The sequence below is a fragment of the Zingiber officinale genome, chromosome 8A, assembly GCF_018446385.1.
Source record: "Zingiber officinale cultivar Zhangliang chromosome 8A, Zo_v1.1, whole genome shotgun sequence".
Lineage (NCBI taxonomy): Eukaryota > Viridiplantae > Streptophyta > Magnoliopsida > Zingiberales > Zingiberaceae > Zingiber > Zingiber officinale.
In genome coordinates this window covers 11,504,311-11,576,399 of record NC_056000.1, presented here as the reverse complement: position 1 = coordinate 11,576,399, position 72,089 = coordinate 11,504,311, and the positions used below count along the sequence as shown (strand labels likewise).

The window sequence follows — 72,089 nt, the reverse complement described above, 5'->3', positions numbered from 1 at the left end:
AAGGTATTAGCATTGTTTCAAGTTTTCTGTTGCAACAAATAATCAATGAAGCAATTGTAGTTATCCCCCCCCCCCCCCCCCCTCTTCTAGCTCTCAAGTGTCCTAACAAATTGGTTTTAATTGGTACGTTAAACGGAATATGTGCTTGAAGGTTTAGAGATGGAAGAATCCTATTTTAGGGTTTACCGATTAAATTTTTTTATTTTAAACATTGGAAAGACATGGAAAAGATCATATGTTTAAAAAGATAAAGATATCTTTATTAAAATGAGACCTTTTGGATAAAATCTGAAAATAAAATAATAAGGGTTGAGGCTTAAAGTGGATAATATTATACCATTATGGAGATATGTAAATTCTTTTGGACAAAACAAATGATATTAGAGTCATGATAAAGACTGGATGTCATGTAAGATGGCCTTTGACGAAGTTGAGGAGAGGTTCGGAGCAGGCAAGAGTGATCAAATGCTTGCGGAGAGACCTGAAACAGGTCAAGAGTGACCAGATGCTTGCGGGAGGCCCGTAGCATGTCAAGAGTGACCCGATGTGGATGCTTGCGAGGAGGCTTAGAGCAAATTAAAAGTGACCGAATGCTTACAGGAAGGCCCGAAACAGGTCAAGAGTGATCGGATGCTTGTCAAAAGACCCATATCAAGTCAAGAGCGACCAGATACAGATACTTACGGGGAGACCCGGAGGAAGTCAAGAGTGGCTGAATGCTTGCGGGAGAGGTCCAGAGTATGTCAAGAGTAACCGAATACTTACGGAAAGACCTGAACCTTAAGAGTAATAATGGTCATTCATTTGAGAGGGGAATTATTATAAATACAATCATAGTCCCATATTGGAAAGACATGAAAAAGATAATGGATTTAAAAAGATAAAAATATCTCTATTGAAAAAAGACTTTTTAGATAAAGTTAAAAAATAAAATCATAAAACTAAACTAAAAATTGAGGTAAAGGACTTATGATAAATAATTTTCATAAAAAAATTATTTTAAGAAACTAGACTATATTTAATAGAAGTTGAGTTTGTTAATCTCAAGTAAAACTCTGCCCTTACACCTCTTAAACAAGACAAAGGACTTGCTATAAATGAACTCACCTCTTTTGATACTAATTAACTTGATTTTCATTAAAAAAAATCCAGTATTTACAATACGAAAGGAACGGCTTATATCAGTATTTGCAATAATGAACGAACTATAGATTGTTACCAACCATATCTAATTATTAAAAGGTTAATTCTACGAGTAAAGAACCTTCTTAGTTCTCTGCCAGGAATATTCTCTTAATTGCGTGTTATTTATTATAATAACGATCGGAATCAGGTGGGATTATAATATTAAAAAAAATACTGCCTGCATTAAAACTTGATTATATCGTGGAATTGTTTAGAAAAATAAAATAAAGTAAAGTAAAAGTGAAGGCAATTGAATGGGCAGGACTCAATTGCACGCTCCTTTCACCCAGCTTCTTCCTCTAAAAGGTACACGTTTGATTTGCACAATCAAGGCATTTAATTCAGTGTGAAGAAATTAAGGATGAAAATTAATACGCGTGTTGCCCAATAAACTATTATTTATAAACACTTATTTGTACACATGTTTGTTCAGGTGACAAGTAATATTTAAAAAATCAATAAAGTTAATTGTGGATAATGGTTCAATGGATCGAATCCAGTAGATATGTTAGGTGTTAACCCTGTTTGACCTATTGTCCTGCTAAACTAAATCAAGTGAAGTGATCGATTTGACTCATGTTCATACTGATTTGATGGTTGCAACAATAAATCGAACACGATCCATCTATTTAATTATTTAATTAATTATTTATTTTAAAAAAAAATGGTCTATAAAATGCACCCAAAAATGAGAATAATATTCACTGTGACTGTGAACCCCACCCGAACCTTAGTGCAGGAACAACTAGCAAATCAACTATTCATTGATTTAATTTTTTTTTAGCATAAAAAAAATATTTTGTTGCGAAATTGATGGAATAAAAATCCTTTTCCCCCATTAAGATCGACACTTGTCATCTTTTCCAGCCTCAGAAACATCTAGTTTATCCAAGAGAATATTTAAACAGTACATTTTATTCCACAAAACAAAACAAAAAAAAAACTAATTATGAGAATATATCGAAGTGCCTACATGCATGATGATCCCCCACTTATTGTCGAGATTAAAATAAAATAATTACAGATGTCTTCAATTTTTTTGGATGTCATTTCACATTCATGCACGAATCTTGGAGAAAGAATATTTAATTAAAGGTATAATTAATAAATAATTAACCACACAAACATAAATGCAAAGGGGGATAATTAAAGCATTAGCGTATCGTGGCCTTATCATTCGCCTAATGCGGTCATTCCTTTCACGTTTTTAGGCTACATACAAAGTCCTTTATAGTTAATCTAGTTAATTAGCTTGTGGTTTACCCAATGAGTCATGGGTGGGTCAACCGACAGACAACCCATTGACTTTTAGCAAAGTGGAGTGATTGTTACTCAAGTCAAACTTGATAGCTAAGTTTAGAGTTATTAATAAACTTGATATCTTATAAATTAATTTTGGAATTTTATATTATTTAATAACATTTGTTAAAACTAAATAAATAAAATGTTAACTTATTTAATTGAACTAATTAATTAAACAAAGTAAAATACAAATTTTAGCATCATTATACTTAGTTTGGCTTGACTTGGCTTGGATTATCTCCGTTCTTTTATGATGCTAACGAAATTCTAGAAGTTACGAATCGATTAATATATGATTAAATAGATTTGACATAGATTCCCAATAATTGATCACACATGTAAGTACATTAAGTAAAGCAATGGGCATATCATTCCCTCTGTCTCTTGTTCCTGTCACTTTCTTTTTGGTTTCCTGTTTTTGGCCTACTTATGATTCTTGTAATATAATTTACACATAATTAGGATGCTATCTACCCTATGTGAAGAATTAACTTGGGTTAATTATTACTAGTATGGTTTGGAAATCAAATTGCGGCTCAGTCGATTCGACACGATTTAAATATTGATCACTTCAATTATATAAATATATGCTTAACCAAATGCATACCAATGATCAAAATCTTAGATCCACAAATTAACGAACTAAAAAAGAAATTCAATGGATGCCCAAAAGAAAGAAAGGAAGCAAGAAAGAAAGAATGAAAGAAAGAAAGGTAGGTGGGCTAGGTATAGAGTTGCCACCCTCCCACTAAGGTCTCATCCAATTGATTGTTTCGACAACTTGATAATTTTCCTTCATTGATGTGCGAGAGGGAATTTTTCAAGGCAATTATTCGCAAGGAGAATATCGGCAAAATTTTCCCCACTCAAGGCCATGCATTTGGAATTTTTTTTTCGCATGCAAAAAATAACGTACGGGTTTGAAAGAGCATCCCTTTCTTTTTAGGTATATGGCAATTCATGCATCGCTTTTATCTTCATCATTTCATTTGTTTTGTGTATCTCGAGTTGTCACAAATCTCTTGAGCTCAAGTATTTTTCTTTCTCACAAGTTCATTTGCCACAATTTTTTTATCTCTTTAAATTAGAAGAATAAAAAAAACTCAACTCAATATGTATAATTAACATATATTTTCATATATTAAGAAAATATGGATAGGATTGTAAAGGAGTGAAATCAAGTTTAAACTTTGTTTGATAAGATAATTGAACCAAGTTAAATTAAGCTGAGTCTAAAATAAATTAAATCATTAAAATAATTGTTTAAACTTAGTTTGATTTTTTTTTTTACAAGTTTGAATTTTGTTAGTTTAGATGATATCTCGAGCGTGTTTAATTGTTTAAAATTTTTATAGTTTTAAACTTATTTAATTGATTATTAAGTTTGATATTATAAATTTATTTATTCATTAAAAAAATATTTATTTATCATTTGGATGAAAGTTTTATTGATGAATATGATTCACAAACTTTGTTTGTAAATATTGTTCATAAACCGCTCACAATCCTTATTTATAAATATTAACGAGTTGAACAAATATGTTTTCAAATTTATTCATTTAGTTTAATGAATTATTTAAATTTATTCATCTAATTGATTTTATATATACTGAACAAATATAAATAATTTTTTATCAGGTCGAACATCAAATTTACTTATGAACATTTGAGATGCTAGTTAAGCATGGTAAAGGAGTAGTCTTTGAGGCCCAAAGAGCTAGGCATAATGTAGTTTGAGAGAAAACTAACATAAAGAAATGGAAAATAGTATTTTTCAAAGATCGATCGAGAATAAAAAATTGAAGGGACTAAAATGAAATTTAATTTTTAAAGAAAAAGTAGGGGACCCTTTGGGATCTCCATTCTCAAAAGGTTGGAGAGGTGGATGTAAAGTTAGACAAGGTGTGCGTTCTTGTTTTGGACTTTGCTTCATCGCCTTTTTGAGAAGTGAATGAACTCCATCTTGCTTCTTCCTCTCCATAAAGATTATTAAATTCATGTGGCAAATAATAGAATAAAAAACATATTAATTATACTATCCAATCCATTAGTGTGTATATATATATTAGCTGTTTGTTAGATCAAATAAAGGAAATACAGAAACTTTCTTTAATTAAACAAAATGTCTATCAATTGGACTTCATTATAACAAAGGAGAAAAAAGGATTTTTTTTTTTTTTGAATAAATACATAAATTCTAATAGAAGAGTTTGCAACCATAATAACTCACAACCAACTTGAGTCGTGGTCTCCATTCTACTTTTACACTTGCTCTAGCAATATATTTTTGGTTTTTACTATGCAAAACAATTGGATTTCCACCAAAAAATTGCATATACTTTAATTTATTATGTTCATAACATAATATCTTTCAAATGTAATCTTCAACATAAGAAATAAGAGTGCAAATTGAATTCATCTTGGCATTTATAGCGAAAGTCCCACCATAATTAATACCACATGCTTGGGAACATTATTTAGCAACTTGAAATCATTCTACCCTACTTTAGGTGTATGGTTTGTTGGAATTGTGAATGAAAATAAGAGGGGAATGGAAATAAGTCTGTTGTGTATGAGAGTTTAAGTTTCACATTGACAGTTTCAAGACTAGTTGACTGATTTTTATTATTTCACATGCATGTATAATGTGAACAAATACATAGGGAGAGTCTTTCTCTCTTATGCATTTGGCAGCCTTAGATTATTAGTTCAGATCAATTCGACGAAATAAGTTTGATATGATTTGTAATTTCAATTAAGACTACGTCGTCTTTATCTCCGACAAAATTGTCCAACATGCTTGGCAATGCACACTAGTGTCTCACCATCACAACCTTCATAAATTCGTCGATTGTAGCAAAAGGTGCACACTAGTGTCTCACCACCACAAGCTTCATAAGTTCATCGATTGTAGCAAAAGGTGTTGGGTAAGGATAATCCTAAACTTGGATCAAGTAAGTTAGGATTAGTCATTCGATTAGGAAATCGATTGGAATGTAACTAATCGATTAGTGTCATTTCTTGCAAAGGTGTCAAAATCGATTAGGGCAATCGATTCCAACCATGTTAATCGATTGGGTTGATTGATTAAGAGATGTTTGTCGCGCGAAGCACAGTGAGTTAGGGAATAGATTCAACCCAATCCAATCGATGGGCATAATCGATCCTGCCTTCGACATCCCCCTGCCTTCGGCACAATCGATACAAAGCTCAGGGAAACCTTTGCATGCCTCCGTTACCTTTTAGGAGGCTTATGCCCCATAAAAATTATCTATCTGAGACTACCCCTTGGCCCGTAGATCCTGACACAAGGTTAAAATTCTAGTTCTTCCAGAGTGGTATCTCATTGATTACTCGACCCCCACCCCCCTCGGAAGGAGAGCTTCTTCTCCTTCCACCTAAGCTGTGCAGGGAAGGCCCAAAGCCTCAGAAAACAATAAAGCTTCATAGGGTCTTTCTATCCAGGTGTGTGTAGTCTGCATCTTCACAGATATGTTTATTTCACTAAGCCTCTCTCCAAGACAATGCCCAAATCGTTACGCCTTTCATGCGAGTCAGAATTTACTCAACAAGAAATTTTGCTACCTTAGAATCGTTATAGTTACGACCGTCATTGATCAGAGCTTTAGTTGCAACAGTGTCAATCGATGGGAAGAAGTTGGTGAAGCATAATAGGGTTTAGAATCGATTGGGCAATCGATTAAGGCTTTTTGTGAAAGAACAGAAAGTTGGGTAATTGATTTAAGCCTTTTGAATCGATTAGGATGACTCACCAATTGATTATAGTTCAAAAAAATAGTCGGTGTTCAAATGTTCGAATGACGTGACAATCGATTAAGAAAAATTTGAATCGATTGGGAGGTAATGAAGAACTCTAGAAAAGGGTTTTGTCGACATTTCAAAGGCACCGGTTCTTGCAATGTTGAGAAAAAGTGTTGTTGCATTTCCAACTGATTAAGAGACATTTACAAGCAACAAGAGATCAAACTAGCAAGGTGTTCACTGTATTATATATTTACTTCCTTGTTTTCATTGTATTCTTGTTGCGAGCTTGTACGAGATTTTTCCACCTTTGAATTGTTTCCGAAAAGAAGTGTATTCATAGTGGAGTTCTGTGCATAGTGTGGATCATTGAAGTAGTCACTTCAAGGAGGTGGATGTCAAGTAAACAAAGGTGTTAGCATTGTTTCGAATTTTCCGCTGCAACAAATCAACATGATGAAGCAGAAGAAGCTATTCACCCTCACCCCTAGCTCTCCGAGTGTCCTAACAAATCCGACCCCAAGTTATATAAAGGGGCGTAAATCATGGGGGTTAACTTATATCGTCAAATTGGTTAAGGGGTAGGAGGGGTTTGAATTCCCCCCTTCCATAGTGAACTTAGGAGAGAAAAGAAAACCATCTAATGTCATAGATTGCATATATAGACCCATTGCTAATAAAGTCTTCATTTAAGAAGTTAAAAAACAAAGATACATAATTTAAGTAAGAAAAATACAATAGACATATTCCATCGATCGACGATCAAGCTAGTTTACCAATAAAATATTGATGAGATGAGCAAAGCACAATACACACACTAAAACAATTTGGGAGGGACCAGAAAATAGTTATTTCTCATGTTGCAGTGGTGCTTTGAAGTCTAAGTCTAAAAATGACGTACGAACAACTTCAATACAACATGTTTGAAGTCTAAGTTTATATAAATTTCATGTTTAAGCTTTTTTTTTATTTCAAAGATATATGTTTCAATAATCCTAGAAATTAAATTATTTTCGTTACTAAACAAAATATTGCTAATTAATTTGACAATTAAATAATTATAAATTTTATGCACAAGATTGAATGGTTCACATATGACAAAATAGTTCGTGCAATATATCTACTGGAAGAGATGATCCAGCTTGATTGAGCACTAGTCCTTACTTTATCTCTCCATGGATTAGAGTTGACCCTTGGAAGCTGAAACACGAAGCAATAATTTGGCATGGCAGATAAAAAAAATGCCCATCAATGGAGATTTGGACCATACATGTGCAATCAAGGAACAAAATGCAGCATATATTCTCTCACTTTGAGAATTTCATAAAGTATTAGTAAGCCACATATAAGTGTGATTGTATATTATATTATATTATATCACTCATCCATATATATATATATATATATATATATATATATATATATATAGTATTTTGATCTGTTGCATAATACGTGAGGTCAACGTGTGTATGCGCTTCTCATGCGGAGAGGTGCCTCTATGCGCGTGATTTTTAAAGATCAATATTAACATAGTGTTAGCTGATATTGATTTTAAATCAACATTGGTTCTAGTTTCAAATCAGTATGGGTGCTGATATTTAAATATTAATATCATGTTGGTGTTGACTGGTATTGATTTCAACCAATATTAATGTTGATTTTTAAAAACCAACACTACACCAGCTTGTATTGGTCTGTAAAAGATTAGCACCAACATAGTGCACTAGTATTGGTTTGAAATCAGCATTAGCCAACACCAGTGCTAGTTTTAAACCAGTACCAACCAGCACCAACGTGATATTGGTGGTGTTGATCTTTAAATACCAACATCAATACTTAAAAACTAGTACCAATGTTGATGGACACCTTGTATGTAAGAAAGAAAAATATTATATGCAGATGACAGAGAAAAATAAAAAAAATAAATTTTGACTCCGTCAGATCATCCACGATGACCTATATAAGGATTTGATCCGGTCTGAGCGCTAAGTCGACGGACGCTGGGGACGTGGCACGCTCCGCTGTCTCCGACTGGTGGTGGTAGCTCTCCGGCCAACCTGCAAAGACGCCGAGCCGAGAGGGGTTTCCCAGCGACGGTCCTCCGATGCTCAAGTCAGGCAACGAGAGAAGCAGCGTAATGTGGCTACAGTAGAGATGTGTGCATACCTTCGTCGACGTCTGGGGTCCTTATATAGGACCCCGGGGAAACGCGGGCACTCTTCCTGATGCGTGCACGCTTCTCCAAACATACCTTAACGAGTCTGTGTCAGAAAAGTACCTCTGGTGCCATTTCGCAATCGTTCAAGCATATCCCGGATGTGACAGTGGAAGCTTCCACCGTATGATCTTGTGTACGGCTCGGCCGCCAACTCTGCTGCTTGTCGGCGGCAGGCGTCTCGAGGATGATGTTATCCCCTCTCTCCTTTGTCCTCTTGCTCTCCCTGTCTGTTCTAGGGCCGAGCGGGTCGGCCGCTCAGCAGGCATATAACTTCTGCCTTTGTCGTATGCTCGGATGAGACTGCTCCCGCCTATGTTGCCTTATGTACCGACCGAACGGACATCCTGCTCGAGACTTGAACCTTTTTACCTTGAGCATCGGAAACCCGACCCCCAGTCGGGTTGTCTTCCTTCGGTTCGGGAGATTTATGGCCGATCGGTCTGCCTTGCGAGGTCAAAGGTCAGCCCGCTTCCTCCGGTCGGCCGATCTAAGGGTTGAATCTCTTGACCTTTGACCTCCACGTGCCGTTGATCTTCCGCCAATGAGGATCCCCGTCTTTATCACCGGATCAGGATATGTAGGGTATTAAAATTATATATATATATATATATATATATATATATATATATATATATATATATATATATATATATATATATATATATATATATATATATATATATATATATATATATAACTGTTATTTTTTTTAAAAAAAAAGTAACTCAGTTCATGTGATTTACTAATTTGTGCTAAAATAAAGTGAGATTAAATGTGAAAAAACTTCTCTTCTCTCAATATCTCCTTGTGAATTCTTATATTATTCTCCCTCATCCAGCGTAGCCTTTTTATTTTCCATCTTCCTTTTATTTATTTTGCTTCAATTCCTTTTACCTATATTGTTATGACTTAAAATCGATTTTCTTAAAAGATTCTATAGTTTTCATTCAAGTATCTAATTATTTCTTAGATCTCTAATACAGTCCAAAGTGTTATGTTCTGCTTAAATTTTTTCAAAAAATAATTAACTTATTAATTTATCCAATATAATCATCAATAACCTAGAATAGTTAAGCCTAATAATAAACTAAATTCAGATGTTAAAAAGAGTGTTTTTTCACCCTTAATGATGTTGTGTTTGTAAGGCATATTCAAAATTAATGTAGAAAATTATTTTTTTTTAAAAAATATGGATAATAAAATTCCATTTTAAAGTCTCATATCTACAAATCAAAGTTCTTAAATTAAATATACTTAAAAATAACAAGATCTCTCACCAAAATGTCCTAACATTTTATGTTAGGTTGGTTTTAAAAACCCAACAATTAACTGAAAAGGCACATATATCGGCACTAATCACTCCAGATATCGAAACATCTTTTAAAACTAATTAAAGCCTCAACTAAATCAACTAATTGCGCATCCGTTTAACTCCTTTCATGCGAACATGAAAGTTACAAGAAATGTAGAGCACGTGAAGGATGGTACAGTTAATTAGGCCTAACCGAACTGGAAAATTAATGAAAACGCATTAATTAAACACTTAAGGATGGGCATATCTTCCTTGTCACAAGGAAACTAATTCGTTGTTTCGTCATATCTCATCACGGAGACGTAAAGTGATTCCATAGTTTATTGTACGCACGATTTAAAAAAAAAAAATGCAATGGGATGGAGAAGACCGTCCAAAGACCAAAGTTGGTAGGCACTAATTAACCACATGACAAGAACAAAGTTTGACACGAGTCTAACATATCTCATCGCAAGCTAAAGATAGATATCCATTGAAATTAAATCCACCACATGATAAGTACAGATCAAATGTGCCCCCAAAAGAGAGGTACGTACCTATATTTTCTCGCAATGTTTTTTTTGCTTTGCTTAGACTTAATTAGTATGGTAAAGAAAATAAAGGAGTTGGTTATTATTATTATTATTATTATTATTATTATTATTATTATTATTATTATTATTATTATTATTATTATCTCATCCAAATAGCAAGAAATAAAAAATTGGATACAAATTACTGCGAGAAAAAAAAAAATACTACACATGCACGACGATTTCACGTGAAGATTTTATAGAGAACGGTACAACGTACGATCTTTGGGGTTTTAATTATGACCGCTCGATAAATGGAACAGAAGACTGAGGAAAAACTTTTTGGCATAAGAAAGCGATTAAATCTACGCGTGTACATATGGATCATCTACGCCTTTTCACTTTATTTTCAAATCTATACACATCAATAATTAATTCGAAGCCATGCATACTTTAAGCCTAGCCACCGTGCTCAACCATATCCACCCTCTCCTCCTCCCTCCTGCCTCTCTCTATATATACGTATTCCCCTCCTTGTGATCCTCAGAATAACATCCATCACCACCACAAAGAAAGATTTCTGTATCTCCAGAGAAATCTAGAGAACAGAAGAAGTTATACCTCCGTTACAGTCTGTGTACCTCTTATCAAGATTCTTATTGTTCTTAGTCCAGAGAGATGACAATCTCAGCCGAAACCATTCGCACTGTGGTCGGAATCATCGGTCAGTAGTTCATGTCTAATGTGTAGTTTCATCCTTCTATATTTGAGCTGCTTTCTTTTGGTTGCAGGGAACGGGACGGCCCTTGTGCTCTTCTTCTCGCCCCTGTAAGCTTCTTAGCAAGTTCAAGTGATCGTTAATTAGTAATAGACAACTAACGAAGTTGGGTTCTGATGGAATTAGTTAGTTAATTAAATATGTGAATAATTTGTGTTTTTTAGGCCTACGTTCCGAAGGATATGGAAGAGCAGGAGCGTGGAGCAGTTTCCGGCGGCACCGTACCTGGCGACGCTGATGAACTGCTTGCTGTGGGTGCTTTACGGGCTGCCGCTGGTGCATCCGCACAGCATGCTCGTCATCACCATCAACGGCTGCGGCCTGCTCATCGAGCTCAGCTACGTCGTCATCTACCTCTGTTTCTCCAACAGGCGGCAGCGCCTCCAGGTCCTCGGCGTGCTATTCCTCGAAATTGCCTTCGTCGCGGTCATCGCCATCCTAGTGCTCACGCTCTTCCACACCCACGGACAGCGCTCGCTCGTCGTCGGCGTGCTCTGCGTTATTTTTGGCACCGTCATGTACGCCGCCCCTTTGTCCGTCATGGTATGTGTGATGCTTCTTTCTGAAAACGAAAAAAAAATATATTTCAAAAATTTTTTTCTCTCTCCTAGAATTGCATCCTCTCAAAGCAGACACAAATATTGGGCACAAAGTGACAATACTTTTCCGTTTCGAGTTACCAAGTGGGTAGTGCAAAAGTAGTTCAAATATTCAAAATGATTGCCCATTTCGGAGGAGCAAGCACGTCGCTTTCAAATCGGGTCCGAACCGAACTGGCAGAACTGATCCAGTTTATACAGCTCGACGGGACCCGGTTCGATATCAACGTCGTTTCCACCGCTGAACGCTAATATGCTCCATTTATTGCAGCAACATACTATGTTTTTAGAATAGGAGTCTTGAACCGGTTAACCTCATCTGCTTCTATAAAAAAATTTTATCGATCATACAAGTAAATAGAAAAAAAGTTAATCTCCACTGAGTGTCTAGTTGATTAGATAGTAAATTAGAGATTAATTTTTGACAGTCTCTGAAAAAAAAAATTATTCTCTAATTATTTGACAGAAATTTTTTTATTCTCTAATTATTTCAGTCAATTATATACTGAATTTGTGATTTACCTTCATTATATAATCTCAAGGGGGTTAAAGGTGAAGGTGAATTAGGAAGGACATCCGATACCAATATTTAAATATTATGATAATATAATTTTCCTTTGTTCATATATACTTTTAGCTGGATAAATATTATTGGATGCTTATCTATGCTAACTAAAAAGAGGTGTATTGCGCAGAAAGAGGTGATAAAGACGAAGAGCGTGGAATTCATGCCCTTTTCACTGTCCCTAGCTTCCTTCATTAATGGAGCATGTTGGACAGCCTATGCCCTCATTCGCTTTGACCTCTTCATCACTGTGAGTGTATATTTAATTCCTATATTACTTTCATTACAAATAATGGCATCTAATGCCGAGTTGTTTAATGATTTCAGATTCCGAATGGGTTAGGAGTGGCATTTGCAGTGGCTCAGCTATTACTGCACATTATCTACCACAAATCAACAGTGAGACAAATAGAAGAGAGGAAGAAGCTGGAAAACGGAATTGCCAAGCCAAATGGAAACCATGAAGCTGATCTAGAACTCGGCACCAAAACTAATGGTGTCAAAAATGGCTCCAGTTAAATTCCAAGAGGTCGCTCGCAATAAATGCCGTGGGGAAAGATGCAACATGGCCAGACAGCAATAAGAGATGATTACAAGCTGCTTATGATATCCTTAACGAGTTTGAGAACTGTAATAATACTAGTGCTTTCAGATTTTTAGCGGCCTACTTTGTATTCACAACCTTAAAGTTTGAAAGGTTTGTGAGGCAATGAAAGAGCTCACTGCGAGCATCGCATCTAAGTATGGGGATCATTTACCACTACATAAAGCAATAGAAAACACAGAAAACAACAACAGGGGAGTAAGTGCATTAGAGAATGAACATGAGAAAGACCAACGAATATTTAAATGAAAACATATAATGACCAAAAGAGTTATGCCACATTGTGGCACACGACTAACAGATATCTGAACAAAATGGGCGTACCATAATTCGTAAGTGAAGATATTGCATCCATCATCAGTACACTATTCCGTTTTGTTGATCCTTTGGATTTAGTAACCATTGTCATGTTATGCTGCTCCACTCAAATACCTACTAACATCAAATCAAAGGCTTATGTTACAATTAAAAAAAAAAACATGTTTTGAAAAATGCATCAACCACATCAGCTTAATTAACATCCTATCTAACAATAAATTTGTATCAGAAAGCAAACAGACTACTGAAAGAGACTCTCCAAGCATAATTGCATTCTGTACCATTTCTACTTACATACTGTGTTACTTGGGAATGCACGAGAAGTATCCACCCAAAGGAGCACTAACCTGCGGACAAAGAATATGATGCCAGGAAAGTGCTCCAACATTCATGGTACTACAGGTCACCTAAACACTAATAGCAGAGATGAACAGAGATGGATTATTGCATGACTTTGATTTTATTTGGGTCAAGAAATGACATCCTCCGATGGTCGTATAAAGCATTATATTGGGCACTCTAGAGCAGTAACTAATGGTTGCAAGGATTTTTACAAAACGAACTGTTCTCCATATATGAATCCGTAAAGACTCCAACAATTCTAAACCAGATCTTAGCATTGATCTACAACAATTTAAACCAAACCGAAAACGATGAATTACTGTAAATTGAACCTAAATAGGGAGTCATCGCCATTGTTTGTTGTTGCTAGAACAATCTGAAGATCAAGAAGACAAGAACCTTTACAGCAAGTTGATAAGAAGCAAGGCGACAGGAACCGTATTCCTCTTTCGAATGAGATGAAAGAAGTTCCGTTACCCCATAACCCTTCAGGGACCCAGCCCTTTATATATACCTTAGGCTCATTTAATTTATCAGCCTATCGTAAATAATAAAAACCGGATAACAGACTTCGACATACAAAATCCATATACTTTAATTCAATCCACGATTAAAACATTGATTAGATCACTTTATTAGGTTTAATTATTAATGACAATACCGTCTGCACGAGAAGCATCCACTCAAAAGAGCACTAACCTGTTGACAAAAAAATGATGCCAGGAAAGTGCTCCGACATTCATGAAGTACTACAGGTCACATAAACACTAACAGCAGGGATGAACAGAGATGGATTATTGCATGACTTTGAATTTTGCTGAGTCAAGAAATAATGTTAGGTTGAATTTAATATCGTTAAGGTGAGCTCACATAGGATTTAAGAGATTTACTATACCGAAATGATTTAACTTAAGATTATTAGATTTCAAGTTATTTGATGTAGATTCAATATGTAAAACTCTTTAGCTTAATCCGTTATTATTTATGAGTTGATAACAGATTGAATTCCTATATAAAGGGAAGATCAATCTTAACCTAAATTCTTGTTCTCATTGAGCGTGTCATTGTTGGTTCTCATAAAACCTAAGTCACATGGATTTTAAGAACCGTATAAAAATTCATATATAAGAAATACAAAAACATATGATCATGAATCTTCGTTTCATCAATTAAACATGACATAAGAAAAATAAAAACATAAACATAATAGACAAGGAACCTGATTGAAGAGACATATCCTTGTCTTTAGCGTCGTCGGCTTGATTTCTGTGGAAGAAGATGCAGCGGAAAGGAAGGTTTTCCAAGGGGCTTAAGGGATGACGCCGCCGTAAAGCTTCTTGTCAATGGGGAACAAGAAACTATGTCAAGATTTCATCCTAAACCCTTGGGGGCCAACCCTATATATAGTGGACATCAATTATCAACCCATAGATAATAATATATGCGAGACTATAAGTTCATATATATATTGAACATCTATTATCAACATATAAATGACAATACATGCAAAACTAAAGGTTCTACACATACAAGATCTATATCTAACAACCAAACCCAATAAGCCTAAGTTAGATCACTTTAAAGGGTTTAGATCGTATTCACATATGCAACTTACAAATAAGCTCACCTAATAAAGATAATTATATCTAACAATCTCTCAATTGGACTATATGTGAATTGTATATGGAATACAAGTAAAATTTTAATTGATATCAAACTTTATGGGTACACGATACCCTTACAAATAATTTGGTTCATTAATTTCATTAGTATAGGACTAAAGAGGTCATAACTACTGTATATGATCGTAACAAACTCCAACAGTAAAACTCCAACAGTAATCACATTATTAATGTCATTAATGACATAGATCAAGATGTAGATGTGTAGAGTGAAAATTACATAAAATGTTATTAGTGTTGGAATGTATACTGAAAGTCTAAGCTTTTGTAAACATTTATTTTGAAGAAAGAATCATATTTGGTCAAATTGTCTACATTTAGTTGTAGTTGTTCAATTAATTTATATTGTAGATAACATAGTATGTGGTGCTACATACAGAAGATGATGTTATCAGTACCTTATAAATTATAAACAGTAGCTCACGATCAAAATGGAAAGGAACAAACCATTGGAAGGTCGTAGTGTAATTAGGATTTAGTTTATCTTGACTATATAATTACACTAGTACACTTAGAGTGTATTGAGTAGGACCATTTGAGGTTGTTTCTTTTATACTGACTTTATAAAGGAACAAATACCTCAGTTATTATAGAAGTGTGTGCTCTTAATCCTAATATAATAACAAACACATATATTTGATATTTATTTCTTTAATTTATCAATGGGTGAGATTTAGTTCGATAAATCAATAAGCTCGAGAAGTTGGGAAATGATATTACTTATAGTGTGTGTTGTTGATTATAGAAGGAAACTGTGTCCTAGTAATCTAAGTTGATAATGTCCCCAAGATGAGCTCATAAAGATTGTCATGTTAAACCCTGCAGGTGGACTTAGTCCGACATGACGATGAGGTTGAGTGGTACTATTCTTGGATAAAGATATTAATTAAATGAGTTGTCAGTAACTCACTTAATTAGTGGGCATTTGACATCTTAAACACAGAGAGACTAACACACTCATAATAAGAAGGAGCCCAAAAATATAATTTGGGATTGGTGCGGTAGTTCAATAATAGTTCTCTAGTGGAATGAATTATTATTGATAAAATTAAGTTGTGTGTTCGGGGCGAACACGGGATGCTTAATTTTATCGGGAGACCAAAATCAATTTCTCCTCTCGGTCCCTATCGTAGCCTCTTATTTATAGAGTACTATACCTACCTATACCCACCTTCTATACCCACCTAGAGGGGGCCGGCCAAGCTAGCTTGGGAATCAAGCTAGGGCCGGCCTAAGCTTGGTTTATGGGTGGCCGGCCCTAGCTTGAACCCAAGCTAGAGGGGGCCGGCCATAATAAAATTAAAAAGAATTTTAATTTTTATTATGTGGAAGATATACTTTATTAAAGAGAATTAAAATTAAAATATCTCTCTTAAAAGGGTCTACAAAAGATTAAAGAAAGAGATTAGATCTCTTTCCTTATTTGTAGATTGGAAAGATATTTTATTTTCTCTTTGAAAATTATTCACATGTTAAAAAATTAAAATTATAGAAATTTCTTTTTATCAACCATGAAGGGGTTTTTGAAGAGAAATTTTATTTTTAAAATTTCCGGAAACAAATAAGGAAGTTTTAATTTGTTGATTGAAACTTGTCTAATTTGTCTCTCTATGATGTGGCCGACCATTATAAGTTTAATTGGGAAATTTTATTTTATTTTTCTCAATTAATTCATGTCAAGGAAAATTAAGGAAATTTTATTGTAATTAAATTTCCTAATTTACCAAAGTCAAGGAATATAAAAGAATGGGTGGGGGTGCCTTCAAGGGTGACAACCTCTATTATTCTCTCCCTCTTTTCCTTGGTCTTGTGGCCGGCCAACCTCTCTCCCTCTCTTTCTCTTTGTGGTGGCTGAATCCTTCCTCTTGCTTGGAGCTCTTGTGGTGGCCGGATACTACTTGGAGAAGAAGAAGAAGAAGGAGAGAAAGCTTGTATCCCTTGGAGCTTGGTTGGTGTTTTTTTCTTCATCCTTGGTGAAGCTCTTTTGTTTTGGCCGAACCTAGCTAGGAGGAGAAGAAGGTGCATTGGTGGTTTCTCATCTCGGAAGATCGTTGCCCACACAACGTCCGAGGTTAGAAGAGAAATACGGTAGAAGATCAAGAGGTCTTTCTAGAAGGTATAACTAGTAATTTTTCCTTTCAGCATTATACTAGTTATTTTTGGAAATAATACCAAATACAAGAGGCTTACGATTCTAGTATTTTGAATTTATTTTCGATGTAGTGTTCTTATGTTGATTTCTTTTCCTTGTGATTTGATTGTTCCTTTCGGTTAACCTAAAGTTATTTTAGGAAATTGAATATTAGCTTTTCATAAAAGGTTTTGTCTAGTCGATGGTGGTTGTTCCCATATCTAAGAAGGTCATGTGTCTCGCCACGTCAGTACTGGGAACCAATTATGGAAATTAATATTTAATGGAATTAATAACTTAGGTGATTTGGATCAAACGTGTTAAGTTCCGCAGGAGATCCAAGTCTAAACCTAAAAGAACAAATAAATTAAGTTTTGGATCAAACGTGTTAAGTTCCGCAGGCGATCCAAAATTTAATTTAAAAGAACACATGGTAGCTAGGAAAAGGTTCAGACCTTTGTACAAAATTTTTGTACAGTGGAACCTCTAGGTTTTTTGAGTAGCAACCAACAATCAGTACATGTCAATTTTCAACTGGTCCTAAGATGACCTCAAAAGAGGCCAGATCATATTTGCAAAATACTTTATGTTAAACTACAATAGCAAATCATGATCCAAATTATATGAATCCAAAAGGAATCTATATCTTATTTACAAACACCAAATACTAAATAACAACAGTAAATAATGATATCATAGTAAGAGTGTCAAACAAACATATAAATTTTCATTAATGTTTTGAACTTTAAGTACGTACAATAATCAAAACAAATGTTTATCTTTATTAATCAACATAGAGCAATAAATACAGACTCTTACTAGATGAGTTCTTCTATAAGAATGACTCCTATATCCACAACATGCGCATGAAACACCTTAGGCACTAAGCTTTTAGTGAGTGGATCGGCCAACATGGAATCTTTGCTGATTTGCTCTACCATAATCTGACAACTCTGAACTCTTTCTTTAACCGCTAAAAACTCGATGTTGATTTGTTTAGACTTCGACGAACTACGATTGCTCTTGGCATAAAGTTCTGCAGCTTTATTATCACAGTAAATCCTCAATGATATGTCAATGCCATCAACGATCTGCAATGCTGTGATGAAATTCCGCAGCCAAATCCCATGATTGGATGCTTCATTGTATGCTATCAACTCTGCCTCCATAGTAAAAGTGACTATTAGTGTTTGTTTGACACTCTTTCAAGATATAGCCCCTCCAGCAAGCATGAAGATATAGTCTGAAGTGGACCTCCTGTTATCCAAGCATCCAACAAAATCAAAGTCTGAATATTCAATCACCTCTAAGTGATCTGATTTCCGATATGTTAGTATATATCCTTTAGTTCTTTGCAAATACCACATCACTCTCTTTACCGCTTTCCAGTGTGATGGTCCTGGGTTACTAACATATCTACCTAACATTCCCACTATAAATGTTATATCTAATCAAGTACAAACTTGTGCATACATGAGACTTCCCACTGCTGACGCATATGGGAATTGCTCCATCTCCTTTATTTCAAGTTTAAGTCGTGGGCAGTGCTGCAAGCTGAACTTGTCACCTCTTGATACAAGTGTCACCATGTGTACAATTCTGAATACCATACTTTATAAGCACCTTTTCAATATAGGCCTATTGTGAAAGTCCAAGAATGCCTCTTGAACGATCACAATATATCTGTATGCCTAAAACAAAGAATGCTTCATCAAGATCTTTCATTTCAAAATTACCAGATAGAAATGACTTAGTTTGATGCAGCATATCCTTATTATTGCTCGCAAGCAATATATCGTCCACTTATAAAAAAAAGTATAACAAACTTGCTCCCACTAAACTTGACATATATGCACTGATTAACAAGTTCTCTTTAAATCCAAATGAGGTAACCACTTGATCAAATTTCCATTACCACTGACGCGATGCTTGTTTTAAACAATAAATGAACTTCTTTAATCTACAAACTAGGTGCTTTGAGTCTTTAGACTCAAAGTTCTCTGATTGCACCATATATATGAGGAATGTAGTTTTTACGTCCATATGATGTAGCTCCAAATCATAATGAGGTACAAGTGTCATGATTATCCTAAGGGAGTCTTTCGTCGACACAGTTGAGAAAGTCGCCTTGTAATCAATGTCTTTTTTCTGAGTGAATCCCTTGGCAACAAGACGAGTCTTATAGTTTTCGACATTGCCCCTTGAATCCTGCTGGATTTTAAATATCTATTTACAGCCAAACATGTTTTTTTTCCTTCAGGCAATTCGACAAGTTCTCAAACATCATTGTCTGCCATAGATTTCAACTCTTCTTGCAGAGCGTTAATCCACCTTTCAGGTTTAGAGCATTGTTTGACTTCTTGGAAAGATGTAGAATCACTCTCCAACCCTATGTCAAAATCATACTCTTGGAGATAAACATAATCATGAAAATTCGTGGTTATCCGTTCCCTTGTGGATCGTCTTAAAGGCACTTGTGTTTGAGGTGGTTAAGGTACTTGCTCATCAATATGATGTAATACTTCAATTTCTGTGGCAGGTTCCTCCAATTACATTGGAGATATCATGAAAATATCTTAGTTCACTATACTCACTAGATGTGTGATGCCCATAATGTGCGGTATGATAACCACACTGCTACTAATCGTACTAGTAGTGACCACAAGAGGATCGCCAATGCATTCCTCAAAAGATACTTCCCTGACCTTATCACTCCCACTGTCCTCAATGAACTTGGCATTTCCCGTTTCGAAGAAGTATCTATTAGAGGGATCATAAAATTTAAACCCTCTTCACTTCTCATAGTATCCTATAAAATTACAGCTAACCGTTCTTAAGTCCAGTTTCTTTTCATTAGGCTTGTAAGGTCTAGCTTCAGCTGGACAACCCCAAACGTGTAAGTGTCTAATGCTAGGTTTTTACCCGTCCACATCTCAAATGGGGTTTTAGTTACTGTTTTACTAGGTACTCTATTGAGTAGGTAAACTGCAGTCTTGAGTGTTTCACCTTACAAGGACTCTGGTAGAGAAGTGAAAGCCATTATACTTCTTACCATATTCTTTAAGGTTCGATTGTGATACTCAGCTACACCATTCTGACTAAGTGTACCAGTCATAGCATACTAAGGCACAATTCCACACTCAGCAAGGTAATTTGTAAAAGGTCCTAGACGTTGTTCACTTGATCCATCATATCGATCATAATATTCACCTCCACGGTCGGATCGGACAGCTTTAATTTTCTTACCTAGTTGAAGTTTAACTTCGGCTTTGAAAATTTTGAACATGTCCAAAGATTGTAATTTCTCATGAATAAGGTACAGATAGCCAAATCTTGAGTAGTCGTCTATGAAGCTAATAAAATATGCGTGTCTATTCCAAGATGCCTTAAGGAATGGTCCACAAATGTTTGTATGTATTAGCTACAAAACATTACTACAACGGCTAGCCCCCTTGTTCCTTTTGTTAGTGGTCTTTCCCTTAACACACTCTATGCAAATATCAAAGTCTGACATGTCAAGAGAATCGAGAATTCTATGTGACATTAACCTTTCTATATGTTTTTGGATATATGTCCTAAATGCCTATGCCACAACATGGAAGAATTCTCGTCGGTCAATTTACGTTTCGTACCTATACTGTGCATTATTACCACAGTTGCTAGAGGCACGAGGCGCACCGAGGCACAAAGGGCTCCTAAAGCCTGAGGCGCGAGGCGCGCCCAAGGCGCGCCCAAGGCGCGCCTCTCTTGAACATGAGGTTGATGACTACTAACTATTGACACACTCATATAATATGTCAAATATGACTATTAATATTCCACACACATCAATATCAAATATGACAAGCAAAACAACACCATGATAAAATTAATAAAAGTTCCAAACTTTCAAATTTCAACTTTCTAATTTAAACTAATAAAGTTCATCAAAACAAGCATAATAAGTCAAATTAATCATCAAGCTCAAGATCATCCTCATTGTATTCTTCTTCTTCTTTATCTTCATCTTCTTCAAATTCAATTTCTTCTTCTTCTTCTTCTTCTTCTTCTTCTTCATCTCTAAGTCTTAGAGATGAGTGTCTCATAGAGGAAAATGTATTTCCCTTCTCGACTTGTTTAGGCCTAGCATGTGAACTAGAGGTCATGAATGTAATATTTTTTCCTCTAGTACAATATTCAGGCTCTTCAGCTCCACTAGCCCTAGCAACGACATCCCATGTTAAGTCATCACCTTCAAAAACCAACTCATCTTCTTCATTATCACTTTCTCCATCCATTCTACCCATCAACCATTTATTACTATCATCGATATCTGTCAAAGAGATGAGGTTACGTGTATCATATCAAAGTTTTAAGGCACGATTGTATTTCACAAATATCAAATCATTTAAGCGCTGCTGAGCTAGCCTATTCCTTTTTTTGTTGTGAATCTACAGAATGTTAAAAATCACAATAAGTATAATAAAATAACAAAGAATATTTTTTAATTATAAAAATAACATACTAATAGTATTAAACATTTATATTTATTACATACCTACTCAAATACACTCCAATTGCGCTCACAACCAGGAGCACTACAAGTGAGGTTAAGCACTTTAATAGCAAACTTTTGTAATTCTGGGATATTTGCTCCATAGCATTCCCATCATTCTGCTGGAGATAATGCTCTTCTATATCTAATTGTCACATTCCTCCTAAATAGCCCTTCTGTCTTTCGATATATAGAGAGCTGGGTAGTGATTTTATCTTGCTCGGCAGCGCTTGAAACCAATCTCTTCATAGTTTCAAACAAATCATTCACCATTTCTCCACAGATATTTGAATTTGTGTATGAATAAAAATATTCTGGATTCAAGTAATGTCCTGCAGCATGCAAAGGCCGATGAAGTTGACATTCACATCTCGTATCAATGATCTCAAACACTTCTTTGTATTTCTCTTCTTTCTCCTTAAAGGCCTTCATAATTGTTTCTTTTGCACTATCCATAGCCTCATAAATATAGCCCATTGCAGGTTTTCTTTTTCCATCAACTAGTCTCAGAACACAAACTAAAGGGTCATATATCTTTAAAATATGCACAATATTGCTCCAAAATCTAAGTGTCATGATGATTTTAGCTACCTTCTTCCCCGCCGCTTCTTTTGCCCATTTACTCTCTGTCCAATCCTTTGAAATGAACATTTTTCTTAAATTTTGCTTCTGTAGGTGCATCCTTTCAAGAGTGAGAAAAGCAGTAGCAAATCTTGTTACACTCGTCCGACAAAACTCTTTTTATCTTGTGAATTGTCTCAACATATTTACCATACCGGGGCGAACATAAATGTAAGTATTCACACTCATTGTCTTCTTCAATGTTATTTTAAAATCAAGTAATTTCCCAATATCTTCTAAGATCAAGTCAACGCAATGAGCAGCACAAGGGGTCTAATACAAGTGTGGTCTTTTTGCTTCTAATAATTTTCCTACAAAAGAAGTTAGAAAAGTAGATAAGTTTAGCATATATAAAAAAAAGCATATTGATAAGAAAGAATTAAATAGATTCTTACCAGTAAGCACATTGTTACTTGCACTATCCATAACAACTTGAACAACATTTACTTCTACATGCTCCACAAATCGATCAAGCAACTGAAATATTTTCTCTCCAGTCTTTGCATAATCAAAAGCATCAACCGATTCGATGAAAACTGAACCTTAAGGAGAATTCACTAAAAAATTAATCAATGTTCTCTGCCTTTTGTCTGTCCACCCATCTGCCATCAAACTACAATCATACTTGGCTCATTCTATTTCACACGACTTAATTAATCATTTGTCACACTATCAACAACCTTTTTTAGAAAAGGAACCTATACCTCATGATAAATAGGTCCTTTTAGACCTATACCATATTGGCCAACCAAGTCCAACATTCTTTTGAAGCTTGAATAGTTAACGACATTAAAAGGAATTGTCGCATCATACATCCACTCAGTTATGGCCATACAAGCTTTTTCACTCAATTCTTTCTTGTATGCCTCATTTATCGTAGTTTATCTTTCTTTACCCTTTCTACTTTCAATACTTTTTTGTACATTAGGAGGAAAATACGTATCCATTGAACCTATTTGTCTGGGCCTTTTTTTCATATTCACTGATCTAGAACTTGTACTTGTACTTATAGGCGACACAACTTTAGCTCCAATATCATCCATATTAATATCATCACCAAGAGGGTCTACATCCTCAAAGTCCAATGTCGCAAGTTTAGAAAGATTACTTTTTTCCGTCTTTTTCTCTATGAAAATTTTAATTTCTTCACGTGCATGAGGCAGGCATTTTTTGCAAGTCGTAATATTTCGAACCCCTCCAATAAGATATTGTTTTGCACGATAGATACCCCCTTTTGTAACTTTTTGACAAAAGTTACAAATTAAATCATTTTTATTTTCCAGATTAACTCTTTGAAAATAATTTTATTCCAGATCTTTTGATATATAAGTTGGAGTATCACTACTACCTTTCATAATAATTGAACAAGAAAATAACCTAAAAAATTAAAAAAGAAAATAAAATCAATACGGTACCACTGTACCAGTAATAGAAAAGCACTATATAATCTGTACCAGTAACAGCAAAATAGTAAAAAAAACAAAAAGCAAAACAAGACAAACAAAAATGAAAAAATAGTAAAAAAAAAATGAAATATCATATAGTAGCACCAATACGAACCAGTAAAAACGGAAAAACAGTACCAAAAAATCCAAAATCGGACACCAGTAGGAAGCAAAAACACAACCTGCAAAAATGAAAAAATAGGAAAAACAAAACAAAACAAAATTGGATAGCAACACAGCAAGAACACGAACCGACAACTCAAAGAAAAAAAAGAACAAGCAAAAGAAAATAAGATACAAAACAAAGATAAGAAAAGAAGAAGAAGAAGAAGAAGAAGAAACGAAGAAAAACTGAAAAGTGAAAACGAAGAAGAGAAAAAGAAGAAGAAAAGAAATAACAGAAGAAGTGAAGAGAAGAAGAAGATGATAACAGAAGAAAAAGAAGAAGAGAAGAAGAAGAAGTGAAGAATAGAAAAATAGAAAAAAGAAGGAAAACATACTTGGGTGACGACGCAACTCAGCGATGGCGCGACTCAGCGATGGCGTGACTCAGCAATAGCAGCGGCGGATGGAAATGGGTTCAGGTTTCTTCTTCTTCATTGCGTTCTTTTCTTCTACCCTTTTATCCTTTTCTTTTTCTTCTTGCATTCTCTTCTTCCCTTCCTGTGTTCTTTTCTTCTCCTGTTTCCAGTGCCCTAATTCCAAACAAAGTTGGTTTGGAAATTTTTTTTTTGTTTAAAATCCAGATTTGTTTATGATCGCGCCTCGATCATGCCTTCGTTGAGGTGTAAAGGCGCCCGAGGCATGCAAAGGCGCCCGAGGCATGCAAAGGCGCGCGCCTGACGAACAGCGCCCGCCTCGCGTGGGAAGAGGTGTTTTTCCCAATGCCTTGTGCGCCTGACGCCTCAGGCGTGGCTTTAACAACGCAGATTATTATGTTGTCAACCGTAGGAGTAAGGGTGTTCAATTTATAAAACTTATCAATCAAGGAACCATTGCCAACTAACACTGAATTAAAGAAAATACTGAAAATTTCATTTCTAAATGAACAAGAATAACCTGATTTGTCCGAATAAAAATAACCTGATTTGTCCAAACAAGAAATTAAAATTAAATTCCTGTCGAAAAGATGGTACAAGAAATGTAGTTTCTAAATCCAGAAAGACATTGGCTCCTAAACAAAACCTAAAAACACCAATCGACTCGACTTTAGCCTTCTTTCCATTTCCCGTATAGATGTATCTTTCACCATCAAGCGAAAGACGGCTCCTAAAACAACCTTGCATTGTAACACTTATGTGAATAGTAGCACTGGTATCTATACACCAAGTGTTTGTGGGTACAAATTTATGTGTGAAAAGTACATAATTTAACTGAAAAACAAACACACAGAGGCAGAAAACTAGCTCTGATACCAATTGTTGGGTGCTACTCGGAGTTCCGTTTTGTTTCCCCTGTATAAAAATTTATACAAGCACAAAACTTTTCCTAGCAACCCATGTGTTCTTAAACTTGGATTGGAAACGAAACTTAACATTTTTATTCCAAGTTCAAACCATGTATTCTTCATAAGTTAAACTTGGATTGGAAACGAAACTTAATATTTTTACTCCAAGTTCAACTCATGTATTCTTCAGAAGGTAAATCATATTACAAAAGTTGATTAAATATCTATTTCAAAGATTGGCTTCTAGGTCGTTGGCGAGGCACTCGGCCTTTTTGATTATGGGATCATCCACCACTTCCTAGACAAAGCCTTTCAAAGAAATTGAATATTTAAACTCCTCATAGTAAACCCTAGGTTTAACTAAAGAGACCTTAATCGAAGCACAAGATCGAAACACAAAATCGCTAGGCTCTTGTGTTGGTATTTCAGGATCCATACAAAGAAAAACTAAACTAGTTCGCAGCGAAATAAAGAACTAGTTGTACCTTTCCTTGTAGCTAAAGACCTCTTGATCTTCTGTTGTATTCCTCTCCTCTTCTTGGACGTCATGTGAGCGACAATCTACCAAGACGAAGACACCCGACCTTCTCCTTCTTTTCCAAGCTTTCGGCCACCAAAGAATACAAAGTGAAGAGGCCTCCTTCTTCTTCTTCTTCTTCTTCTTCTTCTTCTTCTTCTTCTCCTCCAAGCAACCGACCACCAAGGTAGAGTCTTCTCCAAAGGGGTGCTGACCCTAATGAAGAAGAAAGGATGGATGTCGTCGGCCTTTAGGGAAAGAAGACAATAGAAGAAGATAGAATAAGGTCCAACCACACAAGATAATAAAAGAGGAGCCTTAGGTTGTGTTCGTTTTTGGGCACCTCCCTCCTCCTCTTTTATAATCTTTGCTAGCGGCTAATAAGGAAAGTTTTTAATAAAATTTCCTTTTATTTTCTATTATAGATGGTTACAAAAAATTAAAATATCTCTTTTAAACCATTGTAAATAGCTATAAAAGGAAAGATTATAACAAAATTTTGTTTTAAACAAAATCTTCCTTTTATTCCTATAATGGTTGGTTACAAAAGGAAAGATTTTAATAAAATTAAAATATCTCTTTTAATCCATTGTAGAAAGCTATAAAAGGAAATATTTTAACAACATTTTATTTTCAATAAAACTTCCTTTTCTCTTCTTGTATGACCGACCCCATGTTGGGCACCAAGCATGGCTTGGCCGACCCACATCTTGGGCACCAAGAGGGCTTGGTCGACCCCTTGCTTGGGCACCAAGCAAGGATGTGGTCGGCCTCTCATTTGGATAAGAAGGAAAATCAAAACGGGTGAATGCGAGACTTTATAGAGGCTACAGTAGGGACCGAAAGGAGGAATTGGTTTTGGCCTCCCGATAAGCTTGAGCTTCCTATGTTCGATCCGAACACCCAACTCAAATTCATCAATAATAACTCATACCACTAAAGAGTTATTATTGAACTACCGCACCAATCTCATATTACATTATGAGCTCCTTCTAATCATGAGTGCATTAATCTCCCTGTGTTTAAGATATTGAATGTCCATTAATTAAATGAGTTACTGACAACTCACTTAATTAATATCTAGTTCCAAGAGTAGTACCACTCAACTTCATTGTCATGTTGGACTAAGTCCACCTCAGGGTTTACATGACAATCCTTATGAGCTCCTCGAGGGAACATCATCAACCTAGATAACTAGGACACAGTTTCCTTCTATAATCAATAACACACCATATAAATAATATTATTTTCTAACTTATCGGGCCTATTGATTTAACGAATAAATCTCACCCATTGATAAATCAAAGAAATAAATACTAAGTATATGTGCTTGTTATTATATCGGGATTAAGAGTACGCACATCTATAATATAATAGAGGTTATATTCTTTTATGCAGTCAGTATAAAAGGAACAACCTCAAATAGTTCTGCTCAATACACACATAGTATACTAGTGTAATTTTATAGTCAACATAAACTAGTACTAAATTACACTACAACCATTCCAATGGTTTGTCTCAATCCATATTGGTTGTGAGCTACTATTTATAATTTATAAAAAACTGATATCATGATCTTCTGTGTGACATCACACACCATGTTATCTACAATATAAATTAAATAGACAACTGCATTTTACTAAATGTAGACATTTGACTAATGTGATTCTCATTTCAAAATAAATGTTCATACAAAAAGCTAGACTTTTAGTATATATCATAACAACTATACTGTAAGCCAACTTAAACTTCCAATTAAGAACGAAGAAAATAGCAGTAAAAAAAAGATTGAGAGTCAATAGAGGGCAAGCCTACCCTAATCTTACAGTCGAACCTCGTTTGATGTCATCAACCAAGAAGTTGATGTAATCACTAGGACCGTCATCTAGGAGGCGGATGTTCTCCGTGATATCAACTTAGGAATTACGAGGGATGCCTCGTGGGGCATGTGCTTGAAGATGGTACAGTCCTACTCGTCCTATGGCGCAAGCCGATGGAATCAATGTTGTCGGAGGAGAAGCAGGCATTTATGTGCGTCTTACGGTGGATGTGGCAGAGGCGTTTGGTTGCGGTGGATGCACATTGTCTCGTCATCGATGAGGAGCCTCCACTTCTCTTCGTCCTGGTCCTTCCTGCGCTCTTGGTGATCGTAAACACTAACCCTAACACGATGGATCCCCTCAAACCATTTCCTGCTCGAGTGCTTACTTTCAAACTTCAAACAAATAAGCGGGATTGCTCCTAAGGAAGCCCAACCCAAGTGATGGCCTAACGGGCTCCCCATCGGAGATTTTTTTAGAAATTAGCGAATTTTTTTCTATTTAAATTTATATAGGCAAAAGAGAAAAGGATGTTATTTTTTTTTCTAAATAAGGCTCCACCTTTACTTTTTAATCAAAAGGTATCCTTACCATCGTTCCCATGTTCCAATATGTACATTTGACCTTCCGTATTATTTTCATTATTATTTTTTATTTAAATTCTGAATTCAACATGCACATTATAGTAATTATGATTTCATATTTACTACAACATATACTTAATCAGTTTAAAAATATAAATTGATCCTGTCTGAGAGCTTGCGAGATGAAACACTGGGCGATGATGAGTGGTGACGTATAATAACTCTGGTGTCAATGAACGGGGATAGATCTTAGAAACTCACAGCAGACCCTATCGATGCTCGAATTCAAAACAATTGATCTGAGAAAGCCAAAGCGGATCTATGAATAATACCTCGCAAAAAGGAACTCCGACGAAGTGGCTCCGGGGATTAGCAAAAACTCTGCAATCCGATGGATGAGCTGATCTCGTCTTCCTGCACATGATGAGATCAACTGACAAAGCGTTAGTGACCTAAGACTGGGGTGGGAATCCCTGGCTAGGCCCTCCGACGCTCAAGTTAGTCTCTAGTGAGATGAAGAAGAAACAATATGAAAATTAGGGTTTAATCTGGATGCAATGCGTATGTTTGCGTACCTTGCCCATAGAGAGGATTTCCCTTCTTATTCCACCTCATCTAACCTCCACAGTCATGAGGTGGATCCCGATTTGTTAAAGTTTGTTAAGAGATGACGTAAGCCAGAACTACAATAATGGTTTAAGAAATCTTTTTCTTACCCCAGATGTACCTTCTTTGTCGTTTAGCATACCTGTGGAGAATTCTAGAAGGTATTTTCTGTCAAATTGATTAAGCTGTCATATGATTGTATATTGTTATGGTCCACCTGTTACATATACCTGGTTAGTCACATAAGCTTATTTTGCATATATGAGGAATATCTTCTGTTCGTACTAGTCTCAGTCGATGTTCTGTACTAGATCGGTTATTTATGTTCGACTAGAACTTCATTAAAATCATGTAAGGTTGCAGACCTTTATGTTTGATCTACTTCTCATACCCGGTTAATCTATTGAGTTCGGACGGTCGCACTTGGCCGATCGAGATTAACCGGTCGGGCGTATAAATGCACTATTGCCCTTTAACCCTTCCTTTGGTTGATCATATGCTGTTAAATGCCTCTACGCTCGACTAGTCTATAAGCTCGGCCGGCTTTATCTTATCGACCGAGACTAATCGATCGAACGTGTATAGGCTTTCAAGACAGCTTAATGTTAAGTGCTCCTACTTTCGATCGGTTTCTTACACTTGACCGGTCTTTACCTACCGAGCTCATATGCTCGATCGGTCTATTGAGTGCGACCAACCCTACATCATTGACCAAGATCAACCATCCAATCTTATAAAGATATTATTACCCGATAACCCTTCCTTCAATCAGCCATATGCTCAGGATCTCATGAGACTACATACCTCTGTGGCCAGTCTACGAAACCCGACTAACCTTTGCCCACCGAACTAATAGGCTTGATCGGTCTATCGCACTCGCCCGACCTCTGTCTATTGTGCTTGAGGCTAGGAACTTTTACACTCGGCCGACTCTTTATGTTTGGTCGATTATGTATGCCCGGTCGAATATCCGTGCTCGATCGGTTTGTACTTACCAAACTCATATACTCGAGTGACCTTGCCACGTTCCGAACCGCCTAAGGTTAAACTTTCTTTACGCCGGATCGATCCTTTATATTCGACCAACCGAACATACTCGGTCGGTTTTTTCGGCCGGTTCTACATGCTCGGTAAGTCCTACATGCTTGGTTGGTCCTACATGCTCGGTCGGTCTATTACGTCCGACTTATCTCTGTCTGCCATGCGTGTAGCGACCCCCCTTTGTCGGGTCTAACCTTTTCCGAGTGGCCCCTCCTCTCGCCCTTCTTAGCCTTCCTCATTCTCGTTATCCTTCTTCCCTTCTCCTAAAAAGGGGTCCCCTTATCATAACTCATATCATTAATATTGTTACAATTAGAGTTTTATAATTATTACAATGTGAATTTAATTTTGTTCACCTAGTAGCTAGGGTTTTATAACTATTATAAGGTTGATTCAACTTTATTCACTTAATATTTATATTCACTACAAAAAATAAGGCATTTTGGGACGAATTTTGGGACGAATTTTACAAAAATATTCGTTGCAAAATTTTTTGGGACGAAATCAGGGACGAAAATTTTTTCGTCCCAAAATGTTTGATGCCAACTTTTGGAACGAATTATGATTTGTTGCAAATTCAGCAACGAATTTGGGGACAAAATTGGCAACGAATAAAATTTTCGTCCCCAAATTTGTCGCAAAAAAGGAACGAATAATTTTTTTGTTGCAAACTTAGCAACGAATTTGGGGATGAATTCAGTTCGGAGGAAATAATTTTTTGTTGCCAAATTTGTCCCTATTTTTGCAACAAAATTGGGGACGAATTCAGTGACAAATTATTTTTTGTTGCTAAGTTTGTCCCTAATATTGCAACGAATTTGGGGACGAATTCGGTGACAAATTTTTTTTGTTGCCAAATTTGTCCCTAATTTTGCAACGAATAATAAATTTGTTGCAAAATTTTAAGCATTTGCGACAAATTTGGGGACAAAAATACTAATTTAATTAATAAATAAATTTTCGTCCCAAAATTCGTCCCAGAATCTGGGACGAATTTTGGGACGAATTTGTGGATTCGTCCCAGAATTCGTCCCAAATTCTGGGACGAATCCACATATTCGTCCCAAATTCTGGGTTCGATACAATTACGATAGAGTGGGAACAAATCGTTTTCGTCGCCAAATTCGTCCCTAATACTAATTTTTTTTCCAGATTAAATTTCTTTTTGCAATTCAATCCATAGATACATAAACATCAAATTCAAATAACATTTATATACATTCAACACATCTTAATTTCACATACAAGAGTAATAATTGAACTCGATCAACTCATAATTCAACAAATATAAAGATCTCAACAAATTTTACAAGATCTATCTTGTTCAAGCTTCTAGAAAATATTATAAAGTTCAACAATCAAATGTTATATAAGTCCATCATCCATCCAAGGAGGTAAATAAACTAAAAATACATCAAGTCATCTTCGTCTACCCAAAAGCTTTACACCCCTTCAAATCTCCTTTGCCTACATAACAACAAACAAATAAACCAGATCATGTGTAACAAGAAAGATTATAAATATAATACGAAATGCCCATGTAACAAGAAAGATTGGAAACAAGACATAACTGTGAAATTCCTTAAACATTCAAATAAATGTCCTATTTACCAACGATATGAACCATCCATGTCATAAAATTATAAGAAGTATCTTGAAGCTAAGTAAAAACATCGTAAATATGATACAACCTAATATAAATGGCACATCAAATTGTTATAATAATACCTATTTCACCATATCAATCAATAGCTACAAATATTCTATGTCCATGTGATCACATGGAGAGCATGAAAGATATTCTTAAAATTTCTTAACATATGAAAATAGCTCAAATGAAGAAAACACAAACTAATTAAACTTAATTTTTTTGTGATACAAGTGTTTTAGTAATCATGGTTACTTGGTTGTTAGGTAAACTCTAATCATAATTTGCAATTTGAACTAATAAAGCAGTAGTAATAAATTTCAATAAATTAAAAGCAATTAGAAAATAAATAAATAAATAAATAAAATTAAAAGTTTAACATGTTACTTAATACTTACTTTTTTTCTCGGACCTTTAGTTCGCCTCACCAACCCTGTTAAAAATAAATTGACAATATTAATTAAAATAAAAATTAGAAAAGTTAACAAGTCATTGATTAATGTGTAAAATAGTAAACATGAGACAAATAATCATCATACATAATTATGAGAAATTTCTTTAAATAAGCTAACAAAACTTACCCATCGTCAAAAATTAAAGTCATCATTATGATTATCATCCTCCTCCTCCTCCTCCTCCTCCTCTTCCTCATTCTGCATTATACTTGAATTCTTGTTATACATCCAACTTCGCTCATTCTGCATTTTATCTGAATTCAGCTATTTAGTTAAACATTATTAACAGAAATAAATCTTATCATTGAAGACAAAACAACAAAGAAAAGCTTATCAAAAAGAAGAAATACAATTAATCAACTATAAAATAATTATTTAAAGCTAACTTTATATACAGATCATAAAATGCATATTAATGAACTTAGAAATACCGAAAAGACGTGAACAAATACAGTTGTCTTCAACTACACTGAGATCATGCCAAATTGAAACCTGCACCAGCAACATTATCAATTATTATAGTATTATTCTAACAATTTTAATAGAGTTGAAGCAATTGTAATTAAATTGAAATAATAATATTTTAATGGAACAAAATTTGGAAAAAAACAAAATTACTCTCTATATTAGAGCAATTGTGGATCAGAATTGACATTTTTTAGATGAAAAATAAAATATTTTGATAAGGATATTTTTGAGATAAAAAATAGAATAGGGTCGCTTCTGTTTTTTTCTTTAAAAGAAAATCTTTTTAACAATAATAATAATAATGAGCACCCTTTGAATTTTGTATCAAAGAAAAAAAAACATGTCAACTCTATTGTAATTTGTCCCTCCATTAATTAATTCCAATCTAAAAACTATCCTACAAGTATTTGTAATGATAAAGAGGATCAGTACACAGAAAATCAAAGGTAAATTTATACCTATGGTATACTGGAGCTCCCTATACATTTAGGATTCGAAACCCTAGTATCAAAATTTTGCCCTAGTGTAGTTGAGATTTTATTACTTCCACACCCCTAAATTGTACATCTATATACAAGAAGAACTACAAATCTTTATCCAAAAATAGCCCTAAACCCTATTTCACATATCATTGGTCATTGACATCTAATTGATCAAGAGTTGCAGTGCTTTTCTTTGTTAACAAACAAGAATGAAGCCCTAAATTTCACAGATCAGTACTCCACCATTCCAAATCTTGCGACATCAGTGCTAGCAGCGGTGACTCGCGGCCACGCGTGGCCAGCCGCGGCCACGCATGGCCAGGCGCGACTACGGCCAGGCGACCCCACGCGCGGCGCGCGGCCACGCGCGGCGCGCGGCCACGCGCGGCGCGCGGCCACGCGCGGCCAGGCGAGGCCAGCCGCGGCCTCGCGAGAAGAAGTGGGCAGATGTGGGAGAAAGGAGAGGGAAGAGGGGAGAAGGGAGAAGGGAGAGGGTTACCTGTGCCGCAGCCGATCGGGAAGGAATCAGCCGCCAGTGAAGGGATGAGTGAAGGGGCAGATGGGTGGGAGGAGATTTAGGGTTAACTTATAAATTAAAAAATTTCTTTCCATTGCTTATTTTTTGGGACGAATTCCAGAATTCGACCCTCAATCTGGGACGAATTCCAAAATTCGTCCCAGAATATAAAAAATTTTAAAAAAAATAAAAAAATGATTTGGAAACACTAAATATGAACTTAGAGATATCGGATTTCCGTGAAATAAGTTTCTATGGATTTCTAATTTTCTCGTGATCTTAAAAATATCTTCATCCATAATTTTAACATACTATATTAAATGCGGCAAATTTTTTTTATTATGAATTAGGTCAAATTCGGGTTAAAAAATCACCATACTAAATATATGAAGTTAAAATTATGGATGAGGATATTTTTAAGATAATGAGAAAATTAGGAACCCATAGAAACTTGTTTCATAAAATTCCGATATCGTTAGGTCCATATTTAGGCCTTCCAAATAAATTTTCTTTTATTTTTTATTTTTTTAAATTTGGGACGAATTCCTGGATTTGTCCCAAATTTTGGGACGAATCCAGGATTCGTCCCAAATTTAAGAAAAATAAAAATTAAAAGAAAAATCATTCGGAAGGCCTAAATATGGACCTAACGATCTCGGAATTTCATGAAACAAGTTTCTTTGGGTTCCTAATTTTCTTATGATCTTAAAAATACCCTCATCCGTAATTTTAATCTCATATATTTAGTGTGGTGATTTTTTAACCCGAATTTGACCTAATTCAGGTAAAAAAACATGAAACACAATATATTATTTTAAAATTAAGGAAGAGGATATATTTATGAATAAGGGAAAATAAGAAACTTATAGACTCTTGTTTCATGAAATTCTGACATTTGTAGATCTATATTTTTAGTTTTAAACACATATTCAAACATGCGTTAAACGCTAACATACTTAATTAATACTAAACTATCTATGTTTCACTAAATATGGACCTAACGATCTCGGAATTTCATGAAATAAGTTTCTATAGGTTCCTAATTTTCTTATAATCTTAAAAATATCTTCATCCATAATTTTAACATATTATATTGAGTGCGGTGAATTTTTTATTACAAATTAGGTCATATTCATGTTAAAAAATCACCACAATTAATTTATTAGGTTAAAATTCAGATTTAGGATATTTTTATGATCATGAGAAAATTAGGAATCCATAGAAACTTGTTTCATGAAATTCCGAGATCATTAGGTCCATATTTAGGCCTTCCGAATGATTTTTCTATTATTTTTTATTTTTTTTAAATCTGGGACAAATCTTGGATTCGTCCCAGATTTTGGGACGAATCCAGGATTCGTCCCAAATTTAAGAAAAATAAAATATAAAAGAAAATTTATTTGGAAGACCTAAATATGGACCTAACGATCTCGGAATTTCATGAAACAAGTTTCTATGGATTTCTAATTTTCTCGTGATCTTAAAAATATCTTTATCCATAATTTTAACATAATATATTAAATGCGGTGAATTTTTTATTATGAATTTGGTCAAATTCAGGTTAAAAAATCACCATACTAAATATATGAGGTTAAAATTTTGGATGAGGATATTTTTAGATCATGAGAAAATTAGGAACCCATAGAAACTTGTTTCATGAAATTCCGAGATCGTTAGGTCCATATATAGGCCTTCCAAATAAATTTTCTTTTATTTTTTATTTTTTTAAATTTGGGACGAATTCCAGATTCGTCCCAAAATCTGGGACGAATCTAGAAATTCGTCCCAAATTTTGGGACGAATTCCTGGATTCGTCCCAAATTTTGGGACGAATCCAGGATTCGTCCCAAATTTAAGAAAAATAAAAATTAAAAGAAAAATCATTCGGAAGGCCTAAATATGGACCTAACGATCTCGGAATTTCATGAAACAAGTTTCTTTGGATTTCTAATTTTCTTATGATCTTAAAAATACCCTCATCCGTAATTTTAATCTCATATATTTAGTGTGGTGATTTTTTAACCCGAATTTGACCTAATTCAGGTAAAAAAACACGAAACACAATATATAATTTTAAAATTAAGGAAGAGGATATATTTATGAATAAGGGAAAATAAGAAACTTATAGACTCTTGTTTCATGAAATTCTGACATTTGTAGATCTATATTTTTAGTTTTAAACACATATTCAAACATGCGTTACACGCTAACATACTTAATTAATACTAAACTATCTATGTTTCACTAAATATGGACCTAACGATCTCGGAATTTCATGAAATAAGTTTCTATAGGTTCCTAATTTTCTTATAATCTTAAAAATATATTCATCCATAATTTTAACATATTATATTGAGTGCGGTGAATTTTTTATTACAAATTAGGTCATATTCATGTTAAAAAATCACCACACTTAATTTATTAGGTTAAAATTCAGATTTAGGATATTTTTATAATTATGAGAAAATTAGGAATCCATAGAAACTTGTTTCATGAAATTCCGAGATCATTAGGTACATATTTAGGCCTTCAGAATGATTTTTCTATTATTTTTTATTTTTTTTAAATTTGGGACGAATCCTGGATTCGTCCCAAAAATCTGGGACGAATCCAGAAATTTGTCCCAGATTTTGGGATGAATTTCTGGATTCGTCCCAGATTTTGGGACGAATCCAGGATTCGTCCCAAATTTAAGAAAAATAAAATATAAAAGAAAATTTATTTGGAAGGCCTAAATATGGACCTAACGATCTCGGAATTTCATGAAACAAGTTTCTATGGATTTCTAATTTTCTCATGATCTTAAAAATATCTTTATCCATAATTTTAACATAATATATTAAATGCGGTGAATTTTTTATTATGAATTTGGTCAAATTCGGGTTAAAAAATCACCATACTAAATATATGAGGTTAAAATTTTGGATGAGGATATTTTTAAGATCATGAGAAAATTAGGAACCCATAGAAACTTGTTTCATGAAATTCCGAGATCGTTAGGTCCATATATAGGCCTTCCAAATAAATTTTCTTTTATTTTTTATTTTTTTAAATTTGGGACGAATTCCAGATTCGTCCCAAATTTTGGGACGAATCCAGGATTCGTCCCAAATTTAAGAAAAATAAAAATTAAAAAAAATCATTCGGAAGGCCTAAATATGGACCTAACGATCTCGGAATTTCATGAAACAAGTTTCTTTGGGTTTCTAATTTTCTTATGATTTTAAAAATACCCTCATCCGTAATTTTAATCTCATATATTTAGTGTGGTGATTTTTTAACCCGAATTTGACCTAATTCAGGTAAAAAAACACGAAACACAATATATAATTTTAAAATTAAGGAAGAGGATATATTTATGAATAAGGGAAAATAAGAAACTTATAGACTCTTATTTCATGAAATTTTGACATTTGTAGATCTATATTTTTAGTTTTAAACATATATTCAAACATGCGTTACACACTAACATACTTAATTAATACTAAACTATCTATGTTTCACTAAATATGGACCTAACGATCTCGGAATTTCATGAAATAAGTTTCTATAGCTTCCTAATTTTCTTATAATCTTAAAAATATATTCATCAATAATTTTAACATATTATATTGAGTGCGGTGAATTTTTTATTACAAATTAGGTCATATTCATGTTAAAAAATCACCACACTTAATTTATTAGGTTAAAATTCAGATTTAGGATATTTTTATGATCATGAGAAAATTAGGAATCCATAGAAACTTGTTTTATGAAATTCCGAGATCATTAGGTACATATTTAGGCCTTCAGAATGATTTTTCTATTATTTTTTATTTTTTTTAAATTTGGGACGAATCCTGGATTCGTCCCAAAAATCTGGGACGAATCTAGAAATTTGTCCCAGATTTTGGGACGAATTTCTGGATTCGTCCCAGATTTTGGGACGAATCCAGGATTCGTCCCAAATTTAAGAAAAATAAAATATAAAAGAAAATTTATTTAGAAGGCCTAAATATGGACCTAACGATCTCAGAATTTCATGAAACAAGTTTCTATGGATTTCTAATTTTCTCATGATCTTAAAAATATCTTTATCCATAATTTTAACATAATATATTAAATGCGGTGAATTTTTTATTATGAATTTGGTCAAATTCGGGTTAAAAAAATCACCATACTAAATATATGAGGTTAAAATTTTGGATGAGGATATTTTTAAGATCATGAGAAAATTAGGAACTCATAGAAACTTGTTTCATGAAATTCTGAGATCGTTAGGTCCATATATAGGCCTTCCAAATAAATTTTCTTTTATATTTTATTTTTTTAAATTTGGGACGAATTCCAGATTCGTCCCAAAATCTGGGACGAATCCAGTAATTCGTCCCAAATTTTAGGACGAATTCCTGGATTCGTCCCAAATTTTGGGACGAATCCAGGATTCGTCCCAAATTTAAGAAAAATAAAAATTAAAAGAAAAATCATTCGGAAGGCCTATATATGGACCTAACGATCTCGGAATTTCATGAAACAAGTTTCTTTGGGTTCCTAATTTTCTCATGATCTTAAAAATACCCTCATCCGTACTTTTAATCTCATATATTTAGCGTGGTGATTTTTTAACTCGAATTTGACCTAATTCAGGTAAAAAAACACGAAACACAATATATAATTTTAAAATTAAGGAAGAGGATATATTTATGAATAAGGGAAAATAAGAAACTTATAGACTCTTGTTTCATGAAATTCTGACATTTGTAGATCTATATTTTTAGTTTTAAACACATATTCAAACATGCGTTACACACTAACATACTTAATTAATACTAAACTATCTATGTTTCACTAAATATGGACCTAACGATCTCGGAATTTCATGAAATAAGTTTCTATAGCTTCCTAATTTTCTTATAATCTTAAAAATATATTCATCCATAATTTTAACATATTATATTGAGTGCGGTGAATTTTTTATTACAAATTAGGTCATATTCATGTTAAAAAATCACCACACTTAATTTATTAGGTTAAAATTCAGATTTAGGATATTTTTATGATCATGAGAAAATTAGGAATCCATAGAAACTTGTTTCATGAAATTCCGAGATCATTAGGTACATATTTAGGCCTTCAGAATGATTTTTCTATTATTTTTTATTTTTTTTAAATTTGGGACGAATCCTGGATTCGTCCCAAATTTAAGAAAAATAAAATATAAAAGAAAATTTATTTGGAAGGCCTAAATATGGACCTAACGATCTCGGAATTTCATGAAACAAGTTTCTATGAATTTCTAATTTTCTCATGATCTTAAAAATATCTTTATCCATAATTTTAACATAATATATTAAATGCGGTGAATTTTTTATTATGAATTTGGTCAAATTCGGGTTAAAAAATCACCATACTAAATATATGAGGTTAAAATTTTGGATGAGGATATTTTTAAGATCATGATAAAATTAGGAACCCATAGAAACTTGTTTCATGAAATTCCGAGATCGTTAGGTCCATATATAGGCCTTCCAAATAAATTTTCTTTTATTTTTTATTTTTTTAAATTTGGGACGAATTCCATATTCGTCCCAAAATCTGGGACGAATTCCAGATTCGTCCCAAAATCTGGGACGAATCCATAAATTCGTCCCAAATTTTGGGACGAATTCCTGGATTCGTCCCAAATTTTGGGACGAATCCAGGATTCGTCCCAAATTTAAGAAAAATAAAAATTAAAAGAAAAATCATTCGAAGGCCTATATATGGACCTAACGATCTCGGAATTTCATGAAACAAGTTTCTTTGGGTTCCTAATTTTCTCATGATCTTAAAAATACCCTCATCCATACTTTTAATCTCATATATTTAGCGTGGTGATTTTTTAACTCGAATTTGACCTAATTCAGGTAAAAAAACACGAAACACAATATATTATTTTAAAATTAAGGAAGAGGATATATTTATGAATAAGGGAAAATAAGAAACTTATAGACTCTTGTTTCATGAAATTCTGACATTTGTAGATCTATATTTTTAGTTTTAAACACATATTCAAGCATGTGTTAAACGCTAACATACTTAATTAATACTAAACTATCTATGTTTCACTAAATATGGACCTAACTTTCTCGGAATTTCATGAAATAAGTTTCTATAGGTTCCTAATTTTCTTATAATCTTAAAAATATCTTCATCCATAATTTTAACATATTATATTGAGTGCGGTGAATTTTTTATTACAAATTAGGTCATATTCATGTTAAAAAATCACCACACTTAATTTATTAGATTAAATTTCAAATTTAGGATATTTTATGATCATGAGAAAATTAGGAATCCATAGAAACTTGTTTCATGAAATTCCGAGATCATTAGGTCCATATTTATGCCTTCCGAATGATTTTTCTATTATTTTTTAATTTTTTTAAATCTGGGACGAATCCAAGATTCGTCCCAGATTTTGACCCATTTTTTTCATTTTTTTTCTGAAATATATTTCGATTCTGGAACGAACCCTGGATTCGTCCCAGAATCTGGGACGAATTCTAGATTCGTTCCAGAATTTGGGACGAATCCTGGATTTGTCCCAGAATCTGGGACGAATTTTGCAACGAAAATAATGTTCGTTGGGAATTTGCAACGAAAATATTTTGTTGCAGATTTCGTTTCTAATTTGGATCAAATTTTGTGTTTGTCGCCAAAATTGTTGCGATTTTGGGACGAAAATTTTTCGTCCCAAACTTTCGTCCCTAAATTATTGTTTTTTTGTAGTGATTGTCACAACTATAAAATCATAACTACTATACATATCATAACACCTATGATTTTATAAATACAATAACATATTCAATCAGTTTATAATTTAAACGTGAAATTTAAATAAAAGATGATAATGGGAATAATAATGAAAGATAAAAGATAAATGTACCGAATAGCAGAAAGGATGCTATTTAATTAAAAAATAAAGTGGGGAGTCCTGATGATTAAGGAAAAAATGCTTTTTTATTTTTTATCCAAATTTTAATTTTGGAAAATAAAAAAAATGTTTCACTAATTTTCTCTATAGAACTTTTATCCTTTCAAAATGTATCAATTATTATAACAATAATTGTTTAGCTCTTTTTTACATACATATATGACAACAAAATTATTCTGATTTGACCAAACTATTTCAGATCATCACAGAATGCTGATAGCTTAAATGTAGCTTTTAGCATCCGCATTGATTTTCATCTGTGGAGAATCCCATCAAAAGCTAATGTTCCTTCAAGATCTCCAATGATTCGAGAAATTCTAACCTCAAGGCCTCTTTGTACCTCTCTGAAGAGAGTCCTGACAATGTCTGCAAACAACTCTATATTGAAACCAACAGACTCATCCAGTCTTGCAGCAGCAGCATTAAGGGTAGCGCCAAGCCTCGACTGCATCTCCATCAACTTCTGGCCTGTCGCCACTATATACCTCTGAAGCTGAAACGTTTCTTCCAGAAAGCGCGCAAGCGTTTCGCTTTGTTCCTTTGTCCTGCCATTCTGCACGTCTCTGCCGCCTCCTGATTTGTAACACTCGTTCTGCAATTGAAAGAAAACATGAGAGAATGGATTACATTAAACACTTTCTCAGTAAATGTCTAACTATTTCAATTAACAGAAACTTACCATTCTGCTGCACAGGTTGTTAGTCTTTTCTTCAAGAGACTGGTATCGCTTTAGTTGCTTGTTCAGTAAAGATTGCACCAGCAATAAGCCCTGGATCTGCTGCTTGTTCTCATATGTCTCCTTGTCGCTAGACACGTCAGGTGTGCTTGGGTTTTGATCATTATTTGTTATCTGCATCATTGCCGGTGAAGAAGCCAGCTTTTCGAGCACAACCAGCTGCTGTTTTAGCCTTTTGATCTTGTAGGAGACTCCGAGAGCTTGGATATCCATCTTCAAAGAAGTATCCCTTGCAAGGGATGTCTTGATTAACGACAACTTATTTGCAGTTTCAGCTTCTTGCTTGCAGTTAGCGTTGGCTTGAATATTAGCTAGCTCCAAGTTCATCTCTTTCTTTTCAATCTCTTCGCCTGCAGCATTGGAACTGGACACCACAGTCGTGCTCTTTGCTTGGTCTTCAGAAGAACTACTCCCTGAACTTTGTTCTGGGGATGGCATTTCACTGAACCCATCAGTATACTCCCGTGAATTATAATTGGATGGTGATGGTGGCTCAGCTGCATCACTTTTGTTAATCTCTGTGTGTACATTTTCTCTTTCCTCTGTGTCATTGCCAGCATCCAACCCCATTGCCTCGCTGCTCGTCTTTGGGAAATCACCAATCGAATTGGCCATTGAATCATCTGTTTCCTTTTTTTGTTTATTCTTTGTGATCTCTACTTCTGACCAAAGAGCCTGGCAAGCATTAGGTGTGGGGAGATAGTACAGATTGTTTCTTTCTGAGTTCTGAACATGGAGATTAAATTGCTCCTTCAATAATTTGATTTCCTGTTCCTTATCCAACAACCTGGCCTCCAAGTTGACATTTTTTCCCTTCAAATGGGATAAGTTGCCATTCAAGTCTTCAATGTGGGATCTCAGCCTCTTTGTTTCAAGTTCCATACTCAGAAGCTGCCACCGAAAAGCTTCCAACTCCTCATCTTTCTGCCTCAGCTGCTCTGTGAATGCTTCAACCTCTCCACGATGTTTCTGCTCAAGGATGGCTGCATACTTTTCTGTTTCCTTGCGAACCCAATCTTGCAGTTGTTGGTAGTCATCCACAGCCAATGCTAGAAAAGCAAAATGAGAAATTTGGAAGATATGAAAAGACTATATAATTTGCATCGGTGCTGAGAGTGAGAAATACTGAATTTGAGATGGTTAAAATTGCTTGTTAAGTAATCTAAGAATGGCTACATATTATCTGTCTGAAAAGTCTTTCTTAAATGGTTCGATTTGAGAACACTAAACGATAAATTTAATGGGAAGAGCATAATTAGTCATACCAGCATCACCATTCTCATCAAATGAGTAGTAATCAGAGCACTTTAATGCAGTTGTGGAAGATTCTTCTTTCTTATCTTCAGCTTCAAGAAGTAGATTCATGGAGTTATGCCCAAGGGATCCCACTGGCACCAATTCCAGACTCCGATTCCTCAATGATCCTGTGTCCACAGAATGAATGTCCCTGAACTTCTTGTTCCTGGAGGATTCCCACATGTTCCTCCACCTCTCCATCTCCAATTCAGCTTGTTTCTTTTTCGCCTTTGAAAGCTTAACCTCCTTCAGAAGCGTCTGTCTCTCAGCTGCGTCAAGCTTCAATTTCCTCAGCATTGAAGACAAAATCTTGTCTTTTTGCTCGGAATCCCTCTGTATCCTCAAAATCTGTTCTGAAAGCTTATCGATCATAGCAAAAGCTTCCACCTTCTGTTCAAGAGCCTCCTCGAGCTCGTGCCTTGCCACCTCCGCTTGCCGGAGAGTGCGGTTCATCTCGGCGTCCATTTGATGCTGCTTCGAGACTATCTCCGCGAACGCGGTCTTGTGCTTCCAAAGCTCGGCTGAGTGGTCCTGCGCCGCCCTTTTAGCTCTATCAGTCATTTCATCGAGCAACTCGTCGGCCAAGTGTAGCTTCTCCTCCAACTCCTTCCGCTTCCTCGCCTCCGCTTCCAAGGCTTCATCTTTGAGCATCCTCGCCCGGCTTTCTCCTTCAACCCTCTTCTCCAGAGTCGAAATGGCGTCGTCGTGCTTAGACTTGTCAATCTGGAGTCTGTTGGTCAGGGCCTGGATCTGGAAACGGAGGCTCTTCCTCTCCGCGATCCATCGTTGTTCATGGGCAGCGAAGATAGCGACGACCTTCTCGTTTGCCTTGGCGTCCTCCGTTCTCCGCTGCTTCATCTCTTCCACCTCCAAATGAGCCTTCTTTAGCTTCTTCTCCATGGCCTCCCCCCTCGCTTGGGCTCTCTCCACCAGCAAACCCAGCAGCTGAGCACTCCCCTTAAGCATCATCTCCGCTGACCGAGATCCCCATCCGCCATTGACATCAAGAAGCTCCCTCCTCTTCCTCGATACGAGATCAAGGGCAACAAAAGCGCACGAAACTCCAAAGTAGAAGGGATACGCACCCAAAAGCTGCTCATCGCCTCCCATTTCTAAGAATTTTTTCTCTCACGGACAAATTAACAACTACAATCGAGCATAACCAGCATCTCGATGATGAACAAACCAAAAAAAAAGAGGACTTTTGGACAACAAACCTCTTGGAGTTCTTCCACACACTACGATTCAAGGACACCCGACAATCAGAAGCAATCCGAGGCAGTGTACCACTTCATTGTAATCGAAAAGCAGATTTTCTTTATCGGCAACAAACTCTCAGAATTTTGCCTGACAAAAGGAATCGAGAACAACGAGAGCCAGCAGTCAATCAATTAGCTACAACAACTTCACTGTTCCAATAACAAGTTGGTGGTGGCTTTATAATCCCGAAGCGAGGATTTCGGATGCAGAAAGCAAAAGAGATTATGGTGGGCAGCTACATGGGATGAGGATTGCTGGCATGATTGAGAGAAAATGATAAACAATCATGGCAGTGAATTGGCGTACAAGCTTAATTATTCAAAATAAGAATCAAAGAAGAACGAGTGCAAATTTTACGACGTTGCTACGTGCAAAAGAAGTTTAAATTTTGAAAGGTAGTAAAATAAAACTCACCTTTTTTTACAGAAGAATCATTTGTCAGAGGAAAAGGAAGCACTGAAACAGTGGAAAGGATTCCCTGCTTGGCTTTCAGTGAAAAGACCAGGCGGCTCCAACCAAAGACACACAAAAATGTAGTTTTGTTTTATATGAAATTCTAAGTAAATGACCCTGCACAAAATCAGAAAAGTTGCATGTGCTTGCAATCTCAAGACCAAAACTGGATATGTTTTCGATTCTAAATTGTCTTAATTAATCTCATTAATCAAAACTAAGACTGAAATCCACCCGGAAAAAAAGGAACCAATGTTCCTGCTTCTTGTCTGCTCCCTCCCCTTAGATATCTACTCTTGAGAGCTGTAATTGTCTGTAAAGCAGGGAATTGCCCTAGAAAAGTAGGGCAGCCGAACCCAATAAGCTCCCCAACTCATATATTCACGCATCTGATTAACCATTCCTTATATCTTATACATCACGAAGGCACATCAAATGCTTGGTGCCAAGTAAAGGAAAAGAAAGGGCACATGGAGGGAGTGAGCCTTTTGGCGCGTTGTCTTTCTGTAGACGACAATCAAGAAGATTAATGGTGACTTCTAATTTTGATTGAAAAAGACCATAATGGGTGCTTAAATTAGTTTGTAAAGGTTGTCATCCAACAATTATGGATTCTTAAAAGTAAATTAATTATAGACCTCAGGTGGCCGGTCGTCTTTATAATAATGTTTAACTCCTCCGGATTTGTCATTTAAAATATGTTTTCTATCAAATTAAAAAATATATTTAAAAATTCAGCTAAATGTGTTTTCACGTCAATCCAATACTTATCTATTATTTTAACGGTAACGGCGAACACATTTTCATGAATTAGGGTGCATCTTGTCATGAAAAGGAGGGTGTACTTGGATACCCTAGTAATAGGTATCAATTCAAAAAATAATTATTAATAATTAATTCAAGTAAATTTTTGTTTTCTAGGCGCGAATAATAAATGACTGGACTGTTCGCTTACCTGAAGAGCAAGTTGCTATAGCTTTAAATAATGTCAAGGTAGTTTGAAATTAAACTCAATGATTAACCATGCTTTGTCGTTGACTAACGGCAGCGTAAATGCGCGTCAGCAAATCTAGCGGAAACTTGTCGAGGGACACGATCTTTTGTCCGCCTCGAAGAAGCGAATCCAATAGTAATTGTGGGTGCTCTTTTTATGCTATTCCAAAAACCTCCTCAAATATTATTATTATTTTTTAATTTTTACAGTTGAATTAATTATTAGATGTACAAAACTGAACCACGTGAAAAAAAATATCAAGAGGATACATTTAAACAAACAAATAGTCAAGAAAATTATGGAAATTAAAAAATTTAAAAACATCCTCAATTATTTTAATTGTCAAAAGAGAGGAGGAAAATACCTGGAGATTGCTTATGATTTGCTTCATCGCATTGCTCCCTGAAGGACAAGGTCGAAAGCCATGAACAAAACATGCACATATATAAGCTACGCCCATATCTAAACATAATAGTTAATTTTACTTTCTCGACGAGGTGGAACATTATTTGCAATATTTAAACGTCCTTTTCCTTGTGAGTTGGGATTAATCTGTTTAGAATTTGTTAATTGAAGAAAATCAAATGGCTTAATTACAAATGGCAGTCGAAGGCCGGTGGCTTGAACCGGAAGCCATGGAATTGACCAGCGTTAATTCCGACAATAAGCATTTAAGTTTTTTGGTTTAATTTATAATCATTTAATTATCCATGAGAGTCGTAATCTGAAGGGCAAAGGAGGTCTACGGATTAATATCACTGCATTTGGACGATAATTAAATTGCCGCTATGCGATATAATGATGTTGATCCTGAGATAGATTAACGGGGACCATTGGAGATGAGTATATTCACCTTCATGCCACCATGAATTGCATATGCATTTACACTTATTTCGTGGGCAAAAATGAAAAGGATCGTTTCCAATCATAAAAATCATCAAATTGTATTTCTTTTTAATAAAAAATTATTAAAAAGAATATTCCATTATCAAAAAATTTATCCTCAAAATATCCCTTATTCAACATTATTGCTACACCAATTCAATAGTTGTTACAATATGCATAGTTACCGAATGTTATTTTTTTATTGCCAAAGTTATTGCAGTAGTTATCACTAACTGCCACGATACGTAGAGATTACTAAGTAAGGACTATTATAATTATTTTAAAATGATTTTACTTAAGTTAAAATGATTTTGTTGTAATTTAAATAATTTTGACTAAGTTTGTAAGAATATTTGATGTAATAGTACTTAGAGTTTAGTATTTAGGATTTAGGGTTTTAAAATTTAAAATTTAGCCACATGTATAGAAGTTACTCAATAGATGCTATATATATATATATATATATATATATATATATATATATATATATATATATATATATATATATATATATATATATATATAGGGTAGAAAGCTACTTTATAGTTGCAACATGTAAAATCAATTATTTCAATGTTTAGAGTTTAATATTTAGGTTCAATATTTTAAAATTTAGATTTTAATCATAATGTATAGAAGTTATTCGATAATTAATATAATGCATAGAAGTTAGTAACTACCATAAAATTTAGAAACAACTCGATAGTTGCTATATCATATAAAAGCAATTCGGTAATTGTTATAATAAAAAAATCTATTTCACTAAAATCATAAATTCTAAAATTGATTATATCAAAATAACTTTTACCAATTCAGTTAAAATTATTTTAAATTTATTAAATCAATTGAAAACAGTAAGTATTAGTGTCACATGTTATAACAATTATCTATTACTTGTACGCATTGTATCAGTTACTAGCTCTGAAGGATAAAATGTTCTCTGTATAAAATATTGATGAGCCATCCTTTTAACTTTTTTGAAAAAGGAATGCATTTACTTAATTTGTGACTTATATTATTATTATTATTAGTCAATTTAGGGTATTCAGACAACTCTCTCTTATGGTACTGCATTACACATGGAAGCAAGGGATTTTTTAAGACCACCGACTGGCAAGTTAGTTCATATAAATACGTCATTATCAATAGGCCTCTGATCGATTTCTATCAGATGTGAAATGTTTTTATAATTTATATCTCTTCCAGATAATAATCTCTTTCAGATAATAACCACTAATTGACGTAGTTGGTTCGTGTAAATATGTTATTGTCAATAGGTTTGTCAATTTCTATTGTGTACGGAATATCTTCGTGATTTATCTCCTTTCTAGATTGATCTCATTCGGGAGCTGAGAAGAGTGGACCGTCGATGATATGGTGCTAGTGTTGATCGGGAGAAGACTTTGCTAGAGGGAGACGACAATGCTTGACCTTCCTTTTCACAAACAACAATAGGGTTTTTCCGATCCTAGCATTCCAAAGCTCGGGGTCGGTCCCAAGAATATAGTAAGAAGCAGACTAAGTAGCAGATTAGGGAAATACGAGGGACGGGCGTAAGGCACATACCCTAGCCCAAGGGGGCGTCCTCTCGTTTAGCTTGGAGGTGGATCGATGAGCTCCTCGTAACATTGGTCGCAACGGCCTCCTCCTCTTCTTTCTTTCTGATGATGTCATGTATATATAAGATGAATAATACAAGATAATAAATAAAATAATTATCTACAGTGAGTCTCTCTCCTCTTTTCCATTCTTCTTTTAGCATGCAAGACAGATTGTCATCCAGGTACTCACGGTTCGAGCCCTAGCTATGACAAATTTGTAGAAATTTTTCCTCCAAATGGGGCACACAACTAAAGGATGCTGGGCTGCCCGCTACGAGTGTTTCCTGATTTACCATGGTGGCTGATGGGAAACTTCTATGCGGTCGAGCCAGTCACCCCATGTTCGACGTTACCGAGCCTGGTTAATCATTTTTTTTAGCATGCAAGGCAAGACTCTTTATAATATGGGTATTGTTGGAGTTCAATAAAAGTCCCACATTGGAAAGATTTGGTAAAGATCATGGGGTTAAAAGGATGCAAGATATCTCCATTGTCATGAGGCCTTTTGGGGAGAGTCTAAGAGCAAAGTCATGAGGGTCTATGCCCAAAGTGGACAATATCATACCATTATGGAGGTATATGGATAGAGCTGTAAATGAACCAAGAGCTAACGTTAAAACTCTTTTCAATATGCTAAATAAACAATAAAATAAATAAATTTAAATGATCAATCTTAATAACCAATCAAACAATTAAAAATTTCAAACAATCAAACAAACTTGAATTAAGAGCTTGATAACATCTAAATGAACCAAGCTCAAGCCAAACTTGAATTGAGAGCTTAATAACATCTAAACGAACCAAGCTCAAGCCCATAAAAAATAAACCAAGCCAAGCTTGAACATTCATTTCAAAAGCTTGGTTCATTTTAAGCTCGGCTCAACTCGGTTATCTTTATCAAACAAGCTTAAACACCCCAAAACTCGGCTCGACTCGGCTTGTTTACAACCCTATATGTGGACATCCTTTGGGCACAATAAATGGTATCAGAGTCATGGTCCAGATTATATACAATGTGGGGTGTCCTTGAACAAAGTCGAGGGTGGGCCCAGAGTAGGTCAAGGTAACCAGATGCTTGCGGGGAGGTCTAGAGCAGGTCAGGATGATTGGATGAGGCCCAAAGAAGGTTAAGGTGACCGGGTGCGGATGCTTACGGGGAGGCCCAGAACAGATCAGTGTGACCAGATGCTCGCGGGGAGGCCCGGACCATGAGAGTAATTGTGTTCCTTCGTTGGATGCTTGCGGGGAAGCCCATAACAGGTCAGTGTGACCAGATGCTTGCGGGGAGGCTCGAACCATGAGAGAGTTCCGGACCATGAGAGTAATTGTGGTCCTTCATGAGGGGAGGATTGTTGGGGTTCAATCAAAGTCTCACATTGAAAATATTTGGTAAAGATCATTGGGTTAAATGATGCAAGATATCTCTATTGGTATGAGACCTTTTAGGGAGAGCCCAAGAGCAAAGCCATGAGGGCGTAGGCCTAAAGTGGACAATATTATGTCATTGTAGAGATATATAGACATCCTTTAGGCACAACATGCATGTCAAGACAAAATATAGCAGAGGGTAAAGTTACCCATGTCTAAGTGTCAGAGGATCATGTTACCCTTATCTAGGAGTCAGAGGATTCTGTCTAGATAGACATGTTGCCCTTGTCTATGTGTCAGTAGGTAAGACAAAAGGTCGATGGGCCCAGCAGTCTAATGGATTTTTAATGAATTAACTTGGTTATGCTCTGCTCGACTAAGAAGACTGGTCAGTCGGATGTTCTGTTAGGCAGACTGGTTGGCTTGACTCTACTATAATAGGTATGCTAGTTGGTTTTGGAAGAATGAATGGGCAGCCGATCAGATCGGCCAATCGGATCGTCCTTGGCGGGTCGGCCGGTCAGGTCGGTCAAGAAAACTGATCTGCCAACTCAATCGGAAATAAGATGGTACCTCTCTTGACTTTGACTCCAATCAGCATGCTGTTTTGACCTTCTTTACCCCTGTGACAGCTTCAATACTCGCCGTATCATAGACAATGAAGGGCCATCTCGTAGGGACTGTCGAGGCGACGTTTTCATCATTTACTGCCAAAGAGAATTTTTAAGACGAAAAACTCTAAAGTTTAGATGGGCTTAACATAAGTTTAAACTATTTCCCTAGTTGTTTTTACTAACACCCTGTTTGAAAATAACTTAAGTCATGGAATTGAATTGAATTCCATTATGAATTGAATTCCATAAGGAAGTGAATTCAATTCTCATGTTTAGAATGAATTGCAACTTAAGTTATGGAATTCTTATGTTTTACCATTTTATCTTCTCTCTTTTTTCTTTTCTTTTTTTACAAAGAAGAGAGAATGAGAGGAATTCCCTATCTAAATCACACGTAAAGAAGTGTGACTTACTTTTGCCTTGTTTGATGGAATTGGAATTGAATTCCATATCAATTCTTAGCTAAAAAATCATTCCAAAGCATGGAATTCAAATCCAATTCTAAAAGGAATTGAATTCCAAATCATTCCAAACGGGCTGTAACTGTCTCACTTTTCTAAACTCCTTTAAAACTTTTGCTTGAACCTTATTGTTACCCTACGTTTTATTCCCTTTGTACCTTCCAGTTTATGACATTGGCATTAATTTTCTCTACGTCAATTCTGCAGATTTTTATACATAAAGTGCTTGATATTCAGAAGCCAAAAGAAACTAGCATCTTGAAATTGAACTCTGAAATAAGAAAAACCAGACGGAAGCAATTTGTAGACTAACTTTACTAGTCATGAAGTCTCCTGCGTGATATAGATATACAGTTAATCTCAACTAATAATGTGCTTCGTTTAAAAAATGAAACAATTAATAAAATTGTAACTCAACTTTTTCAGAGCAATATGAACGAGGAGAAGGAATTAACTAGTCTTAATTATATGTCTCTTTGCAGTCGTAAATACTCAAATTGGGTTGTGATGGATCCTACTCTGCTTCAGGAAGCAGGAAGCGACAGAGAGGGCAGGAATGACTCCGGCCCAGCCACTTTTTCAAACACGTCTCGTGAAACGCATGGCTACAAGGCATTATCAACACACAAACCTCTACCACGAAATCCTCCAGACAAATCGAGCAGGATCCCTCTTCCATTACGTTCACCGTTCTTAGGCCTTCCACGGACGCAGCAGACGCCGGTCTGGGCCGTCCACCGGAGTCGACATCGTCGATGTCGTCGGAGTCGTCGGAGGCGTACAGCAAACTATACTCTTCCCCAGGCAACGCGAGCCGGAGTTGGTCGATGGGCGAAGAGTCATCGGAGACGAGAATGAGGGACGAGACCTCCACTAGGACTGCGTCTGTTCTGGGCAAGTGACCGAAAACCGTCGAGATGTACCTGCAAAAGGCCGGTGCGAAAAGCACGCGGACAGCAAGCGGCAAGTAATCGGCCGTCGCCTGCATAAACGCAGAGTGTGCTTCCACTTCCCACTCAGAATCCTGCATGGAGAGTCGGAAGGGCTCGCCGACGGCGGAGTCGACGTGCTCGGCGGGGTGCTCGGGCGACGGGGAAGTCCGACGAGAGAAGTCGAACATCAATTGCGGTAGTGCCGTCGGCACCGGCGGACTCTGGCATTCCTGCAGTGAAACTCGAGCCCGCGCCGTGACACGAAGTTCCGCAAAGATTGTCGATATTATCCATGGCGAGAAATACATCAGATCATCGTCAACAGGTGTGGTACTGATCCTGGGCGAAGACGCCATTGATGGATTGAACAAGAATTGGTAAGCAGGGGAATACGAATTTGGTAGGATAAAAATTATAAGCGGCGCAAGAGAATTTATTAACGCTAACAACAATAACAGAATACCTAAAAATTAGACTTTAATTATTTAGGATCTTAACCTAAAATTTAGAATCTAAGAATTAGATTTGGTGGGAGTGAAGATGATGATGAAATAATTAAATAAGAAATTAGTAGAATCAAAATAGCCAGCGATATTGCATCGCGCATAGCAACGGAACACCTAAAATTTAGAGTGCGGGTCTTTAATTAATAATCAAATTTCTAAAAAAATAATTAGGAGAAAAAAATTGGTAACATATATCTCTATCTTCTACTATATAATCATTTATATTTAAATAAATTTTATCTTATTTTATCATAATTAGCCAAGTCTTTTTTAATCTTTCTCGTTTGATTACATATTTGTCTTAATTTCACAGTACATTTATTGATAAGTAAGTATATGTTTGTACTATTTTAAACATATATATCGAAATTTTTTCTCAATAGATGCAACTTTGACTTTTTCTCTAATATCCTTATTTTTTATTTTGTTCATCCTCATATATTCACATATCCACCTTAACATCCTAATTTCTACAACTCTCATCTTCTGCTCATGTGCACGAGTCATATTCCAACATTTAGCGCAATATAATATAGTAGATCTAATCGTCATTTTATAAAACTTCCCTTTAAGTTTCAAAGGTTCTTTACGATCACATAAAAAGTCTAATGTTCTCCTCCATTTCAACCATTCTGCTTGTATTATATATAAAATATCTCTCTCAATCTCTTCATCATTTTACAAAAATGATTCTAAATACTTAAAACTTTCAGTTCTAGACAACTCGTCATCTCCTATTTTAATAATTCACTAAAAAAATAGAGCTTCAGAGACCTAGTTGCGAACTATGCAATGGAAGTTCTAGTAGGGCTAGCCAGTGAAGACCTAGTTGGAAACTAAGCAATGGAAGTCCTAGCGGGGCTATGCAAGGGAAAAATCTAAGTGGATTAAAAGTTGACCGGACAAGTTGGTGATCGAAAGTTCAACCAAAAGTTGGTACGAGATGAAAAGTCCAAGTGTGTCAAGGGTTGACCAGAAACTTGGTGAAGAAGCTCTCGTAGGTCAAGGTTGACTAGATGCTAGACAATGAAAAGTCCCAACGAGTCACAGATGACGCTAGGGTTGGGCAAAGTAACACTAAACTCGGGTAGAGTTAAGGGTTGGACAAACGATTAGGCCCAAGTAATCGTTTAGGAGTTCTTCGCGAGAGTATAAATGGGTGAGGAATCAATTGAGTAAGCGATTGGCTCATGATAATCGATTAAGGCAATCGATTAAGCTGTGTTTCTCTCATGAACAGAAAGCCTGAAATCGATTGGGGAAATCGATTAAGGCTAGGCCAATCAATTGGAAGTAGCCTTCTAGCAAACAGAGGGGTGCTGAATCAATTAGGAATTTGGCCAATCGATTGGTAGAAAGTTGCACGAGAATAAAAAGCATCTGAATCAATTAGGTAATTGATTAAAAGCTACCGAATCGATTGATATAGCTCACTAATTGATTAGATGGATGAAAAAGAGTCGTTCTATAAATTTTGAACGATTAAACTGACGTGATAATCATTGGGGGTAAGCCAATCGATTAAGAGGTGTTAAAGTAACCCTAGAAAAGGGATTTTCATGAAGATTTGAAGAACACTTATTTATGCCAGTTCTTGAGGGTTTGAAAGAGAAATGTTGCTACATTTCCAACCATCAAAAGGCAATCCAAAGTGATTTATTTAATTTGTGATTTATTATTTCCACTTTGAACGTGACCAAGTGTTCTATTTTCTTAAAGAATATATTGACTAATAGAAGGTCATATGCTATCACAAAATTTAATATAATTTTCTCTTCTTCATTTTTCATTCCAAATTCATAATCCCAATGTACCTTCTCATATTCTTTATTTTTTCACTCCGACATGCTCATTTATATTGTCTCATATTAAAATCATTTCATTTGATGGAATATTTTATAATATTTTATCTAGATAATCCTAAAATCTTGATTTGATAGCTTTATCTAATCCTACTTGAGATGCATATATACTAATTACGTTCATAGTTTCTTTCGCCATTACTATATTGAGAGCTATAATTCTATCATTTTTTCTAACTAACGTTATAACTTCATTATTTAACGAACTATCTACAACAATATCTATTATATTTCTTATTTTACTTGTTGTGTGAACTATAACTTAAAACTCAAGTTTTTTTATCATCTTTATTTTCTCACCTACCAATTATGTCTCTTATATACACAAAATATTATCTTTATATATACTACCTCTATTGATTTATCAATGAAAATTCTTATACTTTATGTTCCAAATCTTAAACTATTAATTTTCTATAATATTTGTTCATACGATGTGAAAATTTTCATTTATTTAATATGACATTAAAATTCTTATAGAACTGTAACGATCCTTATTGATATTTTACAGTCTGATACTACAATAAGTTTCTTTCAAGAAACAACTTAATATTAATATAATAATTTAATAAATCTATTCATTAAATATTTATCATAATTTTAATACCGGCCAGAAATCTAACAGAACTCTAACTCTCCTCCCTTATTCAGTTTTGAGTCGGTGACTAATTCGTCATGAGCAAAGTTGATTCGTTCCAAGTATAATTTATACACATTTAGAAACCGCACCCTGGCATCAGGAGCCTTACCCTAAGCCGCACTACACAGTTTGCTCGGCCACCTTCTAACAACAATCAAATTGCTCACGGATACAAGATTTTTTATTTGGATCAACAACACCCAAATCTGCACCTGCCTCCGTCGTTCTCTTCTCGATTATTTTTGTTTGAGCTCAGATTTTAGTAATTCCACTACAGATTCGGATGATGATCGAAGTTTGGATGCAGTACAGAATTCGAAGATATCAACACAACCATGGTACAAATTCATAGTTAAGAACTGACACATACATAGATGGCGATCACAAGTTTTTACACTACTCGTTTGGGGCGATTTCGAGTCTTTGGAATCGCCGCAACCCCGTCCTCTTCCTCTACCAATACGCCTCGATCGTCCTCATCTTCGTCTACATCATCCTCGTCCATTTCCTCCAAGATCGCTTCGTTCATCGCGAGCTTCAAGAAGGGGGCATTGAGAAAATCAAAATAAATTGTCAAATGTCGAACAGGTGGTGGGCGGAGTCACTCGCCTCGTCCTTACCTCATCGAGGAACTTCTCGTCGAGCCTGTCGGCGATGCGCGCGGCCGCGAAGATGGTGCCGACGAGAAGGGAGAGCGGGAGCAGGAACGCGAGGATGAGGCTGTTGGTGCTCGGAGGGCCAGCCCTAACCATCAACCTCCTCCCCCTGATAATTTGGCCAGTTCTCGAGCTGCAGGAAAGAGGAAGGCTTGAGGACTTGACAGGGAAGGAATAATTTCCACAGCGAGCAGCGGCGGGCGCTGGCGAAGACCATGGATTGGCAGCGCTGAGCGTGATGAGGCGTAGAGCAGCCATCGTCGACACTGCTGACTGGTTCAGCAGCCGCTGCCAGGCGCCAGGGCCTCTTAATCACCAACATTGTTGGGCCTTGGGCTCGTCAATTGTGCGGCCTTAGATATGCTTTCGCCAATATGTGTGGTACGAAGGTACTTTCTATAATGATAAAGTAGTTCATTCACTAATTTTAAAAGATTAATTTTTTTTTTTTATTACGATCCCTCACTAAATTCATACGGAGGCCAGCCGACGACCACCCATCACTCGGCGCCCAACAGCCTGACCACTTGCCCACTGTTGGCGATCTTCGGTCATCCGCCCAACTCCAAACTATAACCTAAGGGGACGATGAATCCAAAAAAAGATCACAATCAATTACGACCGAATCATGATCACAATCTGATCGCAATTACAAATAGTCTATCTCCTGATCCACTTTTTTATGGACTAGATGTCTCCGATTCTTGACATGAGTAAATATTATTTTGGATTATCTCATATCCCTTATATAGGAAAGCTAAGGTTGAATAAATTCTCATAATTTATCCCTTCCAAAATTCATGGGATCACCTTGGAGGGGCCATTTGGATTATCTGATATTGGATTATCTCATATCCCATATGAAGACTAAGGCTGAATAAATTCTCATGAGTTATCCCTTTCAAAATACGTGAGATCATCTTGGAGAGACCACTAAATCACAACTGCACCTGTTACCATCAGATTATATCACAAAGTAGTAACCCCGTAGTATAGCTAAGTTGATACTTGGACATAATCCCTATAAAAATTTAGTAGTGCTTTTAAAAGTATACATATGTGTAGTAACCGAAAACAGAACCTTTTATATAATCAGAAACCTTCAGGCTACCTCATGGCCTATGTCATTGTATTTATAACAAATGAGAATCTCTGAAGATAAGCTTGAAAGAATTGAAAATTCAATATGACATCGAGATGCACAAGGTTGAACAATATGGCGACTGAAATTGCAAACTAATTACAGAGCACAACACCCAACAATTGCAGTTAAACTCGTTCATTTAAAATACAAACAGCACAAAATCCAACACAAAAAATATGAGACAGAAAAAAAAAGAATGCAGAATTCTATCTCCACCATGACCAAGTCCCACCTGTAGGGCACCAGTTTAGTAGTCAAATCGCTTGTATAATTTGGCCAAGGAACCACAAATCAAGAACATGTAGAAATAAAAATAATGCCTTGAATCTCAAGAAAACAGGGATGGAAATGAAAGACACAAAGGATAAGATCAGAAGAGCCACCGCAGAAAAAACACTGAAAGAAGCAGAGCCATCTTTTGGATGCAACCTAAAAACTAGCAAAAGCTGACAAAATATGGCCTCAATATTGACAAGACTGTGTCATTGTGCTCTGGGTTATCCACTGTTATTTCCCCAGGACAAAAGAGGACCAAGCATCCTATGAATTTTGAAATCAACTTTTTGAAAGGAACAATTGATTGCATTAATAATTTAGCCATTGAGCATGGGCTATCACACGCCTACAAGATGGCTGCAGAGATTAATAAATAAACATGGAGAAAGTGAGCACAATAATTGAAACTTGGTAGCTTAGATGACTATTCTCTCCTTTAGCAATTAAATTACTCAGCAAACTTGATGAAGCAAAAATGCTAAATCAACTTTGGGCATGAAGTGAAGAGCCATTAATGATTTGGTAATGGTTTCGGTTTGAGCTTTTGAAATATTAAGAAGCTATCAATCTCGAACATTTTTATGATGATTTTCTGTTGAGCATTTCCAAGGAACGGGACTGGGGTCTGGAAGCAATAAATGGTCTTTCTAATGATGGATTTGACAACAAATTGGGAAAGCAAATCACTAAAATCAGGCGAAAGGTTTAGCACATGCAAAGCGACCGCCTAACTTTTTCCCCCTTGTGTTTTTTTTAACAACATGAAGCTGAAGACCACTAGTCGGCAGATTTCTTAGAACCCTATTGATAAGATAAATTATAGAACAAAAGATAGAGTGTTCATTAACCTTCTTTTATTTCTGCAGAAAACACCCTTCTTTTTTCCAGCTCTATCTTTGGCTTTTCGTTCAACTCCAAACTCCCCAAACACTTTCTCCAAGAAAACTCATGAATCTCCTCATTGAGCTCTTGCTCTCATGGCTGTTGTTCTCATCATTATCTTGTTCTTCTTCGTCTTCTAATCGTTCTTCTTCTACTTCTTGTTTTCCCTCTATTTCTTCACCTTCTTCTTCTTCATCATCACCATCACCATGAACACAACCCTCATCGCCCAATCCATCAGTAATATTATCGCCAGCCAAATGACCTCCATCCGCCCCCGGGAACAGTTTTGCTTCCAATTCCAAGCTCTCCTCCCCATCCGCCGCCACAAAGCCGCAGCCTTTCCGCTCTCTTTGCCTCCGGCGGCGCCCGCGAACGCGCTCCTTGCTCTCCAGGGTCTCCTCGACGGCGTCGATGATTCGATGGATGACATGTCTGTTCGGCGACGCGTCCCACCGCGCCCAAAAGCTCTTGTAGCACCCGAAGCAGTCGCACCCCAGCTCCGGGGGATGTGGCCTACGCCTCCGCTGCTCCCTCCACCTACCGCCGCCAGACAGTAAGTAGGCCAGGACCTCCTGCTCCCCCGGCGTCAGAGTCGCCGCCAGGGCCATCACTGCCGCTGGGAGCGCTGCCAGGTGGTCTTGCTGCGCCGGCGCAGGGTGCACCTTCCGCCCCTTCCCGTTTCCGAGCTTCTTCATCTCCCCGCCGCAGAGTAAAGCAAAAAAGGATCAGTTTTTTGAGGGAAGACAAAAGGTAAAGGCGTCTCCTTGCAAGAGTTGGACGTAGAACTGGATATTTGGTGAGCGAGAAAACTGGAAAAGCAGAGGAGAGAGAGCAGATTTAGCTATTTAGTACCAACAGCATTAAAAATGTTGTACTGTTGGTGGTTTTCTTCTCTGAGATGAGGAGTTAATTGTCGGGAGGAATTAATGTAATGACTGCTACTGTACGCTGCCTGTTTGCATTGTGGTTGGTTAAGAAACAGATGTGTGCCACTTACGACGCTTCAATTGGGTCTTTACCTAAAGAGGGTTTGGGTTAGATTTAATATTGGCAAAATCAGGGCATTGAACTAATTTGCTACACAAGTAACGGCACACAAGGCTTTCACTGCCAAATGAAACAGCCAAGGAAATTCTCTTCATATTTCTTAAATAATTTAAAATAAAAAACTAAAATTAGCCAGCCATTTTTATTTTTTAAAAAATCCTAAAATTCACCTCCTCTCTCAATACTATTTGAAGGAGGGACATGTACTAACATATGAAATTATCCCTAAGTTAATCCTCTTCGACTGAAGATTTTTAATCGGACTTCATTCGATTACACAGCTTAGTCCGATTTGAAAGGGACATGTGATGGTACGTGAGTCATTTCCCCGAGCACCCTGCCTTAGTACTCGAATATCAATTTTCCCCTAACATCCACACTTAATTCTCTCACATATCGACTTTCCCCCAAAATACAAATTTAGTGCTTGAATATTAGCTTTCTCTAAGCATCCAGACTTAGTACTCAGATATCAACTCCCCGCTCCCCCGAGCATCCAGATGTAGTACTTAGATATCGATTGTTTGAGTACCATGACTTCTTGCTCAGAGATTGACATCCTTGAGTATCAACGTAATCTGGTACTTGGCGTAAGTTTCCGATAGAATCGTCAATTTAAGTTGGATTCGTTAGGTTGACCCATCTTGTCAAATTATTAAAGCGAATTGGGTTAAAATTTTATCAATTTATTTAAAGTAGATCCAGGTGAGCTGACCTACCTAGGCCCGTGATCCACACAGGTCAACTTACGACGAGCTTGGGTTGGCCCATGAGTTGAGGAAAAAATACTTAAAAATTTAAAATTAAAGTAAAAATCTTAATGACTTCATGTGTTTGGTCTAATCCGTAGCCTGCTGGACTCGCAGGTATATAAATTCCCTTTTGATCATTATGGTGTAAGCTACTGAATTTCAATTGATTTTCCCCCCTTCTTTTGTGTGTTTTCAAACATTTTAGCTTTGTAAATGACATTGCCACAATTAAGGGTGAAATTCACGTTGAGTAAGTCATTACTCAAATCACAAATCACAAATCACATATCACATATCACATAATCAGCATAGTGAACAAGAAAAACAAAAATGCTAATCTTAAAGTACATAATGGGAAAAATGTTATAATAGAATTAAAGTTTCATATTAATATTAGAAAGATATAAAAAAAATCATGAGTTTTAAAAAAATAGAAGATATCTCAATTGAAATGGAATTTTTTGAATAGAGCTCACAAATAAAGTTATGAGGGCTTAGGTCCAAAATATATAATATCATATTATTGTGGAGATATGTTAATATCCTTTAGATACAACAAATCGTATCAGAGTTACTTGCGAATGCATATACATCATTTTTAATTTTGTTTTATATATGATATATATAACGAATATATCTTTATAATGATTTACATGATTATATGAGTGTTTTGTTGAGCATGAAATAGTTTATGTTAATCAAACTGAAGCAATTGTAGCATCTTCATACATAATATGAATGTGTGCTACAATCCGATTTCATTCAAAAAAAGCTTACAAAATCCACGATTTTCATAATCAGAACAGATTGTGAAATAACTCACAAACTGTTGTGAACAGATTGTACAATATGTATGCCAAGGATGCATCAATTTGTTATATAGGGTCTTGGGTTTCTCTTTATGTACTAAGGACAACAACTCATTCAATGAGTTACTAAAATAATTTTGCTTCAGGGGCACTGCCCCGACCCCCCGCAAGGAGCACTACCCCGACCCCCCCCCCCCCCTCCCCGGCCGCAAGGGGTGCTGCCCCTTGATCCCGCCTACTAACCGACTTGCTGGATTGTTGTAGGTTACACCTCATAAATCATTGTTTGCAATCATAATAAAACAAAACTATTGTAAGTACCCCATGGTAGTTTTGATGTAGTCAACCTATTGAAGTTAGGTCATGTTTGTGTTTGATGTCTTGTGTCTAATTGTGCAGGAACTTAGGAGTACAAGAAGCTGAGTGGAAGACACGGCTAGCAAGAATGATGACACAAGAAAGGAGTCGAAGGACTCAGTGCATCCGAGGGATGATATGTTGTGGAAGAGTACACCGGTGGATGAGAAGGACATACACGACATTCGAGGGATGAGAAGCCGAAAAAAAATTTACTCAAGGAGAAGGTCAAAGTTGGATTTAAGTGAGCTCAATTCCGGATAACCAGAGCATCACCCACGCAAAGAAGATCAGTAAAAAGGTTGACCTACCTCATGGAAGGAGCCTTCAACGTATTGGATGGTGCCTTGCATGAATAGTATCGAAGGCATCTTCTAATCTGTTAAAGGCGCCTTCAGATAACTGTTAGCTGGAAATAAAGTTTCATCTTCGGCGATAAAACTTGTCTTGTTGAATGTGTCTTGGACCACCTTGAAGAATCCTTCAAGTTTCGAAAAACATTTTCTATGAGCTATAAAAGACCCCTGGATCTAGGAATTAAAAAACAACTTGAACAATAACTATTATAATCTTTTCTAATCTTTTTCTTGAGTTGTTTGTTGGGGATCGTTGGTGGTCGGCTATCAGAGGGGTTGAATGGCCCTGCACAATATAAAAACAAAACCCTTCTCGGACATTAAAAGAACACTTGCGTAAATTAAATAAAGAAAGAAACTAAAAAGACAAGGCTCACAGATTTGACTTGGTTACAACCGGAGAAGTTGTTAATTCAAGTAAGTTGAAGCACAATAAAGATCTCCTTCAGGCGGAGAAACCTTTTATAGTATTCAAGCACAGAAAATGAGAAGCTAAACTAAACAATAGAAGCGTACAAATATTGAATATCAAATTGCTTGTTGTGTTGAAAAACTTCTGGACCGAGACTGTATTTATAGCCTTGGTCGGGGCGCCTAGAGGGTTCCAGGCGCCTAGAAGGGAATACAACTTTATCCCCTTCATAATGAATCACAGTCAAATCGTGATCTGGTCAATGTAGGGTTTCGAGCGCCTGGAATTGCTCCGGGTGCCCGGATTGGTCCGGGCGCCCGAACCACTAAAGTCAACATGGTTGACATTTTTCGATCCGGGCCCTCTGCTCCAGTGCTACTCGCCTCAGTCCGGGTCTTTCGCTCCGGCTCCGCTCGCTTGGGTGATTTCGTCCAACCGAAACAAGGCTCACTCGAACCCAATTTTGGCTTTCTCAAGCAACCTTCCGCTCCGGCTTCTCGTCCCTCGGAAACACCGCATGCTTCCTTCTCGTCCGCCTGCGTACTCTTCCGCAACTCCTCGTCTCTCGAACGTACCGAGCCCGTCGGTTCTCTCCTGTGCCGTCCTTCTCGCTAGTTGCATCTTTTGCTCGACTTCTTGTGTTCCTAAACTCCTACACACTTAGTGTAACTACCCGACCCTTTGGCCTCTTGGGCGACCCTTGTGGCAACCCACTGGTGGCCCTTATGTCGTCGGCCCATTTGGCGATCTCTCATGTCGTCGACCGACGACCCTTTGGCCGTGCCGTTACTCACTAGGACTAGAGGAGGCAAAAATCCACTGGCCAGGGGTGGAAAGTCCTAGTGAGTAACGGCACGGCCAAAGGGTCGTCGGTCGACGACATGAGAGGTCGCCAAATGGACCGACGACATAAGGGCCACCAGTGGGCTGCCACAAGGGCCGCCCAAGAGGCCAAAGGGTCGGGTCGTTACACTTAGACACAAGGTTAAAACACCACAGGACCTAATCTAACTTGCTTGATCACATCGAAACAACCTTGGGATTCCAACAATCTTCTTCTTTCTGATGTGAACAACCCAAGTTAAGTTAGGGTAAAGAGACATAAAGTTAAAATAATAAATTCTGCAATAAAGTGCAAAAATAAAAAATTTGAATCTACCTCCCCCTAAACTTAATCTTTTCCTTCACCCCCTTTGATCACATAAAAATAGAGTACTAAGACAAATCTAAAGGTAGAAAATTTTTGAAATAATTTTATCAAACTTTGAAAACTTTGAAAATTTTGATAATACTGAAAATTTTGTAAAAATTTCTAAGTAAAAAATTTCAAGCAGAAAAATATTTTTGACTAAAAAAATTTTTCGATAATTTTCTAAGAGAAAACAAATTCAAGCCGAAAAACTTTTCTAAGTAAAAAAATCTAAGTTAGGCATTTTGCAAGATATTTTTGAGACATTTTTCTAAGTTTTCATAAAAGAACATATTTTTGGCAAATTTAAAAAAAAAATTGAGTAACTTTTTTAAAGCATTATCTAATTTCAATTTAATGCTTTATCAGTTAGTCAATTAAACTTTTTTATTTTAATATTTGACTTCCAGGCAGTGGTACGACATTAGGCCTTCTTAGTTATTAAAGCAACAACCACTTTCTAGACAAAGCCTCATAAAGAAATTAAATGTTTAATTTTCTCACTGAAAGCGCTAAGTCTAATTAAGGTTTAAGTTAGACAAGATTTTGGTACCCAATATAGGTTCCGACCAACTGGATTAATTAGATATTTCTTAGGGACATATTTCTTTAAAATATTTTTAATTTATCCCTTGTGATATCTAAAGTACCAATTTAGATTATTGAATTTTCTAAAACTTGTATTAGATAAGCATGCATGAATTTTTAAGTTATTTATTTCTTTTTGTAAATTATCATTTTCTAATTTTACTTTGTCAAACTATTCTAACGGGCAAGATTTAGCTAGAATTAATTTTAAATTTTTAACCTCTTTTTCTAATTTGCAGCAATCTTTAGTTAATACTTTAACAAACTTAAATAATTTATCAGGAGGAAGAGATCGTACCTGACTTACCTTGTACACATCTCGATTCATGCACTTCAAACGTAAAAAATATTTTTTCTAAGGTAATAGTTTCTAAGTCCTTAGAGATATAAAAAGCATCTACTAGTGAAGCCCATTTCGTATTTCTAGGGAATGCATTTAACGAGAATCTCGGTTACTTACCTTTTCTTCGAGATTCAATAGTCTGGTGATGAGCTCCTTAATCCTTGAGTGGAGATGCGCAATTGTTTCATCTTCTTCAAGTTGTAGGTTAGTCAGCTGGTTGCAAAGTAAGTCCCATCTCGCGAGCTTGGCTTCGGGTATCCCTTCGTGTAGCTCAAGGAACTTCTCTCAAAGCTCCTTTGCTGAGTCTTAATTGCTGATCTGGTTGACTTCTTGTGGTGAAAGGGCGCTCAGCAGATGGAACTCTGCTTTGTCATTTGTCACGTAGTCAACTTGCTCCTTTTTTTGTCCACTGATATTTTTCTTTACCTTCCGGTGCTATAAAACCGAATTCCATTATTAGAAGTAAATCGAAATCAATTTTAAAAAAATACCTGCATTCACTTTTTCTAGCTAGCGAACTCCCCTTCGAACTTTGGCAGGTATATGCTTGGTCCGGCCATCGTCTTTGCTTCGATCAGCGGTTAGTCCTCCTGAAGCGTCCTGGCTCTGATACTACTTGTTGGCACCGTTGGTGGCCGACTATCAAAGTGTTGAATGACCCTGCATAATTTCAACCAAAATACCCTTCTCGGACTTTTAAAAAAACACTTGAGTAAATTAAATAAAGAAATAAACTAAAAAGACGAGACTCACGGATTTAACTTGGTTGCAACCGGAGAGGTTATTAATCCAAGAAAGTTGAAGCGCAATAAAGATCTCCTTCAGGCAGAGAAGCCTCTCACAACATTCAAGCACAGAAAATGAGAAGCTAAACTAAACAATAGAAGCGTACAAGTGTTGAATATCAAATTGCTTGTTGTGTTGAAAATCTTCTGGACTAAGACTATATTTATAGCCTCAGTCGGGGCACCTGAAGGGTTCCAGGCGCATGGAAGAGGATAAAACTTTATCCCCTTCACAACGGATCATGGTTAAATCGCTGCGGGCGCCCGGATTAGGTTCGGGCCCTCTGTTCCGGTGTTGCTCGCCTCAGTCCGGGTCTTTCGCTCCGACTCCACTCGCTTGGGTGATTTCGCCCAACCAAAATAAGGCTCACCCGAACTCAATTTCGACCTTCTCGAGCAACCTTCCGCTCCGGCTTCTCGTCCCTCAGAAACGTCGCATGCTACCTTCTCATCCGCCCACGTACTCTTGCGCAGCTTCTCGTCCCTTAGACGCACCGAGCCCGTCGGCTCTTTCCCGTGCTGTCCTTCTCTCTAGCTGTGTCTTTTGCTCGACTTCTTGTGTTCCTAAGCTCCTACACACTTAGACACAAGGTTAAAACACCACAGGACCTAACCTAACTTTGTTGATCACATCAAAACAAGCTTGGGGTTTCAACACTGTTAACCTCTGTAAGAGACTACTCCGCCTTCAACGAAGAAGTATTTCTAGTAGAGCTTTTCAACGCCTTTAACAACCACCTAGGTTATAACCAAGTAAATCAACCTTCTTACTTTATTTCTTTAGTTGTTCATTTTTATGCACTTTATTTTTGTTTATTTTAATTGTGTTATCTAACTACGTAGAAAGAACGAGGAAAGGGTTATTTCTATTTTACAGGCAATTCATCATCTCTTGTCGGTCGCACATGTCCTACAATTATGTCATAGATCTATTACGAATGATGTATGTCATGGTCCATGGTTATGACCCCTTATCCAATGTGATTGTATTATGTGTGTGTGTGCATGTTGTAATTCATAATACGACTTGCATGTCATGTCTTTTACCTTCATACTTCCAGTTATAAAATTAGATTCCCTCGAATGTAACTCAAGGTTTTTTTTTCTTTGTAAAGCAACAAAGAAGGAGTGCTAGTCTACTAGACAATGATTGAAAAGAAGGATGTCAACAACACACGATAACCAAGGAAGCACTTAGAGAAGATACAATTCCTTAGGTTGACTTTTTGATCTTCTCATTGGCTTGAGAAGATCGCAGTAGACAGGTCATAAACATGTAATGTTTCTTTATTTATTATGCATATATGCTGATGTATGTCATGCTTGTATGTGATGCATGTTTAATTAGTGGTTTTATCTTAATTAGGTCAATTTAATATGTCTACCAAAGTTTGGTACTCACTATTATCTTTATCAACTATAGACATGTTTGTCAGAGTAATGTGACTCAATTGATTTTGGTAAAGTGTGACAGAACAATTATGATGTCTAATTATTGAACTTTGAGTGTGACTTAATTAAGTTACCTCAATTAGATTGAGAACTTAGAGGCATATCTCATACGTTAGGCCAAAAAATAAATAATGTTATTCACCTAACTATCCAAGAGTTACATACGATGTAATTGGTAAACATTGTCTACATAAATTATACTAGTTTTGGGCGATTAGCCAAAGTTAACTCAAGATGAGCTATAATATGAATCTTATCTCACTTAAATGTTATTGTTATTGGGTCTAGAGCTAGTAGTGTGGATAAACTACGGTTGTCCACATCTATGACTTGCTCCTACCAAGATTTACAGTTTAGTGAAAGAATCATTGAATTAAAGGTCTAATTAAGTGATTTAAATATGATTCTTATTTTTATATTTTTTTATTGTAGATCACTATGTCAACAAATACGTCTAATACTTTCTCACTATGATCTGTCCTTGATAAAGGCAAGCTCAATGGAGCTAATTTCCTGGACTGGTACAGAAACTTGAGAATTATTCTCAAGCAAGAAAGAAAATTATATATCCTAGAGTAACCTATTCCTGAACCACCCTCCACTACTATTACTCGTGTTGATAAGGATGCTTAAGAAGCATCAAGATGATGCATTGGATGTGTCATGCTTTATGCTTGCCAACATGAACTCTGAGCTTCAGAAACAACATGGGAACATGGATACTTATGATATGGTTAAACACCTTAGACAACTATATCAGGGCAGGCAAGGCATGAGAGATTTAAGATATCTAAAACTTTATTTCAATGCAAGATACAAGAAGGAAGTCTCGTAGGAACTCGTGTACTTAAAATGATTGGGTTGTTGAGAACCTTGAAAGATTGGGTTTACACTGGGCCAAGAAGTGGCACTGACCTTGTTCTGCAATCGTTATCATAAGGCTATAGTCAATTTGTCATGAAATATAACATGAATGAAATTGACAAGTCATTGTCTGATATGTTAAGCATGTTGAGAACTATTAAACTCAATCTTAAGAAGACTAAGCCTAGTACCATATTGATAGTGCAAGATGTCAAAAGTAAATGGCAGCCCAAAGGTAAGGGTAAGACCCAAGCCAAAGGTAAACCTAAATCTTATGCATTGAAACCTAAAGGCAGTGTGTCTAAGGAACTAGGGGTGGCAATTTTTGACCCGACACGAAAACACGACCCGAACCGAACACGAAAAAATCAGGTTAGGGTTGGGTAGTTTCGGGTTCGGGTCGAAATCGGGTCGACCCATTTGACCCAATTAATAAACAGGTCGGGTTCGGGTCAACCTGAAATGACCCGATTACAACCCGCGAACCCGTTTATAAATAATTATAAATTTAAACTAAAATTACAAATTTAAAAAAGTTAAAAACCCTAAACATAGAGATATGTTATGCTATTGATTGCAATGTTGCTATGACTTATCATTTATGATATGAATTTTCAATTTGTGTAGATAAATGTTATTTTTAATTTTTAATTAAATATACAAATTTTATTTAATGAATTCAGGTCATATTCGGGTCAAACGGGTCAAACAGGTTAAACGGGTCGAACGGGTTAAACGGGTTAAACGTGTCAAACGGGTTAAACGGGTCAAACGGGTCGGGTTCGGGTCGGGTTCGGGTCAAGTGTAAATAAACAGATCAGGTTCAGGTTGAATATTTTGACCCGAAATAATAATCAGGTCGGGTTCAGGTTGTCATTTGCCAACCTGCCAACCTGCCAACCCGAACCTGTCAACCCGAACCCGAACCGAATTGCCACCCCTATAAGGAACGAACCTGCTTTTACTGTGGTGAGACCAGACATTGGAGGGGAATTACAAATTGTATATGGAGGAAGTTAAAAAAAAAAAAAGAAAAAGCCGGAGTTGCATCTATTGAAGGAAAACTCTGAGAAACACGTTTAAGATAATACGGGCATGTACTTATACGACCAATAAATGCTCCAGTTAGGCAATGTAAAATTATAACAACTATGCATATCAAATGAAAGGAAGACCAAAAAATACTTGGTTAGCAACAATAAAATAAGATAAAATTTATTTAAATATATGATGATATAGTAAGAGATATAGCTCAATGACGTAAAAGGATCCATATAGCCAACCCCACATAGTGGGATAAGGCTTGGTTGTTATCATTGTTGATCCTGTCTGAATACTAAATCGATGGGCGCTGGGTACGTGGCGCTCTTCGAACTGATGATGTGGATCTCTGACCGGCCGTACTGACCTCCGGCGAACCTGCAAGGAAGTCGAGCCGGGAAGGGGTTCCCGGCGACGACCCTCTGACGCTCAAGTCAGGCAAGAGGAAAACAATGAAGTGGCTCCAAGGATGCGAGATTGCGTACCTCCGACGAAGTCTGCGGGCTCTTATATAGAGCTATGAGGAGGCTCATGCACGCCTACCGAGGCGTACACGTGTCCTTTACCATACCTTGGTATGGGCTTGCCAGAGGAGCATGCCTGACACCATACTGCTACAGTCCGAGCACCTCTCTGATGGGACGGCAGAACCTTCTGTCGTAAGATCCTGCGTATGGCTTGGTCGTTGAACATGCCTGTTGTCAGAAGATGTTCCCCCATGTCCCCTTGTCCTTGTCTCTTTTTCCCCGAGCCGAGCGACCATCCGCTCTGCAAGCATCGGTCCGACCGGGCGTAGGTATCGGTCCGACCGGGAAGATTTTACTCCATCGCGTGCTTGGCTGAGACTGTTCCTTCACAGCATTGCTGCTTTATGCCTTGGCCGAGCGGACTACCCGCTCAGCCCGGTGACCCTGTTCACCATGAGCGTCGGAAACCCGACTCCCCGTCGGGTTGTTGATTTCGGCTCGGACTCACTAGGCCGGTCGATCCAACCCTTCTCCGATCGGCTGGCCCTCAGGTTGGCCCTTTTGACTTTTGACCTCTACGTGTCATTGACTCCCCTCAAAGGGGGTCCCCTGTCCTTATCGCCGGATCACTTGCCTCCCCTTCAAGTCTAGTCGAATGAGGCAATTAGTCCGATTGACTGGACTGCCAGTTACGCCGAGCGGCATCTCCGTGAAACCATCCTTCGCTCGACCCCCCCCCCTAGGATTAGGTATCACCTCAGTCAACGCTGACATTCCTCGGATCTTTTTGAAATTTACGCCAATTTTCGACATTAAGGCCAGGCCGGGCATGCGCTCTGCGCCTCGTGAAGGCGCTCATTAAATGCCCTCCATTGGTCGAATGCCACGTGGCGCTGCAACCGTCAGCGTACGACGGCGGCGTCGCAGGCGACGAGACCGAGGCAGTTTGAAATGGACGGCCCGATGCGTGCTTCGATTCCCGTGACCTGCATCCGACGGTGGAGGCCGCTCGGGCTCAACCCTATAAAGCCTTCGCCTTCTCCCCCTCCTCGCTGCATTTGTGCTTTCGCGTGCCCAGAAGCTTTCCTTGTCGTTCCTGCTCCGGTGATCTTATTGCTGCTTCTTCCGGCGACCTCTCACACTCTTCCTTCGATCCTCAGCTTCTTTCTAAGGTCCTTACCCCTTCTCTGTTATCCTTGTGTTTTTTTGTCGAGTCCTTGCTCTCTGGTTGCCGTATTGCTTGTCGTCTTCTTCTTTCTATCGTTTGCCTCTTCTCGCCTTTTGTAGTTTCGTCCGTTCGGACAATGGCTAGTTCCTCTCAGCCTCAAGACCAAGCCCTCAGCCCATGGTATACCACCATGGAGTCGCGCTTCGATCGGCGCGACGCTGATATTCTGATGGACAAATTTGACATCCCCTCTGATTTTGAACTTATCTTACCCTCCCCCTCCGCTCGGCCACACAAACCGCCGCGCGGAGCTTTCTATGTTTTCCGCGACCAATTCAAAGCTGGTCTGCACTTTCCAATCCATCCCTTTATCGTAGAAGTTTGTAATTTTTTCGACATTCCGCTCGGAAGCTTAGTCCCAAACACTTTCCGCCTTCTATGCGGCGTTGTCGTCTTGTTTAAAATCCACAACATTCCCCTCCGACTGGAGGTCTTCTATTATTTTTATTATCCTAAACAGTCCGAGTTGGGTACTTACATGTTCCAGGCTCGGCCCGATTTAGTCTTCTTTAATAAACTTCCCTCTTCCAATAAACATTGGAAAGAGTACTACTTCTATCTTCATCTTCCCGAACGGGCCTCTTTCCGGACCCAGTGGCAGGTCGGACCGCCAATCTCCCCTGAGCTAAAGAGGTTCAAGACCCGACCGGACTATCTTCATGCTGCCAACATGCTAGCCGGTCTGAAGTTCGACATCAACAAATTCTTACCCGAAGGGGTGATGTACATATTTGGCTTGAGTCCGATCCGGACTCCCCTCCCGAGCGGCTTCGGTAAGACTTTTATTTGTGCATTCGCCTTGATTGCTAACTGATTTTCTCCTTTTTCCTTTGCAGCGGACATTGTCATGGAGAATAAATCGACCGATATTGAGAATATCGCAATAGAACTGTACTAGATCGAACGAGACACAATTAATCTATAAAGTATCGGACGGTATTTGTCAGCATTGATATATACCACCCGGTCATGATGAAATTGTCTAAATAGATAAATATAATAATATATTGGGTGAGGTTTTATGATGACCAGCCAAGCGACATTTAACATATTTAAAAAAAATAGACGATCGTCATAAGGAAGAGTAAATTTAACAATGAAAAGGGATAATCAACTTTACATGAGTTCGCTAGATTGTCATCACAAAGTTTTGGTCCCCCTTTACAGGGATTCGAATCTAAGTAAGAAAAGAAAGTCATACTAAGGTCAGCTGAGGGAATAGATCCGGAGGCTTGTCCTCAATAAGTTTGCGACGATTTAGGAAGTTGGGAGGAGGATCGCGAGATAAGTAGTTTTCCTCTCGCAATTGTTGAATCGCCCCTTTAGCTCCCGCAGTAAAGGCTGCTAAGATTGACTTCACGATTGGCCTATTGAATTCAGGAGATTCAATCATGATGGTAGCCCTTTCCTTGTAACGAGTATCTTTGTTCGCCTTGTAGACTACCAAAGCTGTTTGGGAAGTCTTCAGTTCATTTTCTTTGACAGAAACCTCAGTTTTAACTGAATTAAGGGAGGTGTTCAAGGAAGTTATTTCATCTTCCTTCAGCTGCAGGACTTTGAGTTTTTCAGCCAATTCCGCTTCATAATCAGCCTTTAGTTCACCAATTTTGGAAGTTAATTCTTGGTTAAGATCCGTAGCTGATTGGAATTGTGCTTGAAGACTTTCAATCTGAGCTTCAAGTTGTTTCTTGGCAGCAGCGGAAAATAAGGCAGAAGATAATTCAGTAACCTGTTGTCTCAGCTTATCATTCTCAGATCTCAGCTTCTTGTTCTCGTTGTATAAATTGTGCATCAGCCGAGACAAGCCCATGTTTTCTATCCATCGCTAGAAATATAATAAAGGGTCATAAGATGATCGCTAAGAAATAGAAAGTAGACGTTAGTAAACATACCTAATTCTCATTATGGGAGAAACAATCAATTATTTCGGGAGTAGTGAGTTCTTCAAAAACGGAACGAACTTTATCCCAAGCAAGGGCAAAGGAACCTCCTAGCAATATGGGGAGGACAGGAATAGTAAAAGAACTAGCAGAGAATGAGGAAGTAGAAATAGATGGAGGAGCAAAGACTAAATAAGAAGAAGGTGAGGAGGGTAAAGATCCAGACGCTGGAATAGACAATGGAAAGGTGAAAGAGACATCGCCAGAAGCATTGGCATTGGGGAAGGGGAGGCAGGAAAACTAAGAGAAGGGTAAAGTTCAGCCAGCGTAGGCTCATCAGAAGGAAGGTCAGCAGGAACAAAACCTTCTGAAACCAGTTCGTCAGCAGGAAGGATAAGCCTCCTTTTTGACAGAGGAACCCTGGTAAGTTTGCGCCCGGACGCTTGCCGGTAGCAATTTTAGTTATCGATTTACCTGGGCTACCAGGAGACGTGAGTTCAATGATAGGAAGAGGGGCGGACGATGAGGTAGCAGCATCCATTGGAGAAGCAACAGCGGGTAAAGAAACATCAGGGATTTCTGCGGGAAGACCTTCAGTAGCCTCAGGAACTCCCGAAAAGCTGGGTACCTCAGCTAAAGGAGTCGGCTCTTCGATTGAAGGTGGCGGAGTAATAGCAGCCAGAAGCTCTTTTTCTTTGGCGCGAATTGCGTTCTCCTCCAGACGCAGTTCTTCATCAATCAAAGCGTCATAAAAGCTCTCCACTACATAGAAAAGAAAAATAGTTTAGTTAGTTAAAATCAACAAGAAAGAAACAGGGTTTTACCTAAAGAGCCTTGTGTATCAGGTTTGACGGGGCTTAGGCCGAACAAGTATAGAAGATCGATTCTCAGCCACTTGGGAATAGAAAGTCGACGATTTAACAACTTTTCATAATAAATAGGAAAAGAAGGATGGAGATAGAACTCTCTGATATCAGGCAAAGAGGGTAAGGAGGATTTCCAAGCATAAGACCAAGGAATGGGTCCGAGAAACTTTATGAAGAAGAAGCGGGATTTCCAAGCTTTAAGAGACGAGGTCATATCCTCAAAAAGAACCATTTTAGTTCGTGATTGGAACAAGAAAACACCAGGTTCCGAACACTTGGGATAAAAAAACATGAAGAAATTTTGAGGAGTAGGAGGAATATCTAGCAAACGAAACAGCATGTAAGTACCACATAGATAACAAAATGTGTTAGGGGCAAATTGTTGCAAAGGAATATTAAAATACTGGTTTATTTCGATCAGAAAAGGAGGAATGGGAAACCTTAAATCTCCTATCAGCTGATCCTTGAAAAAAGTCACACAATTAACAAGGGGACGATGAGGACGATCATCCGGTTTCAGGATTATGATGTCATACTCCCGAGGAATTTCATATTGATGACGGATGATAAACCTAGCACTTTTATCAAAGGAAGAAGACATGTGGACATACCAAGGAGCAATTGCTTCCTCAGC

The 72,089-nt window shown here is 36.7% G+C and overlaps 5 protein-coding genes across 6 annotated transcripts; 1 reads left to right on the top strand and 4 right to left on the bottom strand.

The window, feature by feature from the left end:
- The first annotated feature begins 10,827 nt into the window (after positions 1 to 10,827).
- LOC122012457 (bidirectional sugar transporter SWEET4-like) lies at positions 10,828 to 12,974 on the top strand. Its single transcript, XM_042569001.1, has 5 exons — positions 10,828 to 11,015; positions 11,083 to 11,119; positions 11,234 to 11,612; positions 12,364 to 12,483; positions 12,561 to 12,974. The coding sequence occupies exons 1-5, from the start codon at positions 10,970 to 10,972 to the stop codon at positions 12,750 to 12,752; spliced, it is 774 nt and encodes a 257-aa protein (XP_042424935.1). The 5' UTR covers positions 10,828 to 10,969; the 3' UTR covers positions 12,753 to 12,974.
- Positions 12,975 to 40,650: 27,676 nt separating this feature from the next.
- On the bottom strand, positions 40,651 to 44,072 carry LOC122012453 (rootletin-like). 2 transcript variants are annotated; one of them, XM_042568997.1, is made up of 4 exons: positions 43,700 to 44,072; positions 42,452 to 43,628; positions 41,130 to 42,235; positions 40,651 to 41,042 (listed from the first exon to the last, which is right to left on the bottom strand). In XM_042568997.1, the coding sequence occupies exons 2-4, from the start codon at positions 43,590 to 43,592 to the stop codon at positions 40,704 to 40,706; spliced, it is 2,586 nt and encodes an 861-aa protein (XP_042424931.1). In that variant the 5' UTR covers positions 43,593 to 43,628; positions 43,700 to 44,072; the 3' UTR covers positions 40,651 to 40,703. The 2 variants fall into 2 exon arrangements, with proteins under 2 accessions (XP_042424931.1, XP_042424930.1); XM_042568996.1 differs by having other exon boundaries at positions 42,452 to 44,071.
- Positions 44,073 to 50,632: 6,560 nt separating this feature from the next.
- On the bottom strand, positions 50,633 to 51,406 carry LOC122010513 (E3 ubiquitin protein ligase RIE1-like). Its single transcript, XM_042567047.1, has one exon. It carries the CDS (start codon positions 51,404 to 51,406, stop codon positions 50,633 to 50,635), a length of 774 nt encoding a protein of 257 aa, XP_042422981.1.
- Positions 51,407 to 54,380: 2,974 nt separating this feature from the next.
- Positions 54,381 to 55,020, bottom strand: LOC122012450. The gene is made up of 2 exons (XM_042568994.1): positions 54,679 to 55,020; positions 54,381 to 54,593 (listed from the first exon to the last, which is right to left on the bottom strand). Exons 1-2 carry the CDS (start codon positions 54,970 to 54,972, stop codon positions 54,450 to 54,452), a joined length of 438 nt encoding a protein of 145 aa, XP_042424928.1. The 5' UTR covers positions 54,973 to 55,020; the 3' UTR covers positions 54,381 to 54,449.
- An 847-nt stretch (positions 55,021 to 55,867) lies between these two features.
- Positions 55,868 to 57,962, bottom strand: LOC122012449. The gene is made up of 2 exons (XM_042568993.1): positions 56,983 to 57,962; positions 55,868 to 56,090 (listed from the first exon to the last, which is right to left on the bottom strand). The coding sequence occupies exon 1, from the start codon at positions 57,712 to 57,714 to the stop codon at positions 57,043 to 57,045; it is 672 nt and encodes a 223-aa protein (XP_042424927.1). The 5' UTR covers positions 57,715 to 57,962; the 3' UTR covers positions 55,868 to 56,090; positions 56,983 to 57,042.
- Between the last annotated feature and the right edge of the window lie 14,127 nt (positions 57,963 to 72,089).

Coding starts and splice junctions, on each gene's coding strand:
- LOC122010513 (XM_042567047.1), bottom strand. CDS start 51,406: ATGGCGTCTTCGCCCAGGATCAGTACCACACCTGTTGACGATGATCTG.
- LOC122012449 (XM_042568993.1), bottom strand. CDS start 57,714: ATGAAGAAGCTCGGAAACGGGAAGGGGCGGAAGGTGCACCCTGCGCCG.
- LOC122012453 (XM_042568997.1), bottom strand. CDS start 43,592: ATGGGAGGCGATGAGCAGCTTTTGGGTGCGTATCCCTTCTACTTTGGA. Junction 42,236..42,451: donor TGATGAGAATGGTGATGCTG/GTATGACTAATT, acceptor TTGCTTTTCTAG/CATTGGCTGTGGATGACTAC. Junction 41,043..41,129: donor ACAACCTGTGCAGCAGAATG/GTAAGTTTCTGT, acceptor TTTCAATTGCAG/AACGAGTGTTACAAATCAGG.
- LOC122012450 (XM_042568994.1), bottom strand. CDS start 54,972: ATGGCTGCTCTACGCCTCATCACGCTCAGCGCTGCCAATCCATGGTCT. Junction 54,594..54,678: donor ACGAGAAGTTCCTCGATGAG/GTAAGGACGAGG, acceptor CCCTTCTTGAAG/CTCGCGATGAACGAAGCGAT.
- LOC122012457 (XM_042569001.1), top strand. CDS start 10,970: ATGACAATCTCAGCCGAAACCATTCGCACTGTGGTCGGAATCATCG. Junction 11,613..12,363: donor CCGCCCCTTTGTCCGTCATG/GTATGTGTGATG, acceptor TGTATTGCGCAG/AAAGAGGTGATAAAGACGAA. Junction 12,484..12,560: donor GCTTTGACCTCTTCATCACT/GTGAGTGTATAT, acceptor TAATGATTTCAG/ATTCCGAATGGGTTAGGAGT.